This window comes from Grammomys surdaster, unplaced genomic scaffold (assembly GCF_004785775.1).
Source record: "Grammomys surdaster isolate TR1022 unplaced genomic scaffold, NIH_TR_1.0 257, whole genome shotgun sequence".
NCBI classification, from domain to species: Eukaryota; Metazoa; Chordata; class Mammalia; order Rodentia; family Muridae; genus Grammomys; species Grammomys surdaster.
In genome coordinates this window covers 4,647,758-4,715,393 of record NW_021604698.1, presented here as the reverse complement: position 1 = coordinate 4,715,393, position 67,636 = coordinate 4,647,758, and the positions used below count along the sequence as shown (strand labels likewise).

Here is a 67,636-nt window from a genome sequence, read left to right as displayed (position 1 = left end):
CACACACACACACACACACACACACACACACACACACACACACACACTTACATATGCATATGGAGCAAAAGTCCAAACACCAGTGCAGAAAGAACTCACTCATTCTGGATGAAAAATGAGCTCCCATCTTTACTGCATAGAGAAAGAAAAAGCTTTGACCCTTTTAGTGCTAAATGAATGAAACCAAAGTTTGTAAGAAGAGAGCTTTGTTGCTTTAATTTGACTAAGCCTGCCTTGTTATTAAGAAAGGACCTGTTCCGTGCAGTGGTAAGGAGAAGCTCCCTGTTCCTTCTGCTCTGTCTGCAGCTTCTTTATTCCTCTTTCCCTCTGCATTCTGCACATTGCTCTCTTAGTTTTTTATGTTACCTTAGAGTTTCTAAGTTATTCCACTCTGCATTAGCCTTCTAATCTTACTCTCTTTTCCTGCTCTGATGTCACAATAATGCTCTTACTCTCAATGACTTTTCTCCCAATGCCATGCCTGTACTTCTAAGTTCTTGAATTCACTTCTGTCTAAAACGTGTTCTGTACAAAAGAGTTCTCCTCCACTCAGTTCTCTTGAGTGCTCTCTTTTGTTTTTCACACTTAATAAATCTTTTTAGACTACATGATCACATGGTAAAAAGTTGATCACACGTTCACACATAAAATTTAAATCATAAACTGAAATAGAAGTTTACAACAGAGGATGTTTATGTGCATATCCATTAGGAATAATTATCTGGCTAAACATTCATCACCTGTCACAGCTCTACAGGTTCATCAAGAGTTAAAAACCATAACTAAGTTATTGCGGCAAGGGTGGGAGGGGGGAGGATAAAGGGCTCGCATGCAGTCGCATGGGCATGGATCTCTGTTGTGTTGTGGGTCCACGCATCTGCCACAGTGGGAAGTTCGACTGTGGCACTAGGCAGGTGCTGAACCATGAGAGGCTGCAGGGGCGCCCCCGGGAAGGTAGTGAGCTCAGCTTGATTCCATGGGTGGCACAGAGCGGACCGGGAGGCAGGTGTCTCTATTCGGGGCTCCCAGACACCACTGGGAGGCCCAGATGAACAGAGATTGTGGGCACTCGAGCTCTGAGTGCTGTGAGAAGCCGCTGGCCTGCTCCGAGGGAGACAAGGGGAAGAGAGAGCTCTGATGCTGTGCCCTGCCAAGTGCTTGCTTGCTGGCTTGGAATGCTGTAACTTGTTTGAAGATGCACTCCCCCCCACCCCCGACCCCCAGCAGAAATGCCAGGAAGTCCTTCACAACAGCAGCACTACGGCAGGCCCCAATAACACAAGAAAGTCAAGGGTTCCAAGAGCTTTACTGACATGGCGTATGATAGATCGTCTGGATGTGCACCCCTAGTTTAGGTCAGGGCGGGCCTGACTTAAATAGGGAGGGGGAAGAGAGGAGGGTCACTTAATTAGCTATACCCTCTGGCCTTTAAGTAAATCATTAATATGGAAATCTCTTGAGGCTGAAGCCTGTAGTCACGCCCACAACCTGTGAATGGTGACACAAACATCTCTGGGGAGGGGCTGCTTTGTCCTACGTGACTGAATGGTGCAGGTTAAATGGAGGTCTTAGACCGAGTGTTAGGAGTCTGGATTCTGGGAGCACGTCAGAATGGATGCCCATCTTTTGCAGGGTCTCTAGGCTACTTCCAGCCAGCGTTTCTACCAAAACCCAAGACCCCTTTCATGGCCCAACAAGTTATGAGTGAAGTTTTCTATAGATAAACCCAGCCAATATTTTATCTTCTGTCCTAACACCTATAATAAATCATTAGTTCCCTCCTTCTGACCTTTGGTTACAATCTCTTGGAATGTTCTCTGAGTAGTAGAAAGTCTGGTTACTAGTTAGAAGCAATTAACTGGTGACACATGGAAAACTGACAGAATTCTCATTGCAGTTTTGACTATCAGAAAAAGACCTAATAGCAGTCCTACTATAAAAGAGCTTAATAAATACTGATATAATTTTAAGAATCCTTATAGGATCACCAGTAAGTATTAAGAAGTCATCCATTTGTCTACATAGCATCACTACAAGATGGTACATCTTCGTAGCTTTGCAGAGATCTGCTAAAAAGGGGTAGGCTAATACCTAGTGATTGTTATATATGTTTAATAATAACAACAACAGGGAAAGCATATTAATAGCAGGAATATTTCATAAAATAAAATTTCTCCTGGGCCTTGCCTATGGGCGCTTCCTTGTAGATATAATCTAAAGTGAAGTCATCTAAGGAAGATCACCTGCTAGTTATTATCCTGTCCTATGATGGCTCCTGACAAGAGAGAAGGAGGGAGAGAGAGGGTGGGAAAAGGCCTGGCAGCTACACATAGAAAGAGAGGAGGTGGGGGATGGTGAGAGAAGGGACAGAGAGGGTAAGAGAGTTAGAGGGTAAGGGAGTAAGAGAGAGAGAGAAGGGGCAAATAGCCCTTTGTAAAAGTGAGTCAGACATATCTGGTTGTTGCCAGGTAACTGTGAGGTAGATACTAGAAGGAATCCTAACAACCACTATCCCAGCACATCTTGCAAACAGGACAGACTGTAGGTTGAAAGTTTTGTGGCTGGATTGTGTACCAGTCCTACTGCTGTGAGCTTCTGTGGTTACAGAAGATGGCTGGCTCAGGCTCCACAGCTCTCATTACTAGAAGTCACTGTTAAGGCCACTCTTACAGATTCCAGGGATTTCCCACCGCACTAGGTCGCCACATATCCCTTAAATGCGCTCAAATCCAGTCATTTCTCCTAGTACTCTCTCCATTCAACATTTCTACTTGATCCCTCTTGCCCCAGTCCACCCACAAAATCTATATTTTTCTTCAAGGGGGATCCATGCACTGTCCCCCATGTACCCTACTTTTGTAGCATGATTCTACTTTACTTACCAGCTAATGACCACTTATGAGTGACTACATGTCCTATTTGTCTTTCTGGGTCTGCTTTACCACACTCAGGATGATATTTTTTTCTAGTTCCATTTGCCTGCAAATTATCTAACTTTTTATTGATTCTTTGTTAATTTCACATCAAACACCACAATCTCATTTATCTCCTGTCCCTCCATGCCCCCTTCTGTCTTTGCAACCTCCCTCACCACCAAAGGACAAAAACATCTCTGGAAAATGTAGTGTGTCCCAGGGTGTCCCACAGTATACCTCTTTGTTCATACTTTTGTTTACTTGCAAATGTTCATTACAATGAGTCATTGGTTTGATTCAACCCTTATCACTTCCACTACACTATCAATACTGGATTTTACTGGAACTCACAGATATCCTGTTGTTGCCTGTGTCATGGAGGTCCTGAACTTTGGATCTATAGGCCTGGCTCCTTCACATGATCCAGAAGTTGACCAATGGGGCAGAAGTTGGGGTGGGCCAACTCAAAGTCCTGGATCTGGGCCAGGGTGGTAGCTGAGCTGGTCAGCTAGACAGCTCTCCCAAGCCCACACCACTAGTCAAAGCTCTCCAGCACTGCTTCACCTCGTTTACCAAGTGCTACAGCCAAAAAGAAGGAGACCACTTTCCTATTTCTCATGCCCTCAGGCTGGCTTACCTGTTCCTGCACCAGCAGGACCAGGATCAGGTGCAGAGCTAGAGGCTGAAGATAGAAGGGGGTGGGTCACAACCCTCAGACATCAAAATGGCCCCAGGTAGCAGCCCAGGACCATTCACCTGGTCTTATGGGTAACAGACCCCTCTGCTACAGGGCCACAGACCCAGCCATAGTGGCAGCGTAGTCCATGTCCTCACCATTTCCTTAGGTGGTATCACTGGCTACTCACACCAAGCTGTTGCACATTCATGTGTCCAGTTCTGACTCTTCATTGTGCATGCATCCCTCTGCTTCTCTTTATTTTCCATCTCTCCACCAATTACTTGCTCAACTTAGTTGATCCTCGGACATCTGAGTGTCTGGGGTCTTTTCACGAGTTCTTTGCCCTGCCTGTGCTATCGGACAATGGGCAGGTATCATCTTAAATATGGTCTGCCCAGGCCTGTGGCACCAGGCTGGGGGTCATCTTGAGAGTGATCTGCCTGCCCAGGCACACTGGTGCTGGCCTAGGGATTGTCTCAGTCTTCGTCGGCTTGCCTATGCTGCTTGGCATTGGGCTGGGAGTTCCTTTAATCTAATTTCTAAGAATTATTCATCTATAATACTACCATTGAGCAATGAATTATAGAAATAGTATACAAGGCACAAACATGAAAGACTTGTGATTACACTGTTCAAGCCTGCAGAATTAGACCTCAGATATTTCATTTCATATTACTCCGTTGTGTTTTATAATTGGATATTACACCTACATGAATATGGAGATTACACACAGCCAAATGGTTATATGAGCTTCACCTTGCCAAATATTAATATAGAGTGTCAAACTGCAAAGTAAACGAAGAAATCTGAATCTTCAGAATTCTGAATGCATATTGACTGAGAAAATGTTCTCACACAGTCTCACCTACAGCTTTGGTAGAGCCAATGTTTTACAGCATAAAACAAATTGTTTGATTTAATGAACATGAAAGTTTTGAAATTTCAGGCTTGCTTCTGTTGTGTAATGTGGTGTTTGGCTTTGTAATCCATTCATGCCATACTTCAGGGTAGAGACCTTTCTGCTATAAACCTTCTTTCCACAAATAGCAAATTCATTGCTCTTAATCAGACTGGCATAGAGTGGTATCCCAGCTTGGTGGATTGGTACATCAGAGGTGCATCCTGACATGGTCAAGACACTGTAACTCTCAAACCATTACCAGATTTCCAGAATGACAATGGGCTTCCTGTTAAAGAAAGATCATGTGTTTCGGTAGGTTTGGTATCTGGTAAAGAATTTGAATTGTGATTCGGACTCTTATCAGGACTCTTCCATTAAGAGTGAAGACATTGATGGTTGGAATCCACTTTGGGACTTTTGGTGAAATTGTGATCTCCTGTTAATTTCTGTCTCTGTTCTAGTTTCTGGTAGGGGGATGAATTCTGATGGAGACTTCTCCCTGGAAACTTCCTAAAAGAGTCAACACATCGACCAGGAAAAAAAGCTTGATGTAATTCTCCAATATCACATCCTTGTACAAGTTCCACTGAGTGGGCTCTAGGCATTCTCACTTTTCTGGATAGAAATCAAGGGCCACATCCAAAAGAGACAGCATTTCCTCGTTGTCAAATACACAATAGGAATGCACAGCAGGATAGAACCCTTGCCCAACTTTGAGGAATAAAATGAAAGCTGCGTTGGGATTTCCTAAATCCATTCTTTTGTTGAGGGACATCTCGTTTTCTCCAGTTTCTGGCTCAGTAAAACTGTAATGAACATAGTCAATCACTTGTCCTTGTAGTAGAATTGGAAATCCTTTAGGGATATGCCCAAGAGTGCTATAGCTGGGTCTTAAGGTAGAGCAATTTCTAGTTTTTGAGGAGCTATCATATTAATTTCCATTGTCACTGTACAAGTTTACACTCCCACCACTAGTGGAACACTGCTACACATCCTTGGCAGCAGGAACTGTAACTTGCATTTTTGATCTTAGCCATTCTGACAGGTATAAGATGGAATTTTAAAGTATTTTTGTTTTGCATTTCCATGATGGCTAAGGATGTTGAACATTTTAAATGTGTTTCTCAAGTTATTTGAATCCTTTGTTTAGATTTGTGCCCCATTTTTTTTTGGATTATTTGGTTTGTTGATGTCTAGTGTCTTGAGTTCTTTATGTATTCTACATAGTAGTCCTCTGTTGGATGTGGAGTTGATAAAAGTTCTTTCCCATTCAGCAGGCTATGAGTTTGTCTTTTATCTTAGAGAAGCTTTTCAGTTTCATGAGGTCCCATTTATTGATTGTCGATCATTGTGCCTGCTCTATTGGTGATCTGTTGAGGAAGTTGTCTCCTGTACAATGTATTCGAGGCTACTACCTACTTTCTTGTCTAACAGTTTAAGTGTACCTGGTTTTATGTTGAGTTCTTTGATAAATTTCAACTTGAGTGTTGTGCATGTTAATAGATATGGATGTATTTTCTCTTTACTACAGGCAGACAACCTATTAGATCAGCACCATTTATTAAAGATGTTTTCTTTTTTTCAGTATTGTTTATTTCTGGCTTCTTTATCAAAAATCAGGTGCTCATAAATGTGTGGATTTATTTCTGGGTCTTGATTCAATCAATGCATTTTCCCCTCCAATTCCATGTGGTTTTTCTTACTATTGCTCAGTAGTATAGCACAAAATCAGCAATGGTGCCAGGAAAATAACACAGAAAAGGAAGAGGAAGGATTGTTGGAGTCATTGAGGTTGAGGACACCAGAAGAAAATGGCTCACAAAATCAACTAATTAGCATTCATAGGAGATCAGAGACTAAAGGGGCTTTCAGTTATGGGCCTTGTATGTGTTTAAGCTGGGTCCTTTGCATATATGTTATAGTTATGTAGCTGTGTGTTCTCTTGGTCACTTCTAAAAGTGTGAGTAAGGTTTGCCTCTGACTCTTTTACCTGCTCTTGGGACCCTTTTCCTCTTATTGACTTGTCTCATAAAGCCTTGACATGAGAGTTTGTACAGAGTATGTTGTAACTTGTTATGCCATGTGCTGTTGATATCCCTGAGAGCCTTGCACTTTTTAAAAAAGGAAACGGAAAAATGTATCTCCAGGAAAGGGAAATTTACTTTGTAAAATCACAACATTTATAAGCTTCTGAAATGCAGAGATATCTCTTAAAGTCAAGTAGAGCAACATTATTGTTTGTGTTAATCAGTTTAAAGAAGACATGTTTTAATCTATCTAGCTCACTTCACACAGGTCACAGGTACATGTTAGATTAGAAGAAACCATGTTAATATATACTTTCTTTTTTCCCCAGAGAATGTTTATACAGAGAAACCAGGTTTGAACGGATGTATAGGAAAAAAAGAAGAAGAATAGAAAGAAAAATAGAGATAATAGAGCTTTCCTGCCCCAACCAATGCACGCTTAGCTGGGACTCTGAGATGGGAAAGAAAATGAAGCAAGAGAGACTGTTGTTTTCGGGCCATAATTAGCTGCAGAACTTTGTTAACTTTTCTGGAGGCATGGCAGAGACACTGCATTTAAGGGGAAGACATTTTGCCAAAGAAGAGGATGCTTTTGGTCGAGTTATGCCTGATGATGAATAGGAAAGGGTGATTACAATTGACATCTTTTGTCATCTGTACAGATAATTTATTGACTTCCACACCTATGGCAGCTGAAGCTTCTGCACCCTCTTCATTTACCTCCACAAAGGACTTGTGTAAAGCGTTAGACACCATGAGACCTTGAGTGCTGCTCATGCCTGAGAAGTCAGCCTTCTGTGGATTGAAGGCGTCGACCATCCCCATGTGTTCCAATGGACGTGGGAGGTCATACTTCTCTTCCACTTTGAACCGAGGCAGAGATAAATACATGTCCGTCATGTGCATGTTCTCTGGGCTTGTCCTCTCTAGCAAGTTGTCAGCAGTGAGTTGTTCTTCAAGCTATAAAAGTAGAAGAAAAGAGATGGCCATGATTAGCTATAAGTTACAAGTTACATGAACCACAAATTAAAGTGTAATCTTTAGGAATACATGAGTATTGATTTTCGGGGTTAGATATTATTCATTTAGATATTTAAAGTTAGATTTTATTTCCTATATCCCTAACCCCGAATCATTGTTTTGTACAAAATATACTGTATCCATTATTGATTATGCTCCCAGCCACCTATCTGTATGTTCTATTACATTTTATAGTTATCATCTAATGCCCTGATCTTCATTTTCATTCAAAATATTTATAAACACTTTCTACAATGTTATATGTTTCTTTCAACCAAGTTTGACTTGTTGCACATTAGTGGCATCATGTTGATATATAATATTCATTCCTCTGCTTAATTCCTGATTAGGCAAGCATGTAATGTGATTCAGGCTGTGTGTAAAATACTTATATTATAGGATGAGACACATTATCCCACTTTAAATTTTTCATTATAGTCATGTTTAATTATTTTCCTTAGTGTCTTTTTTGAATTTGATACATTAGGAAGAAATCAGGTAATAGAAGGAAGAAAAGAATACACAAGCCGTACCTTCTTCAGACCCTCAATTTCCACTGGCAGCAGGATGAGCATACTTAGCTCTTTGTCTTCGAATGGTAGTTCCACAGTCATGGCCTGCACATCCTCCATAAAGTTGAAGTTAAATTTATTTTTTTGCTTCATCATCTGGACAGGCTTACTTGTATTCTGCAATAAATCAGGAGGTCAAATGTTATCAAGGGAGACCTAGAACACCACAGATGATGATGTTGAAATACCAACAAATTAGTATTCTTTGAAGATATAACCTGACATTTTTTAAAGTCTAGGCAAAAGTTTCTTTAGTTATTTCTTGTTGAGATTCAAAAACAAAACAAATGATATATTTTATTTTTGACTTCCTTGGCATTCATTATATTTAAATTAAGTCATCCACACATCACCATATGACTTTATGTAAATAAACTGCCAACAGTACCTTGTTTATCCAAAAGTTTTCTTCTGTGGTATTCTTTTCATCAAATTTGTGAATCCATTTTCCTTTGAAATACACTGCATTCACCAGAACCAGTATAGTGTTACTGCTCAGGCTCCCACTAGGAAATAAGTCTTTGATTTTTCCTTCAATGGAAAGAACAAAGTGTCTATCATCAGGACAAGAGCTTTTCTATAGGATGCTTTACAATAGTTCACTGTTGATCACTTATCACTGTTCACTCAAGTCATTACATGAGGAAATTGTTGACTTGTTCATAAGAAGTAGTCTTCCTCGAAGTGCCTTGTGAGCTACCTGGGATGGACACATCAGTTCTTGTCATAGGAAAGGCTGTCGGGCTTTCAGTCTGGGTGATTATGTCCAACTCACAGCGAATACTGGTACATTGTTTGTGTCTATACTGTCAACCTAACTCTATCCTTTCCTCTTCTAGCCTTCTACACTAGGGTTGATTTGTTCTTTTCTATAAATGACATGGATCCTATAGTCTGAAGCACATTCCTGGTAATGTCAGACACCAGTCTTGCTGTGTCCTCCTGTTAGCTTTCATATTTAATCGCTGCAGGTTAGGCCAATAAACATGGGTGAGATATGGGATAGGCAGCTACAGAGATCTCTGTGCTAGTTGTCAAAGACAATGTGATAAATTCTTTCCAAAGGTCAGGGGTCAGAAACAGTCTGAGATCCAGCTGTTGTGACAAGCAGTGCCTTGCTTTTCTGATGCTAAAGAGAATGGCACGTTTTCTCACATTTACTCCTAGTTTTTCAGAATTGCCTCTAACTATAAGAAATTGATATGATATGAAAATATGACTTGGTGAAGGCTTCAGATTCTCAAAGATACCTCTGACTGAGCTACATGTAAACAAATCTCCTGTGAAGGCTTCAGATTCTCAAAGATACCTCTGACTGAGCTACATGTAAACAAATCTCCTGTTGTACTTAAATTGATTGGCTTTCTGCCAATGACTCCGTACTTCCTCTTGGCTCACTTCATATTTATGTAGACCATCCCATAATCTCAGGTGCTTCCCCCAGAGACCCTCCCATACATTACCATTTGTTTGGCTTGCCACCCAGAAATTAATCTTCCTTTGGCTTTCTTCTGCAGCACATAAAAAATCAAGTGATTCCACATTACCTCGGTAATATTTCTTAATGTCTTTCAAATATGTCTTTGAGATGTGAAGGAGCCAAAAAGAATTAAGAACAACATAGACATCACTAAAATTTCATTCACTGTGATGATACTATAATCTGACTGCTGACCCTAATGCCAACTGCTAGGCTATGAACATGAAGATTTTTAATCAGGTAATTTGTAGGCAATTTGAGAACACAGTGAACTGAAGGCAACCTTACACTAATATAGCATCTGGCAGATGGCAGGTGGAAAAGAGGGTCTTACTTGAAAATTTCATAGTAAATTCTCCTGAGATTGCTGATCGACTGAGGAGCTATCCTACCACTAAGTTCAACCATTGCAATTCTCCTTTGGTCATGCGTTCAATGGAGGAAATGCTATGCTATCTGCCCCCTCCCTAGTTCTCTCCAGGATTCCCCCAAGCCTTCCCATTCCAGAAACATCCTCCTCAACAGAGATCTCCTGTCATAATCTCTGTGACCATGTCAGTGCTAGTTCATTACTAACATCTCATGACAAGTTCTGTTGATCTACATTCTCTCATGGAAGAGTTGCCGAGTCTATGCTTCACACATAAATCACTAGGCTCTTGAAGAATGCAGTGAGCTAGCAGTTTGATTATGAAGCTGATGCTCCCTGAGCAAGTGTTCCCTGTCTGAACCTGCCTGGCCTCACTTTTATGTATGGCCATTAATATTTGTAGGACCTAGAGTACAGATTAAAGGGATGCAGAACCAGGTGTAACTTACCTGGTGAAACTGGAAACTGTTTGCTGCATAGATACTTTTGGGAGCCTTCAGGTCATAAGCATCATTGGATTTGTTTAATTGAGTCATAAGCTTGTGAAATTGTTCATGGACATTTTCTTCATCCTTCACCATCAAAAAAGGTTTTCACTGAATTACTCTTCTATTGTAAATACTAAATCCACAAAATCAATATGCAAACACCTTTAATCTCAATGACAATTTAAACATTTTCTGATATCTGTTGCATATTATCTTAAGTATTTTTGCTTTACATTCAAACTCTTCAAGAAATCACTCTTTCTTTTATCCACATAATCCGGTTTGCTGAATTTTGAAGTAAATATGTAGTACTTTCAGGTTGTTTTGGCTTATGTTCTTCAAAGCTATAGATCATATGTCTTTTCTAACAATCACTAGTACATGTTTATACTCTGTTTGCCTATTTCAAATATGTTATTACAGGCAGCCATGATATACATAACCTTTAATGGTATTGCCTAAGACAAGTTCAATCTGATTCATGGTTCTTCTCTCATCGTGGTTATTCTCTCCACATAAGATAGCATATGCCCACAATTAATCTAACAACTGGACTACATGAAAGTAACATCAGTCTGGGTACAATCTAAATTAAAAACAAAAATGTTCAGAGAATTTAATCAACTTTTCAAAGAGATGCTACAGAGCAAAATTTTCAATCTAAGTTTGTCTGAATCATAACAGTTCTCTTTTCCTGCTAAGAAGGTAGGATGGTTAAGGCTCTAAACACATATAGGTGTGATAGCAGTCATTTTCCAAGATGTGCTTATTTCTCTTAGTATGTGAATATGTGCTTTTTCTCTTAATCCAATTGTTGAATTAAGATAAAATTGTTTTAGTAAAATTATTGAGATACAGACAATTACTATTTTCTTGCAATAATCTTGTTTAACATTCATATGGGTTTCTTACTTTCAGCAAGGCAGACATTTCTGTGTTTGTTCATGTTGAATCATATTCCTTATTGCTCCCACTTTGCTAGACTTCAGTCCCAGTGAGTTAGGGCAGAGCTTTGTTCATGGTCCCCATCTGTGAGGGGCTGAGCTAGAACTGGATAACTGGATCTAGGCCATCCTCCTCTCCATCCAATACTGACCTTCTTCTGTAGTTAATGAACATAATGACTATGAGAAAGAAGCGTGACACTACTCCACATCTAAATCTCTTTTGTTTCGAGATTCCCCTACAGAGTGTTTTTCTTTTTAAATGTAGAATGTTAACTTTCGATTATAACACTGTCAAAAACTGAAGTTCTTCTAGGCATGAGGTACTCTGCACTTACATGACTGTCTGCAGCTTGTTTTGTTGTCTTCTTGGTGGTTTCATTGAGTTGAAGAACCTGGAAGATACAATAATTGCAACCAGTAAAATTTGCTTAATGTTCTGTCTAAATCCAAGGAAACAGAACCAGAACAAACCCCTGAAAATAAAGGCAAAGATTTAAAGATTTGGAAAAACATACTCTAAATGTTTGTACCTGAGTTTGTAAGAAATACCATAGAGCTGTTCTATAACCAGTCACATTAATAGATGCCCATCCAGTCAGTGCTTAGGGAATGCTTCAGATCATATCACTCAGATCTGAGCCAATCCACTGCTTGTATCAACAGTCTCTACAGTTTAAGGTTATTTCTTGCTGTTGGACACTGGAAGGCAGTTATCCTAGTCCAGTACTTAATGGATATCAGGATGCATCTGAACCATGTTTGGGAAGGGCATGTTCCTCCTATGGTTCTGTGTTCACAGTCATGGCAATGCCAACTCAACACCTTGTTCTTCATCTCAGGCATCAAGGTTTATTGTCATTTACCTGTACACTGACAGACTGCTGGAGAGACAAGTTCAAACTGGTCAACAAAATGAAGCTTAGACCTACCTTCTCAATTTGTTGTTCAGTGTTTCCTTTTGCTCCAAGCTGTAGCATTGCTAATGCTGTCATTATACTGGTTGGGGAGTAGAAGATGTTGTCCTTTGATTCTCTGAGCTGCCTGAACAGCTCAAGTGTGAATTTAGTAGTGGCTTCAGCAAACAAATGCATGGTGGCTTAGTGTGACCTTAAAGTCCTAGAACAGCATAAAGTCAGCACAAAGGTTAGAATGACTTCACTAAATAATGATAAGTTCATAAAGAAAATGACATACCTTCATTGCCAGATTCTGGCAAATAAATTTATCATTATTACTTTTAAACCTTCTGCAATGTACATCTCCTATCTAGGATGTATGAAGTCAGAGTCTTTAAGACTTTGCAAACATCAAATAGAAAATCTTTTTATTTTTCCTTCCTCACCATCTGTGGTAGTTTTGGGTGGAAAGGTTTCCAATGAATACCAAGATAAAGATTACTGAGGCTTGCAAGCAGCTAGGTGTCCAAAATCATCTATCAACTTTTCTTTAAGATTCTGTAGTTGCCAGACACAAATCCTACATTCTTCAAAAGACACATATGTTTAACTGAAAATAAATTTGTTTGACAAATATCAAATTAAGTGAAGGAGGCATTTAACTTTTTCTTTGTAGATCAAGAATATTAGAATCACGCAAAATATCTTATATTTGTGATATAAAACACAGCATTGTTATCCTAAAACATAGTTCATTCTGTTCATCAATAGTAGCTGGAAGCACTTACTTGTGTTTCTGAAGGCAGAAGTTGACAGGAAGGATAGGAGTTTGTGTGTGGCTGATCCTGAGATCTGGAATTTATAGCTCTCCTCTTACCACTGCTGCCTCGTCATTTCAATGGTATTTCAAATAAATCAACTTCAGATTTCATAACCAGGTTAGTCTCTTTAGTTATGCAAATTTGTGAGGAAAGGCTGGCTTCAGATCCTACCACTGTACTTCCTTTTGCTGTAGGTCACATGATTCATATTTTCTAACCCTTGTCAGCTGCTGACTCATCTGAAATGCACATGGACACTTTTCCAATAGCAATGGTAGTACTTTAAACTTTTAACCTGACAAGTCTATTCTGTATGACACCTCCAATTACCTTATTTTAAACTGTTGAATTGCCTTTAAGGAATACCTACGATGCCAAACAACTAAATAACTTACATTAGGCATTTTTTCTTTATGAAAAATTCCATTAGTTCTGTGAAATTCTCTATCAATTACTCTATGCAAAGAGGAAAAATAGTTCTATTTCTAGTTCAAAGTGATCATGAAGATTCTGGAGAACATTTGTTGTTGTTGTTGTTTTATACAGATTTTAAAATAAAACTCAGGATAGGAACAGACTGAAAACCAAATTCCCTTTTAGTTTCAAATGAAATCAAATTAAGAAAACTTGGTTTCAAATTGAGGGTGTAGTGGGGTCTGGGACAACAAAACCAAAACAATATACAAGCATCAGCATCCTTCTCCCTACCCTGCCCCACCCCTCACACCAACAACAGCAGGAGCCCAGTGTATGTGTTCTGCTGGAAACATGGGCCTGAACTAGACTCAGAGGCAGTGACTTGTTCTCTGCCCAGTGAGACATCACCAGGAACACACTCTGCTGTCATGGGATTCTGTGTATCTAGTGAGTTGTGGATGAAGTTTTCAGGATCTTCATGAGGCTTCTTGTTTAGCTTCACCAGCCTCTGCTAGTGCCTTTCTCTCATGGGCAAGGACTCCATCAAGAGTGGCCCCTACTGAGCTGAGGAGTGTAAAGTGTCCTGTTCTCTGTCTCACTCTTATCATCTTCAATGTCTCCATTCCCCCACTGAACTTGTCATGAGCCTTCCTGGGGCTGGCACTGAATTTCCTGAACATGAAGTGGCCCTGCCCTTGGGGAAAGGCTCCTTGGCCAAGGTTTTGGCTCATTCATTTTTGTGGCCCTCGCCTTCATGGTGACCATGGAAATAATACTTCTTGCTTTTGAGTGTGTACTCTGGAACTCATTCTTCTTTCTGGGTTCTCTTTTGAAAATCACTGTTGATGTGGTTGTTATTGTTACCAGAATAGTTTCCTCTGCCCCAACCTCTCCCTCTTGCTCAAAATCCATAGGTTCCTGCTGCTCCTCTCATTCAGATCCATGAAGTTTTTGGTTCCCAATCTGGATTTATCAAAACCTATGGTGTTCTCCTTCTTCTCCTCTGCTTCCTTGGGGTACTCCTCTGCATTGCAGGAGTGAGAAGACTGGGAAGAGGAGGAAGAAGAGGAGGAGGAAGAGGAGGAGGAGGAGGAGGAGGAGGAAGAGGAGGAGGAGGAGGACCTAGACTGATCTATTGCTCTGAGGTGCATCTTCTGCTTCTGTGATCCTTTGTGGGATTTCTCTGTCTTCTTGTTCTCTCTCTTGAGTGGCTAGAGTCTCTGGAATCCACCAACTCTCTTGATTTAGCTCGCTTAAGATTTCCTTTCTCATGTTTTTTTTTTTTTTTTTTTCGAAGTTCAATATCAAGTCTAAGATCAACAGGATCATCTTTGCATTCAATTCCTCATTAGTCAAACCATGCTTTCTGAATGTACTGGGGGAAATGTCTATCCTCCTGTGTATATCTGGGCTTTTCTTATTTTTAGCTGCTTCTTGTTCATTTCAATTCTTTAGGAATTTAGTAAAATGTTCATGCAATGTCATTTTAGAGAGTCCAAAGTGATGCTCTTTAACATGATGAGCAAAGGTCACTCTGTGCTGGGCAAACAATTCTGCCGGGCTATGCTGAGACTGAGATGACGGTTTATGCTAGAAAATGGAATGGATTTCTTGTTCCTTTTTGTTGTTATGGACTAGATCCCAACAAAGCTTTTGTTCCTGATTCAATAAGCCACTGAGTTGTGCAAGGTCCTCCTTGAAGGAGTCCATCTGGACATTAACCTGGGCCTCCTGAGTAATGGAAAAGGAAGACTTCCCTGAGGAAAAGTCTCCTTTGTTTCCCAGCTTGTTACCACTCTCAGAGGTCTTCCTTGAGGAAGGTGATAAACTGTTTTCCTGGACCGGATTATACACAGTCATCCTGAAATTCTTTTCTGGCACAAAACCCCTGTGCCCACTTTCATTTCTCTTGGATCCTCCACGCTCCTCTTTTTGGAATCTCTCTGTGAAAGGCTCCTCCTCCAGCTCCTCTGCTTTTCTCTGCTTTTCCATCTGCTCTCCCACTTGCCTGGCTTCTCTTCCTCCTGGTTTTGCTTTCACCGGCTATGACTTTATATATAAATTTGTGCTCATCATTAAACTGGGGTTCCTTCCTTCCCTTACTTTTGTCCTTATCTTGCTCATCCATTGCCTCCTTGTGGAAGTCAGACATGTTTTTCTCAAAGTCATCCTGGGGCTTATCCCTTTTGGGTGACTGGCTGCGTCAGAAGGGCTTCTCAGTGTCCATCTTGTGAGTGAATGGATCAGATTTTATTTTGACATCAGCATCAGAGAAGCTTCTTTTCTCCTTCAGCTTCTCTTTATCGGCATTTGTTTTTATCTTGCCATTCTCTGTCTTCTGTTCTTTCAGATGCCTTTTTGAGAATGGTGCTCCTCCCAAAGCAGAGGTTTCTTCTTTCTGAGATGAACCATATGCAGTCAGTGACTAGTGAACTCTTACCCCCAGGGTTCTTTTTTTGGATGGACTCAAAGACCCAGTGCCATGGTCTAATTGACCTTGGTGTGCTCCAGACTTATATCCAGCATCACCTGACTTACATGAGCCCATCTGGGATGCATTAGAATGTGGAGGACTAGGTTTTGGCACAGGGCGAGGGCGTAGTGACCTTCCCCTAACCACCAAGAACTGGAGGGGACTTTTCAGAGCTGTGCTTCTCTCCCAGGCACTCAGTTCAGAAACCGAGGCCAGTGATGTAGAACCAGTGCCATAGGCGGTGACATCTGGCCACGGCCATGAGCTCTCAAACCCTTTTATATTCTGAGAGGTGCCTCTAGAGAATGACTGCTCCTCAGCCTCATCTCCCTGGTTATCACCAGCTGTCTGAGATTGCTGGCTATCCTTGGATGAGGACTTTTTCTCTTTTGTAGACTTTCACTTAGACAACTCAACTCTGCTGTAGTTAGAGGATGACCAGGAGGAAGAGGAGCATCCTGACCTGTCAGAGGATGAATTATCAGAGTTCCTAGAATGACTCCTGGACCATGATGAAGCTGACCTTCTCTTTGGGGACCAGGATATAGGACGACACTGACAAGGCTGTATGCTTCCTGTGTAATTCTGCCAATTGGAATGGTAGTTTCCGTAGCCACCTTGGTGATACTGGCCCTATGGATAAAAGTCTTAGTTTCACCCACAGAAGTCTCCAGTAGTGTCTGTTGTGACCTTGTAAATCTTGATTCTGATACACGCTGGCATTATTCTGTTCTCTGTTTTGAGCTGGAGAATAAGATCTGGAATAATACCTAGAACAGAGACCATGCTTCCATGAACGAGAGACAGATTGGCTTCGATACCAAGACTTTAAAAGTGAACGAGACCGAGATCTGGATGCAGATCTTGAGTGAGAAAAGCTAGATCCATGGTTGGATTTGTTTGTTTTTGACATCTTGAAAGAGTTTACACCTTAGAAGAATTAATGGTTCATCTTGAAGTGCCTTTGAAAAATGCCAGCAGCCCCACTGGATTTTCTAATTTACAGTCAGTGTATAACTCTTGACTGGCCCAAGCGACTACCTGTTGTTGTTATTGTTTGTTGTTTTTGTTTGTTTTTTTGTCTGTATTGTTTCTTTTTTCTTTTCTTTTTCCTTCTTTCTTTTTTCTTTTTTCTTTTTCCTTTTTATGATACTCTTCTTTGCCACAGTTACTTATTAAGTCTCCTGAATCTAGCTACGTTGGACTTTTCTGTTGCTTAAAAAAATGTAAGAAAATTACTTACTGTTTTTAACTGACATTATAATAAGGAAAGAACAATTGAAAAAAATGTTCATTTGAATGGCAGCTTTCTAATGTTTTCCATGAAAAAGAAGCAGAAAAGTGATCTTTTTTTGTCTGACACAACAAGTTATCTGAGTTGTCAAGACAGAATCTCTTATTTTCCTGTAACTGTACTAAATGTCAGGATCAAACACATGTAAGAAATATGTAAGGACCAGCTTCTCTGCAACTCTGAAAACACCAAAGTCTGAAAGCTGGAAAAAAGTCTTCCAAGCAAATGGTTGAAAGAAAGAAGCTGGTGTTGTCATCCTAATATCCAATGAAATAGACCTTCAAGAAAATGTTATCAAGCTTAATGAGGAGAGTGAATTTCCTTTGATAGTCATCAAAGGAATATTCCATGAAGAGAAAGTCTTAATTCTGAATATCTATTCCCCAAATGCAAGATCACCTACATTCATAAAAGAAACTTTACTGAAGCTTTACATTGACCCCCACTTAATAATAATGAGAGACTTGAATACTCCACTCTCACTAATGGACATGTCACAGAAACAGAAACTAAACAGAGACATAATGAAACTAATAGAGGTTATGAATAAAATGGATTTAACAGATATCTACAGAATATTTTACCCTAAAAGGAATGAATATACTTTCTTCTCAGTACCTCAGGGTACCTTCTCCAAAATTGACCATATAATTGGTCACAAAACAAGCCTCAACAGATACAAGAAGATTAAAATTATCCCATCCGTCCTATCAGATCACCATGACCTAAGGCTGGTCTTCAATAACAACAAAAACAACAGAAAGCCAAATATACATGGATGCTGAAGAACTCTCTACTCATCGATCATTTGGTCAGGGAATAAATAAAGAAAGAAATTAAAGACATTTTAGAACTCTATGAAAATGCAGGTGCAACATACCCAAATTTATGAGACACAATGAAAGTAGTGCTAAGAGGAAAAATCTTAGTCCTAAGTGTCTTAGTAAAGAAATTGGAGAGATCATACACTAGCAACTTAACAGCACACCTGAGAGCTGTAGAACAAAAAGAAGAAAACATGCCTAAGAGGAGTATAAGGCAGGAAATAGTCAAACTCAGTCCTACTTAGAAGGGGGAACATAATAATCATGTGAGGTAGAGGGAAGGTCAGATTTTGGAGGGAGAGAGAAGGGAGAAGGGAAAAGGGTGTCAGAATCAGGTGTGGGAGGAAAAGAAGGAGAGGTAGAGAGAGTCAGGAAACTGAACAGAGGTGTGTATCGGTGGAGGATGGAGAACTGGGAATAGCCACTAGAGAGTCCCAGATGCCAGGAAAGCAAAAGGGTCCCAGGACCCAATGGGGATGACGTTAGCTGAAATACCCTAGAAAGGGGATAGAGTACCTATAGAGAACATATTGAGAGGTTAAGCATATCCTCTGGTTGAGGGATGGGGCCTCCAACTCATCTCCAAAATTTTAACCTGGAATTGCTCCCTTTTAAAGGAAATACAGGGACAAAGAATAGAGCAGACAGAGACTGAAGGAAAGACCATCCAGAGACTGTACTACCTGGAGATCCATCCCACATGAAACCACCAAACCCAGACACTATTGCTGATGCCAAGAAGTGCTTGCTGTCAGGTGCCTGATAGAGCTGTCTCCTGAGACACTCTTCCAGAGCCTGACCAGTACTGATGAGGATGCTAGCAGCTAACCATCTCACTGAGCATGGGGACCACAATGGAGGAGTTAGGGGAAGGAATGAAGGAGCTGAAGGAGTTTGAAACCACATAGGAAGAACAACAATATCAACCAACCAGACCCCACAGACTTCCCAGGGACTAAATCACCAACCAAAGAGTAAACATGGAGAGATCCAAGGCTTGAGCTGCATATGTTGCAGAGGATGGAGCTATGTGTCATCAATGGGAGGGGAGTTCCTTGGTCCTGTGAATACTCGACGCCCCAGTGTAGGAGAATGCTAGGTAGGGAGGCAGGAGTGGGTGGGTGGGTGGAGGAGCATCCTCATAGAAGCAGGGGGGAAGGGAGATCGGACAGGTTATTGCAGAGGGTAACCAGGAAAGGGGATAACACATATAATATAAATAAATAACATAAACAATAAAAAAACATCTTCTATGACAAATAGAAGAAATGTCCAATGAAGAAATGGGAAAGGGAAAGGAGTATATAGTTCTCTAAAGAGGTAAAGATGTGATATCTATATCTACTATCTATCTATCTATCTATCTATCTATCTATCTATCTATCTATCTATCTATCTATCTATCTATCTCTGCCTGTCTGTGTGTGTGTGTGTGTGTGTGTGTGTGTGTGTGTGTATCTCAATGGCGAATAGCTTTTTCCAGCATGGAAATCCACATTAAATGTGGGTTAAACTCGCGCAGGGCGCAGGGCAGGTCAGGCGCTCCCGCACCCCGCAGCCAAGGTGGAGGCAGTCCTCAGAGCCTGGGCTCATGCCTCCCACACACTGCAATGGCGGCACTCCCCAGCGTGGGACTCAGCAGCACAAGCTGCCTGCAAACCATCGGTGAAGGGAAAGAACTCGCGTGCATGATGCACGCGTGGTGGGGGGCATGTTCAGCCTTGCCCAAGCACCGCTGTGATGGCAGGGTCCCGGGAGCGGGGGCACAGGGAACCAGCGCTGCCCGGCGGTGGGTGAGGGAATCCCTGGCCTGGAGGGCGTGGGTGCAAGGGCTGCTGCTGCTGCTGCTTGGGAGGGAGCCCCACAGACTGCTGCAGCAGGGAGCGTAGGAAAGGCAACTTTCCCACTTACAGTAGGGAGTCCAAAGTTCCAGGAGACAAGTGGAATGGAAGACATGGAAGTTTTATTGGTCATGTTGATGGTTGTATCTGGATGGTGTGCTCTCCCCCAAAATGCCAGGAAGGGCCCCCTTATATTGGGGAGTGGGGAAGGAGGAGGGGCTAGGGAGATGAAAACTTAGTGATCTATGCCCCTAGCCTTTAGGTAATTCATTAATATGTAAATCTTGAGGCAGAGGCCTGTTAGTCATGCCTTCTACCTGTGCCTTATGTTACTAGACCATACAGGTAAAATGGAGATCTCTGGGTTCTGGGGTTATGGCCAAACACCTCAGGATGTTTTCTATAGCCCAACAATTAAATCAAAATTACATCTTACCTTACTCAGAATTATTGTCTTCAAGAAAACAAAAACATCACATTCTTGGCAGTGCATGACAAGAAGGAACACTTGTATAATATTAGAGGGGATATAAATTACTATGTTGGTCACTTCAAAGCCTACACCTGGAATTACCATAGGATCCAGCTATACTACCCTTGGATGTATACATGAGAGAATTATGGTCAGCCTATAACACCCAGTTACTTATGTTTACCATGGTATCATTCATGAGAACAAATAATGGAATCATCTTGAGTTTCAATCACTGGATGAATAGATAAAGAAATATATATGTTTGTGTGTATATATATGTATATACATATATATATACATATATATATATATATGTATATATATATATGTGTGTGTGTGTGTTTGTGTGTGTGTATTTATGTATGTATATATTTCTGGGTAATAGCTGAGCTGGTCAGCCAGCCAGCACATAAATATATATATAATATATATATACATATATATATATGTATTACATATATTACATATACATATATTACATATATATGTAATATATATAACACACATATATAATAACATATACATATATTATATATATACATACACATATATTACATATATATATATATGTATTACAGTTACACTCTTTCGGACATTCTGTTGTTTTCTTGTGTCATGAAGATCCTGTGGTTTGGATCTGTAGCCTCTTTACACGCCTCAGCAGTTGACCAATGGAGCAGAAGTTGGCCAACTCAAATTCTGGATCTGGGTCTGAGTAGTAGCTGAGCTGGTCAGCTGGCCATCTCTCCCATACCCACAGCACTAGTGAAAGCTCTCCAGCACTGCTTCAACTAGTTTACCCAGGGCTACAGCCCACAAGAAGGAGACTAGTCTTCCATTTTCATGCCCTCACACTGGCTCACCTGTCCCCATGCCAACAGGATCAGGACTAGGTTCAGCGCCAGAGACTGAAGATGGAAAGGGGTGGGGCACAGCCCTCAGACCTCAACATGGCCCCAGGTAGCAGCCCAGACTAGGGTCATTCACCTGGTCTTCTTGGTAACAGACCCCTCTGCTACAGGGCCACAGACCCAGCCACAGTACCAGCATAGTCTAGGTCCTCACCATTTCCTTAGGTGGCATCACTGGCTACTCACTACAAGCTGTTACACATTCAAGTGTCCAGTTCTGTCTCTTCATTGTGCATGCATCTCTCTGCTTCTCTTTATTTTCCATATCTCCACCAATTAGTTGCTCATCTTAGTTGATCTTGGGCCCTCTAGGTGTCTGGAATCTTTTCACGAGTGCTATGCCCTGCCTGTGCTTTGGGGCAGTGGGCAGGTATCATCTTAAATATGATCTGCCCAGGCCTGTGGCACCAGGCTGGGGGTCATCTTGAGAGTGCTCTGCCTGCCCAAGGACACTGGTGATGGCCTATGGGTTGTCTCAGTCTTGGTCTGCCTGCCTGTGCTGCTTGGCACTGGGCTGGGAGTCCCATTAATCTAATTTTTAAGAATTATTCATTTTTAATATTGAACAACCATTTTGCAATGAATTAGAGAAATAGTGTAGAAGGCTCAAACATGCAAGCCTTGTGATTACACTGTTCAAGCCCACAGAATTCGACCTCAGATATTTCATTTCATATTACCCATATGTGTTTCATAATTGGATATTATGCCTACATGAATATGGAGATTACATGCAAACAAATGGTTATAGGAGGTTTACCTTGCCAAATATTAATATAGAACATCAAACTGCAAAGTAAATGAAGAAATCTTGAATCTTCAGAATTTTGAATATGTAGTGATCGAGAAAAAGTTCTCACACAGTCTCACCCACAGTTTTGGAAGAGCCACTGTTTTACAGCATAAAACAAATTGTTTGAATTAATGAACCTGAAAGTTTTGAAATTTCAGGCTTGCTTCTGTTGTGTAATGTGGGGTTTGGCTTTAGAATCCAATCATGCCATACTCCAGGATAGAGACCTTTCAGCTATAAACTTTCTTTCCACAAACAGGATATCCACTACTCTTAGTCAGACTGGCATAGAGTGGCATCCTAGCTTGGTGGATTGATACCTCATAGGTGCATCCTGACATGGTCCAAGACTCTGTAACTCTCAAACTATTACCAGATTTCCAGAATGACTATGGGTGTCCTGTTAAACAAAGATCATGCTTTTCTGAGGAGGTAGGTGTAATATCTAAAGGAGATGAATTGTGAAGAGGACTCCTACCGGGACTCTTCCACTAAGAGTGAAGACATTGATAGTTGGAATCCTACTTTGGAACTTCTGGTGAAATCATGGTCTTCTGTTCATTTCTGTCTCTGTTCTAGTTTCTGGTAGGGGGATAAATTCTGATGGAGACTTCTCCCTGGAAACTTCCTAAAAGCGGCAACACAATGACAAGGAAAAAAACGTTAATGTAATTCTCCAACATCACATCCTTGTACAAGTACTACTGAGTGGGCTCTAGGCATTTTCATTTTTCTGGAAAGAAATCAAGGGCCACATCCAAAAAAGACAGCATTTCTTCTTTGTCACATAGACAACAAGAATGTACAGCAGCATAGGACCCTTGCCCAAGTTTAAGGAAGATGCACGGAAACAAAATGAAAGCTGAATTGAGATTTCCTAAATCCAGTCTTCTGTTGAGGAAAGTTGATCTAGTTTTCTCCAGTTTGTGGCTCAATAAAACTGCAATGAACGTGGTCAATCACTTGTCCTTGTAGTAGAACTGTAAATCCTTTAGGAATATGCCCAAGAGTGCTACAGCTGGGTCTTGAGGTAGACCGATTCCTAATTTTCTGAGGAGCTATCATATTAATTTCCATAGTGGCTGTATAAGTTTACACTGCCACCACTAGTGGAACACTGTTCCACATCCTTGACAAAAGGAACTATAACTTGTGTTTTTGATCCTAGCCATTCTGACAAGTGTAAGATGGAATTTCAAAGTAATTTTGATTTGCATTTCCATGATGGCTAAGGATGTTGAAGATTTTCAAAGTGTTTCTCAAGCTATTTGAGAATCTTTTGTCTAGATCTGTGCCGCACTTTTTTATTGGATTATTTAGCTTGTTGATGTCTAGTTTCTTGACTTCTTTATATTCATTACATATTAGTTCTTTGTTGGATGTGGAGTTGATAAAAGCTCTTTCCCATTCAGTAGGCTATCTTTTTGTCGTTTGCCTTAGAGAAGCTTTTCAGTCTCATGAGGCCCCATTTATTGATTGTTGATCATTGTGCCTGATCTATTGGTGATCTGTTGAGGAAGTTATCTCCTGTACACTGTATTCTAGGCTACTACCTACATTTTTTCTAACAGTTTAAGTGTGCCTGGTTTTATGTTGAGTTCTTTGATACATTTCAACTTGAGTGTTGTGCATGTTAATAGATATGGATGTATTTTCTCTTCACTACAGGCAGACAACCAATTAGATCAGCACCATTTATTAAAGATGTTTTCTCTTTTTCAGCATCGCTTATTTCTGGCCTCTTTATCAAAAATCAGGTGCTCATAAATGTGTGGATTTATGTCTGGGTCTTGATTCAATCAATGCATTTTCCCTCCAATTCCATGTGGTTTTAATTACTATTGCTTAGTCGTATAGCACAAATTCAGTGATAGTGTCAGGAAAATAACACAGAAAAGGAAGAGGAAGGATTGTTGGAGTCTTTGAGGTTGATGACAGCAGAAGAAAATGGCTCACAAAATCAACTAAGTAGCATTCATAGGAGATCAGAGACTAAAGGGGCTTTCAGTTATGGGCCTTGTATGTGTTTAAGCTGGGTCCTTTGCATATATGTTATAGTTATGTAGCTGTGTGTTCTCTTGGTCACTTCTAAAAGTGTGAATAGGGTTTGTCTATGACTCTTTTACCTGCCCTTGGGACTCATTTCCTCTTACTGACTTGTCTCATAAAGTCTTGACATACTGGTTTGGAATGCAATGAATGAGAAAAGTAGGATATAAGTAGCTGTAGCAGCTGCACTGGGCTCTTGTTCCTAGTGCAGGCTGTTGATTCTTGACTTTGAGATAATACACACCATGGCAGGGGGAATTTGCTATGAACATTTCTTTCCTGTCTGTATTTCCACTTCTTCTTTCTTTGAAAGTTTTCATTATTTTTAAGTGTTCAATTTTATCCTCACTATTGCCTTAACTTCAGGGCTTACTCTATGGACCATGAAGTTGGTTCTAGATCTCCCAAGACCATGTTCTCATCAGAAGGGGTTTTAATTGTTTCAAGAGACAGAGGGCAGAGATAAGGGACAAAGAAGAGAGAAGAAGAAGAAGAGTAAGAAGGAGGAGGATGAGGAAGAGGAGAAGGAAGAGGAGGAGGAAGAGGAGAAGGAGAAGGAGAAGAAGAAGGAGGAGGAGGAGGAAGAAGAGAAGAAGAAGAAGAAGAAGAAGAAGGAGGAGGAGGAGGAGGAGGAGGAGGAGGAGGAGGAAGAGGAGGAGGACAACAACAAGGGGATGGAAAAAAAGGACTAGGAACAAAAGGGCAAGGAAGACTGGACATGGATATTTGTCCTGGAGGGACAACGGACTGCCTCTGGATAGGGAGGAGACAGACTACGTGGGTAATAGGAAAACGACAGTTTGTAAAAGTAAAAGGAAAATTCCTGTGTTAGGATGAGGTTATTAATTTAATTAGTCCTGTTAATTAGATGAGCCAAATGGGGTTTTTGATTGCTGGACATCAATACTCTGATAGCTCAATTTTGGTAGTCAGCTTCAGGAGGAGGAAGTGGCCGAATAAGTGAAAGACCTTGGTGGCTAGCTTTAGAAATAGAGTCTAATGGTTTGTAGTGAGGAAGAGTAGTATCAAGGGAAGGGCAAGGTCTGCCAGAGCTGTGTTTGCCATGATCTGGCTGGCTAGAGTCCCTTTACTTAAAAAAGAACATAAAAGCACAAACAGCACCATGGTAATCCACATTTCCCCCTTTTTGTCCAACTAAAAGGCTCTTTTAACGCAGATATAAATTATGACAATTATTACCGTCATGCAATTTATAAATTACAAGATATACTTAATACCCAGTCCATCAATTTTGTCAATTAAAAAAAAAAACCCAACCCTACCATCTATCCTAACTTTAAAGGCTTACAATTTTACACCTGAGTTATGTCTTGGTTTTAGCTTGTAAAACATCTGGTAACTTTCCTCTGAATATGAGCAGTTTGAGTTGGCTGTGAGACTACAACCAGTCTTGAACTCCACGAGAAATCTGAGAGTGACTTAAATATTACCTGAAACATATAGGAAGCTCTAGCATAGCTCCCAAAACTAAAACAAATTGTAGAACCAGCTGTCTACCTGGGCAGTCCACTATTTCTCATATCGTTAAAGCAACTGTCTTCAGCTTTCTGGCCCAGAACATCTGACAGACTTTAAGTAAAACAGGAAATACCATGAAGGACTAGCTTATTCTGTCTCAGCAGAACTAAGCTGTCCATTATCCTGCATCTTGTGCCCTTTCATGGACAGTATTGGTCTGCAAAGGAAATGGGCAATTTCTGCCCAGTGGCTACCTTGCCATGATGAACAACCTTGCCAGGCAGTGAAGATGCTTAATATCTTCTTTGAACCAGGAAGGATGTTCTGCCAGGAGCAGAAATTTCTCAACGTCAAATGATTAAGTAACATTAAATGTCACATGCTGTGGATTTCTGATGTTTTTGAAAACCATATATCTATGTAACATATATCTGAACTGTTGCCCTATAACTGCTCTCAGTTATTTCTAATTGAAATATCTCAAAACATACTTTTATTATTAACTCGGAACCATGAGTTTGCTCTCTGATACTTAATTCATACTGTTTAATCATCTAAAAATATTTTGTAAAAGCATAGAAGACTGGGTCTGAGCTTTGTATTCTTAACTTTTTGTATCAATAGAAGAAATTTATACCAATGCAAACCTTAAATCTGTACCAAAAAGTAAATTCTGTACCAACTTAAGAAATTATAACTTCAGCTTTGTAACAACTATAAAGATTTCTTCCAATTATGATTATAGCTACACAACCGATTCCAGAAGCTGTTGTGCCCCACCCCAAGAAGCTCCTTCCCATATCAGACATTTTGGTCCTTCTCCTCTCTCCCTCCCTGCTCTGCATTTTATCTCTTCCTGTGTATAAAAGCTTTCTCTCTTTTTCTCTCTGCAATTAATTGTCTTCTTCCTCATGGTGACTTCACTGGCTTAGTGTAGCAGCATCTCAGTAAACCTGCCTTGATAAACTCTAATCTGGCTTGAATAGACTCATTTCACCAATGGAGAATAATTTATTACATACATTAAACACATGTGAACAATTGACCAAAGACCCTCCCTCAGCTTTCAGTTAATCACACAAAGGTGGCTCAAAATGTAGACCTCCCTTCATAGGATGGCAGCCATTACCACAGGAAAGCACCATGCAATTTGCACAAATCAAAAAACCAGAGGGACAAGGAAGCCAAATGTGCAAAACCAAACAGACACCCACTGTTGCAATTCCTTATCAAGTGAGACCCAGAAGCCAAGAGAGGTCAACAGCAGAAAAACTTTACAGTCACCACAGCTCCCGTCCATGTTCAGGTTACTCATCTTTAGTCAGTGTGCCATAAACCTGGCCTTTGTAGCCCTCAGATCAGAACCCCTGGCGTTTCCTTTCTGTGTGTCACTCAGTCTTCTATGACTGAGATGAAATATCTGATGGATTCCACTGAGAAGAAGGAAAGGCTCATCTTGGCTTGAGGTTCTTAGTCCATTTTAAGCTGTGACAAGGTAGAAATGTCATGGCAGAGGAAGTAGAAAGCTGTTTACCTAGTAATGGTCAGAAAACAGAGTGAGCACAGGATACACCCTTCAATACTATATGGCCAGTTCCTCCATTCTGGCAGCAGTTCCTAACCAAACACCTCCTAAAACTGTCACCAAATTATGAACTTTTAGCAAATGACCTGTGTGTGCATGTGAAAACCCTATTATGTGAGGGATTTTTCACTGGTTTAGTCTCTTGCATGGCAGGTATGCTCAGATGTTTTGTCTCAGCTTTGATGTATTTTAAACAGGACACACAGGTCTTCAGCACTGGAACTGGGCAAGTGGACCATGTTATTATCTTTTCCTTTGGGTCAGGATATCTGCCTACATCCTAGAGAACTGATACCATGGGTCTAATACCACAGAGGTTTAGAGTAGTCTACTCTCTGATCAATTCAGTGATTCTAGAGTGGATCTGGAATATATTTAACTAACAGGTATTCAATAGTCAAACATTTTATCTCCCAGTTAGTTGTATTAGTCTCACTACCTGGGAGTATGGTGTGCAGAATCCAGGAATTTTAACAATTGTCCCCTACGGGATGATGATTTTCCCAATGAAGCATCAAGATGTTTAAAGACACAGTTTAAAGACACAGGTCCAAATGCATTTTTCTGCCTCTGTAGATAACCAGATCCCATGTATATAGCTTAATCACATTCAATATATATCTTTTAAACACTCACAGCATAGACTGCAATACGGATCCAGGACGGTTCTTGCCTTGAAGCATAACAATTTGCTAAGAGAAAGAGACAGGTAAGAAGATTAACATCAATGAGCTTGCTGATCTCAAAGAGACTGTAATGAGTTCAGTTAGAGGTGAAGGTGTGAGAGAGCATAGACTAGGGATGCATTATAAATACTTTCTGGAATAGGGGTTTTCACATTACTCAAAGTCATGTGTCTGGTGAGCAAACTACAAACAGATGCATTTATTGGCTTAAGAGAGAAGAGCTAAATTGTAAGCTGTGCTCAGTCATCTTGCAACATCCTCTGGCTAGGCAGGTATACTCACCGACAAATTATAGTTTGAAAAGTTGCTTGGTAACAGAAGCATTAGAAACCTTGACGTATCTCTTGGCCATTGCTATGTGTTTTTATCATGTGATAACTATGTCAGTGAATCCTCAGGTGGCCCGGGTGGCTCCTGTCTGCTTGCATATACAGATAGGCATTTGCCAAAAAAAAAAAAAAGAAACCTTGACTATTGCTGAGATGATAATAACATGGGTAAGACTTTTCTTTGTTCAGTAACTGCCATCTTCAACCCACAGAAGGCACCTATTTGAAGACATATTTGTCTGTTCGCATTTTAATATTGCTCATGTGATACCAAAAGCTTCCATAAAAAAATACATGTGTCCACCTAGAGTTACTGTAGAAACAACCCTTTCCAAGCAAAGTCTTCAAAGGCAGAGTTTATTCATAAATTCTAAGCTACACCACAACTTGTTTGTAATGAACCATCTCTTCAAAAAATGTTATTTTATGTTAGCAATATCACACCAATTTTACACTGTTTTAGAGAATTTGTATTTTAGGGGTTGATAGCTTTGGTCTGGTCTCGAGGTCAGTCGTTCTCTAGAGATGAGCTGTGTTTGTTCTCAGTTTTAAAACTAAATCAGGGAAGATGCTATTTATGGTCCATGAGAGAACAGTTGAGTGCATCCTCAGTGAAACTGGCTTTTCCTTACACATGACTTCGTAGTATCGACATCTCTCAGCTGAAATCTCTTGAGGACATTTCATTATTTATGAACACATAGAATCAATTTTAAAAATATATTCTTATTTTAGCTATATTTGCTAATACAAAGATTACTAAAATACAAATCTCTAATATTAAATATGCTTGATTTAAATAGCTACAAATAATTTATATTCCCAAAATCAAAATAAAACAAATTTTTTGATGCTTATCAAGTTGTGCCTGATAGCTGTGACTCTTCCTGAGACTAAGCAAGTATGGAAGATTTAATTCTCTTCTAAGAACATGTGTCCTGGGCTCTGCACATCTTGGCACACATGGGAGTTTTCAGAGCAATGAAAAGAAAGTTGATTTCTACTGTTTTTGAAAGTCAGCTGGGTGGTGGTGGCGCATGACTTTAATCCCAGCACTTGGGAGGCAGAGGCAGGTGGATTTCTGAGTTTGAGGCCAGCCTGGTCTACAGAGTGAGTTCCAGGATAGCCCAGGCTATAAAGAGAAATTCTGTCTCGAAAAACCAAAAAAAAAAAAAAAGTCAAAGTTTGCCTGACCTGGGACCATCTGGGGGTCAGACTCTATATCTGTATAGTTTTAGACAAGCCTAACAGTTTTCTGCAAGTCAGTGAGTGTGAGCTGAGAGAAGGGGCGTTTGTCTTTAAAGTTTAGAAGATCAGAGGGATGGTTAAAAGATGACCTGAAGGGTTAGAGAAGGCCAGCAGGTTCTTCCTGCTCTGTCAGCTTGCATTCAAAGTAGACCAACAGAGTTGCTGAGCTGTCTTTTGTTCAAAGTTCTGTGAGAACTTTCTCATTCCCACACAGCCCTGAAGGTCAGGCAGACATCTCAGATTCCCCATTTCTCTCTGCTCTGCTGTGGTGATGCAGTTTCTTACATCTCCCTCCAGAGATAGCTTCTATTTATACACATGTGTACTGATTATTTTTTGTTCTTTGTAAAAACACAAACCATGTCACGCTCTGTAGATGGACTGACTCTTTTATCTCCCTTTTCTTCTATTGATAATGGTGAAAAACATCTGTTTTCTCTTATACTATTTTGGGTTCAAACTTTCCAGTGATTCTTACTCAACCAGAGACTGGATTTGAAATTTGGATAGGTCTATTTTAACTGTTAAAGAATCAACCTTTTATATCTTTATTTACTAAGAGCCCTCTTAAGGTCCTGATGTTAAATTTTGTCATGGAATTCTCTAGATTTTTAAGCTGAGCTCTTAAGTGTTCTGTGGTGATGCAATCAGAATGATAAATGTGTTGAAAATTCCATGGTCAAAGACACCATATGCTACCCATGTCAGCTATTGGGAAGAAAATGGACTAATTAATTTAAGGTATGTTCATTTAATTTATATGTGAAAGCAGCTTTCTAATGATTATTACGCTGGATAACACGGATTTCTAGGGATCTTTCACTAGGGCTGCTGATATAGTAAATTATAGTAATATTGATGTTTCTAATCTGCTTATCTTTGATGAAACTACTATTTCTCATTGTAGGATTTAAATTTTTATTTTTTCCCAAGGCTTGGCTTAGTGGTAGAGAATTTACCTTGTATGGAATTGGTCTTGAGTTGTTCCCTGGTACTAAAATCTATAAACCATAAATCTACCACGTTTTCTTGCTCTAAAAATAAAATAAGCATGTGTAGAACTGTATCTGTACAAAACACCAGATTTAGCGTAAGTGAATTTGCTTTTATCATTCTCTCCATATTCCTCCTGAATAATTGGCATCTTGCTATTGAAAAGATGATAAAGTAATAAAGAAATTGAAAAGATAATTATTTTATTCAAATTTTACTTTGTAAAATTATAACATTTATAAGCTTATGAAGTGCAGAGATATCCCCTAATGTCAAGTAGAGCAATGTAATTGTTTGTATTAATCAGTTTAAAGAAGGCATGTTTTACTCTGTATAGCTCACTTAATCTAGGTTACAGGTACATGTTAGATTAAAAGAAACTATGGTAATATATCCTTTCATTTTTTTTCCCCAGAGTGTTTATACAGAGAAATCGGTTTTGAATGTGTATATGGGAAAAAAGAAGAAGAAAAGAAAGAAAAATAGAGATAATAGAGCTTTCCTGCCCCCAACCAATGCACTCTTAGCAGAGATTCTGAGATGGGAAAAAAATGAAGCAAGAGAAACTGTTGTTTCTAGGCCATAATTAGCTGCAGAACTTTGTTAACTTTTCTGGAGGCATGGCAGAGACACTGCAATTAAGGGGAAGACATTTTGCCAAAGAAGAGGATGCTTTTGGTCCTGTTATGCCTGATGATGAATAGGAAAGGGTGGTTACAATTGACATCTTCTGACATCTGTGCAGATAGTTTATTGACTGCCACTCCTGTGGCAGCTGCAGCTTCTGTTCCCTCTTCATTTACCTCTACAAAGGACTTGTGTAAAACTTTAGACACCATGAGACCTTGAGTGCTGCTCATGCCTGAGAAGTCAGCCTTCTGTGGATTGAAGGCGTCGACCATCCCCATGTGTTCTAATGGACCAGGGAGGTCATACTTCTCTTCCAGTTTGAACCGAGGCAGAGATAAATACATCTCGATCATGTGCATGTTCTCTGGGCTTGTCCATTCTAGAAACTTGTCAGCAGTGAGTTGTTCTTCAAGCTATAAAAGTAGAGAAAAGCGATTGCCATGATTAACTGAAAGACTGTAACTTACATGAACAATGAATCAAAGCAAAACTTGTAGCTATCAATAAATACTAGTCTATTGGTTTAGATATTATTTATTTAGGTAATTTAAAGTTAGATTTTATTTTCAATATCAAAAACCTAGAATTATTGTTTTGTACAAAATATATTGTGTCCATTATTGTTTATGCTCCCAGCCAGCTATCTGTACATAGTATTTCATTTAAAGTTATCATCTAATGCCCTATGTTTTTCACTTTCATTTAAAATATTTATAAACACTGTGTACAATGCTATATATTTCTTTCAACCAAGTTTGTCTTGTTCCATATTAGTGGCATCATGTTGATATTTAATATTCATTACTCAGCTTAATTCCTGATTAGGCAAGCATGCAGTGTGATTCAGACTGTGTGTAAAATACTTATATTACAGAATGAGACACATTGTCTCACTTTAAATTTTTCATTATAGTCATGTTTAATTATTTTCCGTAGTGTCTTTTTTGAATTTGATACATTATGAACAAATCAGGTAATGGAAGGAAGAAAAGGAGACACAAGCTGTACCTTCTTCAGACCATCAATTTCCACTGGCAGCAGGATGAGCATACTTAGTTCTTTGCCTATGTATGGAAGTTCCACAATCTTGGCCTGCACATCCTCCAGAAAGATGAAGTTGAATTCGTTTCTTTGTTTCATCATCGGGACAGATTTACTTGTATTCTGCAAAAATCACCATGTCAAAGACAAATCAAGGAAAACCTAGGACAGCACAGGCGATATTGTCGAGACACAAAACATATCAGCTTCTCTTGAAGACATAACTCTGAAATTTTGTTAAGTCCAGACAAATTTTTCTTTAGTTATTCCTAGTTAAGATACAAAAATAAAACACATTTTTAATTTTTGACTTCTGTGGCATTACTTATATTTAAATTAAATCATCCACACATCACCATATTACTTTATGTAAATAAACTGCTAACCAATACCTCATTCAACCAAAACTTTTCTTCTGTGGTATTCTTTTCATCAAATTTGTGATTCCATTGTCCTTTGAAATACATTGCATTCACCAGAACCAGTATAGTGCTACTGCTCAGGCTCCCAGCAGGAAATAAGCCTTTGATTTTTCCTTCAAGGGAAAGAACAAAGTGTCTATCATCAGGACAAGAGCTTTTCTGGAGCATGCTTTACAAGAGTTCACTGTTGATCACTTATCACTGTTCACCCAAGTCATTACATGAGGAAATTGTTGACTTGTTCATAAGAAGTAGCCCTCCTCGAAGTGCCTTGTGAGCTACCTGGGATGAACACATCAGATCTTGTCATAGGAAAGGCTGTCAGACTTCCAGTCTGGGTGATTATGGCCAACTCACAGTGAGTACTCAAACTGTTTCCATCTATGCTGTCAACCTAACTCTTTTCTTCCTCTTCTAGCCTTCTACCCATGGCTTAATTTGTTCTTTTCTACAAATGACATGGATTCTATAGTCTGAAGTACATTCCTGGTAATATCAGACACCAGTCCTGCTGTGTCCTTCTGTTAGCTTTCATATTCTATTGCTTCAGGCTTGACCTATAAACAGAGATGAGATATGGGATAGAAATCTGCAGAGATCTCTGTGTTAGGTGTCAAAGACAATATGATAAATTCTTTCAAAGTGTCAGGCTTGAGATATGATCTGAGATCCAGCTGTGGTGACAAGAAGTGCCTTGCTTTTCTGACTGGCTAAAGAGAATGGGACTTTTTCTAACATTTGCTCCTAGTTTTCAAGAATTGTTTGCAACTTAATATTGATATGATTGATATGATGTGAAAATATATTTGGGTGGAGCTTTTAGAGTCTCAAACTTAACCACTAAATAAACTATATGTAAACAAATGTCCTGTTGTACTTTAATTGATTGGCTTTCTGCCAATGGCTCCATACTTCCTCTTGGCTCACTTCATATTTATGTAGACCATCCCATAATCTCAGCTGGTTCCTCCAGAGACCATAACATACATTACCATTTGTTTGCCTTTCCATCCAGGAATTAATCTTCTTTTGGCTTTCTTCTGTATCATGTACAAAATCAAGTGATTCCATGTTAGCTTGGTAATATTTCTTAATGTCTTCCAAATATGTCTTTGAAATGTGAAGGAACCAAATAAGAACAACATAGACATCACTCAAATTTCATTCGTTGTGATGATTCTATAAGCTGATTGCTGACCCTGATGGCAACTGTTAGGCTATGAACATGAAGATTTTTACTCAGGTAATATGTAGGCGATTTGAGAACACAGTGAACTGAAGGCAACCTTACACTAATATAGCATCTGGCAGATGGCAGGTGGAAAAGAGGGTCTTACTTGAAAATTTCATAGTAAATTCTCCTGAGAGAGCTGATTGGCTGAGGAGCTATCCTACCACTAAGTTCAACCATTGTAATTCTCCTTTGATCATGTGTTCAATGGAGGAAATGCCATATTATCTGCCCCCTCCCCAGTTCTCTCCAGGAGTTCCCCAAGCCTGCCAATTCCAGAAACATCCTCCTCAACAGAGATCTCCTGTCATAATCTCTGTGACCATGTCAGTGCTAGTTCATTACTAACATCTCATGACAAGTTCTGTTGACCTACATTCTCTCACGGAAGAGTTGCTGAGTCTATGCTTCACACATAAATCACTAGGCTCTTGGACAATGCAGTGAGCTAGAACTTTGATTATGAAGCTGATGCTCCCTCAGCAAGTGTTACCTATCTGAATCTGCCTGGCCTCACTTTTATGTATGGCCATTAATATTTGTCGGACCTAGAGTACAGATTAAAGGGATGCAGAGCCAGGGGGAACTTACCTGGAGAAATTGGAAACTGTTTGCTGCATAGATTCTGTTGGGAGCCTTCAGGTCATAAGCATCATTGGATTTATTTAATTGAGTCATAAGCTTGTGAAATTGTTCATGGACATTTTCTTCATCCTTCACCGTCAAAAAGGTTTTCATTGAATTACCCTTCTATTGTAGATACTAAGTCCACAAAATCAATACCCAAACAATTTTAATCTCAAAGACAATTTTAATATTTTCTGACATCTGTTGTATATTATCTTAAATATTCCTAGTTTACATTCAACCTCTTCCAGAAATGACTCTTTCTTTTATCCACATAATACGGTTTGCAGACTTTTGACCTAAATATGTAGTACTTTCAGGTTGTTTTGGCTTATATTATTCAAAACTACAGATCATTTGTCATTTCTTAGAATCACTAATACATGGTTATACTGTTTGCCTATTTCAAATATGTTATTATAGGCAGCCATGATATGTATAACCTTTAATGGTATTGCCTAAGACAAGTTTAATCTGATTTATGGTTTTTCCCTCATGGTGGATATTCTCTCCATGTAAATAGCATATAAGGTAGCATATGCCCGTGATTAATCTAAGGACTGGACTATATGTAAGTAATATCAGTCTGAGTATAATCGAGATTAAAAACAAAAATATTCAGAGAATTTAAACAACTCTTCAAAGAAATGCTACAGAGCCAAATTGTGAATCTAAGATTGTCTGAACCAGAACAGTTCTCTTTTCCTGCTAAGAAGGTAAAGTAGTAAAGGCTCTAAACACATAGAGGTATGATAGCTATCATTTTCCAAGAAGGACTTATTTCACTTAATATGTGAATATGTGCTTATTTCTCTTAATCCAATTGATGAATTAAGATAAAATAGTTTTAATCATATTATTTATTGTTATACTGACAATTACTTTTATCTTCAGTAATGTTGTCTAACATTTATTATGTTTTTTTATTTGTAACAAGCTGGACAGTTTTCTAAGTGTTCATACATGTTGAATCATATTCCTTATTGCTCCCACTTTGGTAGACCATATTCCCAGTGTGTCAGGGCAGAGCTTTGCTCATGGTCCCCATCTGAGAGGGGCAGAGCTAGAACTGGATCTAGGCCATCCGCCTCTCCATCCAATACTGACCTTCTTCTGTAGTTAATGAACATAATGACTATGAGAAAGAAGCGTGACACTACTCCACATCTAAATCTCTTTTGTTTCGAGATTCCCCTACAGAGTGTTTTTCTTTTTAAATGTAGAATGTTAACTTTCGATTATAATGCTGTCAAAAACTGAAGTTCTTCTAGGCATGAGGTACTCTGCACTTACATGACTGTCTGCAGCTAGTTTTGCTGTCTTCTTGGTGGTTTCATTGAGTTGAAGAACCTGGAAGATACAATAATTGCAACCAGTAAAATTCACTTAAAGTTCTGTCTAAATCCAAGGACACAAAACCAGAACAAACCCCTGAAAATAAAGGCAAAGATTTAAAGATTTGGAAAAATATACTCTAAATGTTTGCACATGAGTTTGTAAGAAATACCATAGAGCTGATCTGTAACCAGTCACATCAATAGATGCCCATTCAGTCCGTGCTTAGGGAATGCTTCAGATCATATCACTCAGATCTGAGCCAATCCACTGCTTGTATCAACAGTCTCTACAGTTTAAGGTTATTTCTTGCTGTTGGACACTGGAAGGCAGTTATCCTAGTCCAGTACTTAATGGATAGCAGGATGCATCTGGACCGTGTTTAGGATGGGCATGTTCCTCCTATGGTTCTGTGTTCACAGTCATGGCAATGCCAACTCAACACCTTGTTCTTCATCTCAGGCATCAAGATTTATTGTCATTTACCTGTACACTGACAGACTGCTGGAGAGACAAGTTCAAACTGGTCAACAAAATGAAGCTTAGACCTACCTTCTCAATTTGTTGTTTAGTGTTTCCTTTTGCTCCAAGCTGTAGCATTGCTAATGCTGTCATTATACTGGTTGGGGAATAGAAGATGTTGTCCTTTGATTCTCTGAGCTGCCTGAACAGCTCAAGTGTGAATCTAGTAGTGGCTTCAGGAAACAAATGCATGGTGGCTTAGTGTGACCTTAAAGTCCTAGAACAGCATAAAGTCAGCACAAAGGTTAGAATGACTTCACTAAATAATGATAAGTTCATAAAGAAAATGACATACCTTCATTGCCAGATTCTGGCAAATAAATTTATCATTATTACTTTTAAACCTTCTGCAATGTACATCTCCTATCTAGGATGTATGAAGTCAGAGTCTTTAAGACTTTGCAAACATCAAATAGAGAATCTTTTTATTTTTCCTTCCTCACCATCTGTGGTAGTTTTGGGTGGAAAGGTTTCCAATGAATACCAAGATAAAGATTACTGAGGCTTGCAAGCAGCTAGGTGTCCAAAATCATCTATCAACTTTTCTTTAAGATTCTGTAGTTGCCAGACACAAATCCTACATTCTTCAAAAGACACATATGTTTAACTGAAAATAAATTTGTTTGACAAATATCAAATTAAGTGAAGGAGGCATTTAACTTTTTCTTTGTAGATCAAGAATATTAGAATCACGCAAAATATCTTATATTTGTGATATAAAACACAGCATTGTTATCCTAAAACATAGTTCATTCTGTTCATCAATAGTAGCTGGAAGCACTTACTTGTGTTTCTGAAGGCAGAAGTTGACAGGAAGGATAGGAGTTTGTGTGTGGCTGATCCTGAGATCTGGAATTTATAGCTCTCCTCTTACCACTGCTGCCTCGTCATTTCAATGGTATTTCAAATAAATCAACTTCAGATTTCATAACCAGGTTAGTCTCTTTAGTTATGCAAATTTGTGAGGAAAGGCTGGCTTCAGATCCTACCACTGTACTTCCTTTTGCTGTAGGTCACATGATTCATATTTTCTAACCCTTGTCAGCTGCTGACTCATCTGAAATGCACATGGACACTTTTCCAATAGCAATGGTAGTACTTTAAACTTTTAACCTGACAAGTCTATTCTGTATGACACCTCCAATTACCTTATTTTAAACTGTTGAATTGCCTTTAAGGAATACCTACGATGCCAAACAACTAAATAACTTACATTAGGCATTTTTTCTTTATGAAAAATTCCATTAGTTCTGTGAAATTCTCTATCAATTACTCTATGCAAAGAGGAAAAATAGTTCTATTTCTAGTTCAAAGTGATCATGAAGATTCTGGAGAACATTTGTTGTTGTTGTTGTTTTATACAGATTTTAAAATAAAACTCAGGATAGGAACAGACTGAAAACCAAATTCCCTTTTAGTTTCAAATGAAATCAAATTAAGAAAACTTGGTTTCAAATTGAGGGTGTAGTGGGGTCTGGGACAACAAAACCAAAACAATATACAAGCATCAGCATCCTTCTCCCTACCCTGCCCCACCCCTCACACCAACAACAACAGGAGCCCAGTGTGTGTGTTCTGCTGGAAACATGGGCCTGAACTAGGCTCAGAGGCAGCATCCTCTGCACAGTAAGACATCATCAGGAACACACTCTGCTGTCACGGGATTCTGTGTATCTAGGGAGTTGTGGATGAAGTTTTCAGGATCTTCATGAGGCTTCTTGTTTAGCTTCACCAGCCTCTGCCAGTGCCTTTCTCTCATGGGCAAGGGCTCCATCAAGAGTGGCCCCTACTGAGCTGAGGAGTGTAATGTGTCCTGTTCTCTGTCTCACTCTTATCATCTTCAATGTCTCCCTTCCCACACTGAACTTGTCATGAGCCTGCCTAGGGCTGGCACTGAATTTCCTGAACATGAAGTGACCCTGCCCTTGGGGAAAGGCTCCTTGGCCAAGGTTTTGGCTCATTCGCTTGTTGCTGCTCTTGCCTTCCTGATGTTCACGCAAAGAATACTTCTTGCTTTTGGGTGTGTACTCTGGAACTCATTCTTCTTTCTGCCTTCTCTTTTGAAAATCATTGTTGCTGTGGTTGTTATTGTTACCAGAATAGTTTCCTCTGCCCCAACCTCTCCCTCTTGCTCGAAATTTAAAGATTCCCTGAGCTCTGCCAACTCTCTCATTCAGACTCAAGAAGGTTTTGGTCCCCAATTTTGATTTGTCCATACCTGTGATGCCCTCCTTCTTATCCTCTGCTTCCTTGGGGGCACTCCTCTGCTTTGTAGGAGTGAGTAGACTGGGAAGAGAAGGTGGAGGAAGAGGAGGAGGAGGAGGAGGGGGGAGGTGGAGGGGGAAGGAGGAGGAGGAGGAGGAGGAGGGGGACCTAGACTGGTCTTGGTCTGAGGTGCATCTTCTGCTTCTTTGATCCTTTGTGGATTTTCCCTGTCTTGTTGATCTGTTTTTTGAGTGGCTACGGTCTCTGGAATCTACCAACTCTCTTGATTTACCTCACTTGAGATTTCTTTCCTTATGTTTTTTTTTTCTAAGTTCAAAGTCAAGTCAAAGGTCAACAGGATCATCTTGGTTTTTTCCCTCAGCTTTGTAGCCGGGTTCCTGTGGAGTTTTGAATTCCTCATTAGTCAAATCATGCTTTCTGAAGGTAATGGGGGAAATGTCTGTCCTCCTGTGCATCTCTGGGCTTTTCTTATTTTTAGTTGCTTCTTGTTCATTTCCTTTCTTTAGGTACTTAATAAAACCTTCGTGCAATGTCATTTTAGAGGGTCCAAAGTGATGCTCTTTAACATGATGAACAACGGTCACTCTGTGCTGTGCAAACAATTCTCACAGGTAAGCTGAGACTGAGCTGACTGTATGTGCTGGAAAATGGAAGGGAATTCTTGCTTCTTTTTGTTGCTATGGACTAGATCCCGAAAAACCTTTTGTTCCTGAGCCAGTAAGTCACTGACTTGTACATGGTCCTCCTCGAAGGAGTCCATCCAGACCTGGACATTAACTTGGGCCTCCCGAGTAGTGGAAAAGGAAGACATCCCTGAGGAAAAGTTTCCTTTGTTTCCCAGCTTGTTACCACTCTCAGAGGTCTTCCTTGAGGGATGTGATGAACTTTTCTCCTGGCCCGGATTGTATACAGTCACCCTGAAATTCTTTTCTGACACAAAACCCTTGTGCCCACTTTCGCTCCTCTTGGACCCTCCACCCTCCTCCTTTTGGAATCTCTCTGTGAAAGTCTCCTCCTCCAGCTCCTCTGCTTTCCTCTGCTTTTCCATCTGCTGTCCCACTTGCCGGGCTTCTCTTCCTCCTGGTTTTGCTTTCACCGGCTATGAGTTTATATATAAATTTGTGCTCATCATTAAACTGGGGTTCCTTCCTTCCCTTACTTTTGTCCTTATCTTGCTCATCCATTGCCTACTTGTGGAAGTCAGACATGTTTTTCTCAAAGTCATCCTGGGGCTTATCCCTTTTGGGTGACTGGCTGCATTAGAAGGGCTTCTCAGTGTCCATCTTGTGAGTGAATGGATCAGATTTTATTTTGACATCATCAGAGAAGCCTCTTTTCTTCTTCAGCTTCTCTTTATCGGCATTTGTTTGTTTCTTGCCATTCTCTGTCTTCTGTTCTTCCAGATGCCTTTTTGAGTATGCTGCTCTTTTTGAAGCAGCGCTTTCTTCTTTCTGAGATGAATCATATGGAGTCAGTGGCTAGTGAACTTTTACCCCCAGGGCTCTTTTTTGGATGGACTCAATGACCCAGTGTCATGGTCGTATTTACCTTGGTGTGCTCCAGACTTGTATCCAGCATCACCTGACTTAGATGAGCCCATCTGGGATGCAATAGAAAGTGGAGGTACAGGGCTAGGGTGTGGTGACCTTTGCCTAACTGCCACAAAGTGGAGGGGACTTCTGAGATCTGGGCTTCTCTCCTGGGACTCAGTTCAGAAACCAAGGCCAGTGATGTGGAACCAGTGCTGTAGGTGGTGACATCTGGCTATGATTTTGAGCTCTCAAAGCCTTTTATATCTTGAGAGGAGGCTCCAGAGAATGTCTGCTCCTCATCCTCATCTCCCTGGTTATCACCAGGTGTGTGAGATTGCTGGCTATCCTTGGAAAAGGACTTTTTCTCTTTTGTAGACTTTCACTTAGACGACTCAACCCTGCTGTAGTTAGAGGACGACCAGAGGATGAGGAGTATCCTGACCTGTCAGAGGATGAATTATCAGAGTTCCTAGAATGACTCCTGGACTGTGGTTAAGCTGACCTTCTCTTTGGGGACAAGCATAGAGGACGGCCCCGACAAGGTCTGAATGCTTGCTGGTAGTTCTGCCAATTGGAATGGTAGTTTCCATAGCCATCTTGGTTATACTGGTCCCATGGATAAAAGTCATGTATAATCACAGAAGTAATAGGCTTTACTGTAGCATCTGTTGTGACCTTGTAAATCTCGATTCTGATACACTCTGGGGTGATTCCGTTCTCTGTTTTGAGCTGGAGAATAAGATCTGGAATGATACCTAGAACTCAGTCCAGGCTTCCTTGAACGAGAGACAGATTGTCTTCTGGATCGATACTTTGAAAACTAACAAGACTGAGATCTGGATGCTTATCTTGATCGAGAAGAACAAGATCCAGGCTTAGATTTGTTTGTTTTTGACATCTTTGAAGAGTTTACACCTTAGTAGAATTAATGGTTCAACTTTAGCTGCCCTCAAAAATCACCAACAGCACCATTGGCTTCTCCAATTTACAATCAGGGTATAACTGTTAACCTGAAAAAGCGACTACCTGTTGTTACTGTATTTTTTTTGTTTGTTTTCTTTCTTTTTTTTTTCTTTTTGCCTTTTCACAATACTCTTCTTTGCCACAGTTACTTCCTAAGTCTCCTGAAGCTAGCTACCTTGGACTTTTCTGTTGCTTAAAAATGTGAGAAAATTGCTTACTCTTTTGAACTGACATTATAATAAGGAGAAGAACAATTGAAACAAAAATATTCATTTGAATGACAGCTTTCTAATGCTTTTTTATGAGAAAGAAGCAGAAAAGTGATCTTTCTTGTCTGACACAACAAGTTATCTGAGTTGTCAAGACACAATCTCTTCCTTATTTCCCTGTTACTACACTAAATGTCAGGGTCAAACACATGTAAGTAATATTGGGACTAGCTTCTCTGCAACTCTGAAAACACCCAAAGTTTGAAGATCTCCCAGGAATTCTAGTGCATACAGGGCAACTGGTATGGAGCCCTCCCCTCCACAAAAACAACCACAGCAGCTGATAATCCTGAGGAGCAGAGGGGACCTGGAAACCATCACCCACCAAAACCCCTACCTCTGAATTACACTCTGCTTTTGTCCTGTGCCTTCTGACAGGGCTGATCACCAGCTTATCTGCTCCTCTGAAGACACCACAATCTGAGGCCTCCCAGGAGATCTTCTGCATGCAGGACAACAGAGCCAGCAGTCTCAAAGCCTCCCTGTATTTCTGATGCACACAGGGCAACACACCCTACAGTCTGAAGGCCTTCCAGGGGAACAACTATACACAAGGCAACAGCTTGGCTGCTCCTCTGAAGACTCAAGAGTCTGAAGGCCTCCCATGAGATCTCCTGCAGGCAGAGGAACAGAATAGGAGCTTGTCTGCCTCTCTGAAGTTCTCACAGTTTGAAGGCCTCCCAGAAGATCTGCTCCAGCCAGAGTAACAGGTCACCAATGTACATGCCCCTCTAAAGACCTCACAGCCTGAAGGCCTCACAGGAAGTCTGCTACAGCCAGGGCCAAAGGCCTAACCCCCAGAGACCTGCAGCAATCCAGGGACACAAGAGGCAGACTCCAGACAGAGAAGCTAACACCAGGGACAACCATTGGTGAGAGGCAAGCACAAGACCATAAGCAACAGAAGCCCATATACTTTGGCACCATCAGAACCCAGTTTTCTCACCACAGCAAAGCCCTGAATATACCAACACACCTGAAAATCAGGAGGCTGAGCTACAATCATATCTTATATGGATAATAGAGTCTTTTAAGAAGAATATAAATAATTAATTGAAAGAAACACAGGAAAACACAGGTAAACAGGTAGAAGCCCTTAAAGGGGAAATGAACAAAACCCTTAAAGAAATACAGGAAAACACAGTCAAACAGGGAAAGGAATAAAACAAACCTGCCCAAGAAATAAAAGCACAAGTAGAAACAATAACAAAAACACAAATGGATGCAACCCTTGAAATGAAACATGGAAACAGAAACTAAACTGAGACACAATGAAACTAATAGAGGTTCTGAATCAACTGGATTTAACAGATATCTACAGACTATTTCACCCTAATAGAAAAGAATATACTCTCTTCTCAGCACCTCATGGTACCTTCTCCAAAATTGACCATATAATTGGTGACAAAACAAACCTCAAGAGATACAAGAAGATTGAAATTATCCCATCCATCCTATCAGATCACCATGGCCTAAGGCTTGTATTAAATAAGAACAAAAACAATAGAAACCAAATACACATGGATGCTGAACAACTCTCTACTCAATGATAATTTGGTCAGAGTGAAATAAATTGTCAAAGAAGAAATCAAGGTACCACTATTAGTAGATGATATGATAGTATACATGAGAAATCCCCAAAATTTTGCCAGAGAACTTTTCCAACTGAAAAACAACTTTAGCAAAGTGGCTGGATATAAAATTAACTCAAATAAATTGGAACCCTTCATTTATACATATGATAAATGGGCTGAGAAAGAAATTATGGAAACAACACTCCTCACAATAGCCACAAATAATATAAAATATATTAGGGTTACTCTAACCATAGAAGTGGATGATCTATATGACAAGAACTTAAAGTCTCTCAATAAAGAAATTGAAGAAGACCTCAGAAATTAGAAAGATCTCCCATGTTCATGGATTGGTAGAATTAACATAGTAAAAATGATCATCCTATCAAAAATAATTTACAGATTCAATCCAATCCCCCTTAAAATTCCAACACAATTATTCAAAGACATGGAAAGTGCAATTCTCAAATTCATCTGTAAAAAGAAAATACACAGAATAGGAAAAACAATTCTTAACAATGAAAAAACTTCTGGGGAACTCACCATTCCTGACCTCAAGCTATACTACAGAACAATAGTGATAGAAACTTCATGGTATTGGTACAGAGACAGACAGGTTGATCAATGGAAAAGAATTGAAGACCCAGAAATAAAACATCACACCTATGGACACTTGATCCTTGACAAAGAAGGCAAAAATATACGATGGAAAACAGAATTCATCTTCAATAAATGGTGCTTGTCTAAATGGAAGTCTGTATGTAGAAAGAGAAAAACAGATACACATTTGTCACCTTGCACAAAGCTCAAGTCCAAGTGGATCAAGGATCTCAATATAAAACCAAATACACTGACTCTAGTAGGAAAGAAGAACCTCAAACTCATTGAAATGGTAGGACATTTCCTAAAAAGAACTCTGATGTCCCATGCTCTAAGATCAAGAATTTATAAATGAGACCTCATGAAACTGAAAAGCGTCCTTAAAGCAAAAGACATAGTCAATAGGACAAACTGCCAATCTACAGATTGTGAAAAAACTTCACTAACCATAAATCTGATAGAAGGCTAATATCTAAAATATAAAAAGAACTCAAGAAGCTAACCACCAAAAAAACCCAAACAACCCAATCAAAAAATGGGGTATAGGTTGCTTGGTCCTTTTGGCTGGAGCAGACACCTAGCTGGTCTGCTCCTTTGGAGATACTGGATCCTGAGCAATCCTAGAGGAGTCACTGCACTCAGAGCAGTGGGTAAGAACCCTTTCCCACTACCTCATGCCCCAGAGTTACAACTGGGAGCCAGGGACGTTAAGGACCCATCAGCCACCCAAACCCCGACCCTCTGGTATACCACTTCCCTTCTGCCTCTCGCCTGGTCTTTTTGGCTGGGGCAGACACCTAGCTGGTCTGCTCCTATGGAGACGTTGTATCCTCAGCCATCCTAGAGAAATCACTGCACTCAGAACAGCAGACACCGAAACCTGAGCCATTCTAGAGGAGTCACTCCACTCAGACCAGTTAATACCTAGCTGGTCTGTTCCTGTGAAGACACCATATCCTGAACCATCCTAGAGAAACCTTGGCACTCAGAGCATCAGGATTTTAGGATCCCAGAGGCTGCCTGAGGCCCAGGAGTTCTTCTACCCAGGAGCTTAGGATCACAGGATCACAGAGGACTCTGAGGAGTTCTGACACAATCAAGATAACTGGAAAGACAGACTCCCAGTCAGAGACAGTGAGTGTAGGTAACACTAGAGTTAATCAGATGGTGAAAGGCAAGCACAAGAACCTAAGCAATAGAAACCAAAGTTACTTGGCATCATCAGAACCCAGTTCTCCCACTATAGCCAGCTCTGGACAATCCATTACACTGGAAAAGCAAGATTCAGAATTAAAATCACTTCTCATGATGATGATAGAGGATTTTAAGGAAATAAGTAACTACCTGAAAGAAGTACAGGAGAAGACAGGTAAACAGGTAGAAGCCCTTAAAGAGGAAACACAAAAATCCCTTAAGGAACTGTAAGAAAACCCAACCAAATGGGTGAAGGAATTAAACAAAACCATTCAGGATTTAAAAAGGGAAATAGAAACAATAACAAAATCTCAAAGAGAGACTACCCTGGAGATAGAAAACCTAGGAAAGAGATCTTGAGTCATAGATACAAGGAACGTTAACAGAATAGAAGAGATAGAAGAGAGAATCTCATGTGCAGAAGATACCATGGAAAACATTGACATGACTGTCAAAGAAAATGAAAAATGCAAAAAGCTCCTAACCCAAAACAACAAGGAAATCCAATAAACAATGAGAAGACCAAACCTAAGGATAATAGGTATAGATGAAAGTGAAGATTCCCAACTTAAAGGGCCAGTAAATATCTTCAACAAAATTATAGAGGAAAACTTCCCTAACCTAAAGAACGAGATGCCCATAAACATACAAGAAGCCTTCAGAACACCAAATAGACTAGACCAGAAAAGAAATATTCCCATCACATAATAATCAAAAAATCAAATGCATAAAACAAAGAAAAAATACTAAAAGCAGTAAGGGAAAAGGTCAAGTAACATATTAAGGCAGACCTATCAGAATTACACCAAACTTCTCACCAGAGACTATAAAAGCCAGAAGATCCTGGATGGATATCATACAGACTCTAAGATATCACAAATGCCAGCCCAGACTACTATATCCAGCAAAACTCTCAATCACTATAGATGGAGAAACCAAGATATTCCATGATAAAACCAAATTTACACAATATCTTCCCACAAACTCAGCACTTCAAAGGATAATTGATGAAAAATGCCAACACAAGGAAGGAAACAACAACCTAGAAAAAGCAAGGAAGTAATCTTCCAACAACCCCAAAAGAAGATAGGTACACAAACATAATTCCACCTCTAATAACAAAAATAACAGGAAGCCACAATCATTTTTCCTTAATATCTCTTAACATCAATGGACTCAATTCTCCAATAAAAAGACATATACTATCATCAGACTGGATACACAAACAGGACCCAGAATTTTGCTGCATACAGGAAATGCATCTCAGTGACAAAGACAGACACTACCTCAGAATAAAAGGATTGGAAACTATTTTCTAAGCAAATGGTCCCAAGAAACAAGCTGGAGTAGCCATTCTAATAACAAATAAATTTGACTTTCAATGAAAAGTAATCAAAAAAGATAAGGAAGGACACTTCATACTCATCAAAGAAAAAATCTACCAAGATGAACTCTCAATTCTGAACATCTATGCTCCATATGCAAGGGCATCCACATACATAAAAGAAACTTTACGAAAGCTCAAAACATATATTGCATCTCACACAATAATAGTGGGGGATTTCAACACCCCACTCTCAGCAATGGACAGATCATGGAAACAGAAACTATGCAGTGACACAGTGAAACTAACAGAAGTTATGAACCAAATGGATTTAACAGATATCTATAGAACATTTCACCATAAAATAGAAGAATATACCTTTTTCTCAGCATCTCATGGTACCTTCTCCAAAATAGACAATATAATTGGTCACAAAACAGGCCTCAAAAGATACAAAAAAGTCTGAAATAACTCCTTGCATCCTATCAGATCACCATGGACTAAGGCTTTGATAATGACAAAACCAATAGAAAACCCATATGCACGTGAAAACTGAACAACACTCTACTCAATGATGAGTTGGTCAAGGAAGAAATAAAGAAAGAAATTAAAGACTTTTTAGAATTTAATAAAAGTGAGGGCACATCATACCAAAACTTGTGTGACTCCAGGAAAGCAGTTTTAAGAGGAAAACTCATAGATCTAAGTGCCTACAAAAAGAAACTGGAGAGAGCATACATTAACAACTTGAGAGCACACCTGAAAGCTCTAGAACAAAAAGAAGCAAATACACCCAAGAGAAGTAGATGCCAGTAAACAATCAAACTCAGAGCTGAAATCAGCCAAGTAGAAACAAAAAGAAATATACAAAATATCAACAAAACCAGGAGCTAGTTCTTTGAGAAAATAGACAAGATAGATAAACCCTTAGCCAGATTAACCAGAGGGCACAGAGACAGTATCTAAATTAGTAAAATCAGAACTGAAAAGGGAGACATAACAACAGAAACTGAGGAAATTAAAAAAAAAACATCAGAACCTACTACAAAGGCCTATACTCAAGAAAATTGGAAAATCTGGATGAAATGGACAATTTTATAGACAGACACCAGCTACCAAAGTTAAATCAGGAGCAAATAAACCATGTAAACAGTCCCATAACCCCTAAGGAAATAGCAGCGGTCATTAAAAGTCTCCCCACCAAAAAAAAGCCCAGGACCAGATGGTTTTAGTGCTGAATTCTATCAGACCTTAAAGGAAGACCTAATACCAATTCTCTTCAAACTATTCCACAAAATAGAAACAGGAGGAACACTATTTAATTCATTCTATGAAGCTACAATCCCACTAATACCCAAACCTCACAAAGACCCAACAAAGAAAGAGAACTTCAGACAAATCTCCCTTATGAATATCGATGAAAAAATACTCAATAAAATTCTGGCAAACTGAATCCAAGAACACATCAAAACAATCATCCATCATGATCAAGTAGGCTTTATCCTAGGAATGCAGGGATGGTTCAATATTTGGAAATCCATCAATGTAATCCACTATACAAACATACTCAAAGAAAAAAAAAAGACATGATCATCTCACTAGATGTTGAGAAAACATTTGACAAAATTCAACGTCTCTTCATGGTAAAAGTCTTGGAAAGATCAGAAATTCAAGGCCCATACCTAAACATAGTAAAAGCAATATACAGCAAACCAGTAGCCAACATCAAACTAAATGGAGAGAAACTTGAAGCAATCCCACTAAGATCAGGGACTAGACAAGGCTGCCCACTCTCCCTCTACCTATTCAATATAGTACTGGAAGTCCTAGCCAGAGCAATTAGACAACAAAAAGAAGTCAAAGGGATACAAATAGGAAAGGAAGAAGTTAAAATCTCACTATTTGCAGATGATATAATACTATACTTAAGTTATCCCAAAACTCCCACCAAAGAACTCTTAAACCTGATGAAAACAACTTCAGCAAAGTGGCTGGTTATAAAATCAACTCAAACAAATCAGTAGCCTTCCTCTACGTGAAAGATAAACAGGCTGAAAAAGAAATTAGGGAAATTACACCCTTCACAATAGTCACAAATAATATAAAATACCTTGGTGTGAATATAACCAAACAAGTGAAAGATCTGTATAACAAGAACTTCAAGTATCTGAAGAAAGAAATCAAAGAGGCTCTCAGAAGATGGAAAGATCTAGCATGCTCATGGATTGGCAAGATTAATATAGTAAAAATGGCCATCTTGCCAAAAGCCATCTACAGATTCCATGCAATCCCCATTAAAATCCCAACTCAATTCTTCACAGAGTTAGAAAGAGAAATTCTCAAATTCATTTGGAATAACAAAAGCCCAGGATAGCGAGAACTATTGTCAACAAAAAAGAACTTCTGGGGGAATCATCATCCCTGACCTCAAGCTGTACTACAAAGCAATAGTGATAAAAACTGCATGGTATTGGTACAGAGACAGTCAAGAAGATCAATGGAATAGAATAGAAGACCCAGAAATGAACCCACACACCTATGGTGACTTGATCTTTGACAAAGGAGCCAAAACTGTCCAGTAGAAAGGACAGCATTTTCAAGAAATGGTGCTGGTTCAACTGGAGGACAACATGTGGAAGAATGCAAATCAATCCATTCTTATCTCCTTGTACAAAGCTCAAGTCCAAGTGGATAAAGGACCTCCACATAAAATCAGATACAATGAAACTAATAGAGGAGAAGGTGGGGAAGAACCTCTAATACTTGGCACAGGGGAAAAGTTCCTGAACAGAACACCAATGACTTAGGCTCTAAGATCAAGAATTGACAAATGGTACCTTATAAAATCGCAAAGTTTCTATCAGGCAAAGGACACTGCCAATAGGACAAAATGGCAACCAACAGATTGGGTAAAGATCTTTACTGATCATACATCCACTAGAGGGCTAACATCCACTATATACAAAGAACTCAAGAAGTTAGACTCCAGAAAACCAAATAACCCTATTAAAATGAGGTACAGAGCTAAACAGACAATTCTCAACGAAGAATATCAAATGGCTTAGAAGCAACTAATGATATGTTCAACCTCCTTAGTAGTCAGGGACATGCAAATCAAAATGATCCTGAGATTCCACCTCACATCAATCAGAATGGATAAGACCAAAACCTCAGGTGACAGCAGATGCTGGCAAGGATATAAAGAAAGAGGAACACGCCTTCATTGTTGATGGGATTTCAAGGTGGTACGACCACTTTGGAAATCAGTATGGCGCTTCCTTAGAAAATTGGACATAGTACTACCTGAGGAACCAGCTATATGACTCCTGGGCTTATACTGAAAAGATGCTCCAACGAATAACAAGGACAGATGCTCCACTATGTTCCTAGCAGCCATATTTATAATAGCCAGAAGCTGGAAAGAACCCACATGTTCCATAACAGAGGAATGGATACAGAAAATGTAGTATATTTACACAGTGGAATATTATTTAGCTATTAAAAACAATGACTTCATGAAATTCACAGGCAAATGGATGGATTTAGAATATATCATCCTGAGTGAAGTAACCCAGTCACAAAAGAATACACATGGTATGTACTGACTGATAAGTGGATATTATGCAAAGAACATGGAATATCCAAGATACAACTCATGGGCCATGAAGCTCAAGAGAAAGGAAGACCAAAGAGTGGAAGCCTAGCAGTGGCAAGAAAATAATCAAGAGAAGTATAGGGTAGGAGGGACTTTAGAGGAAGAGATGAGGGGGAGGGGAATGAGAGAGGCAAAATCAAGTATGGTAGGAGATGGAGAAGATGTACAGAGAGGGTCAAGAAATTGAACAGAGGTGTGTAGCAATGAGGGAAGGGGAACTGGGGATGGCAACCAGAAAGTCCCAGATGCTAGGAAAGCAAGAGCCTCCCAGGACCCCACGGGGATGACATTAGCTGAAATACCCCATAAAGGAGAAGGAGAACCTGTAGAGACCATTTCCAGATGTTAGTCATGGTCCCCTGGTTGAGGGATGGGGCCATCTACCCATCTCCAAATTTTAACCCAGAATTGCTTCTGTGTAAAGGAAAAACAGGGACAAAGAAAGCGGAGCAGAGACTGAAGGAAAGACCCACCTGGGAATCCATCCCACATGCAGACACCAAACCCAGTCACTGTTGCTGATGCCAAGAAGTGCTTGCTGACAGGGGCCTGATAGAGCTGTCTCCTGAGAGGCTCTGCCAGATCCTGACCAATACAGATGCAGTCCCTTGCAGCCAAAAATCAGACAGAGCACAGGGACCCTAATGGAGGAGTTAGGAGAAGGACTGAAGGAACTGAAGGGGCCTTATCTGGCATCAATGGGAGGGGAGGCCCTTGGTCCTGTGAAGACTTGATGCCCCAGTGTAGAGGAATTCTAGGGAGATGAGGAGAGAGTAGGTGGGTGGGTGGTGGAGCAGGGTAAGGGGGATGAGATAGGGGATACACAGAGGAGAAACCTGGAAACTGAGAAAGGGGATAACATTTAAAATACAAATAAATAAAATATCCAATTTTTAAAAAATAAAGGGTAATTGATAAAAAAAAAGTGAAAACCATATGTTTTCTCTTGTAGTATTTTGGGTTAATTTTTCCAGTGATTTCTATTCAAATCAAATTGGATTTGAAATTTGGATAGCTTTTTTTTTTTAACTCTTAAAGAGTCAACCCCTTGTATCTTTATTTACTAACAGTGTGCTTAAGGTACTGATGTTGATTTTTGTCATGGAATTATCTAGATTTTTAAGCTGAGCTGTTATGTGTTCTGTGGTGATGGAATCAGAATGATAAAAGTGTTGAAAATTCCATGGTGAAAGAGACTGTATGCTAGCCACATCAGCTAGTCAGAAGAAAGTGGATTAATTAGCGTAAAGTGTCTTTATTTAAATTACATGTGATAGCATTTTTTCTAACGATTATTACACTGGTAACACAGATCTCTAGGGATTTCTCAGGAGGACTGCTGATATATGAAATTATATTAATATTAATATGTTTCTAATTTATTCATCTTTGATGAAATTGTTCTTTAATTTTGTAGTATTTAAATTTTTATTTGTGCCAGAGATTGGCTCAGTGGTAAAGATCTTAACTGGTATGCAAGAGGCCTTGAGTTGGATCCCTGATTCTACAATACATATGCCATAAACCTACATTTTTTTTTGCTCACAAAAATAATAAAAACATATGTAGAAATGTATTCACATACCATCCCAGATTCAGCATAGATGAATTTGCATGTAACATTCCCTCCATATTCCTTCTGAATGATTGACATCTTGCAGTTGAAAGGATGAACAGGTAACGAGTAAGTTGACAAGATCATTATTTTATTGAAAATGTATTTTGTAAAATCACAACATTTGTAAGCTTATGAAGTCTTCAGATATCCCCTAAGCAATGCAGGTGTTTATATTAATCAGTTTAAAAAGAAGGTATTTTCTCCAGCTCACTTAACACAGGTCACCGACACATGCTACATTAGTGGAATCTATATTAAAACATCCCTTAATCTTTTTGCTGAAAATTTCTCCCCAGAGAATGTATGGATGTATAGAAAAAAGAAAACAAAAGAACAATAGAGATACTAGAGCTTTCCTGCCCCAAGCAACACACTCTTAGCTGGGACTCTGAGATGGGAAAGAAAATGAAGCAAGAGAAATTCTTTCCGGGCCATAATTAGCTGCAGAACTTCGTTAACTTTTCTGGAGGCATGGCAGAGCCACTGCACTTAAGGGGAAGACATTTTGCCAAAGAAGAGGATGCTTTTGGTCCTGTTATGCCTGATGATGAATAGGAAAGGGTGGTTACAATTGACGTCCTCTGATATCTGTACTGATGTTACACCAACTTCCACACCCGTGGCAGCTGCAGCTTCTGTTCCCTCTTCATTTACTTCCACAAAGGACTTGTGTAAAATGTTAGACACCACGAGACCTTGAGGGCTGCTCATGCCTGAGAAGTCAGCCTTCTGTTGATTGAAGGCGTCGAGCATCCCCATGTGTTCCAATGGACGTGGGAGGTCATACTTCTCTTCCAGTTTGAACCGAGGCAAAGATAAATACATGTCCATCATGTGCATCTTCTCTGGGCTTGTCCATTCTAGAAACTTCTCAGCAGTGAGTTGTTCTTCAAGCTACAATAGTGGAAGAAAAGAGATGGCTATGATTAGCTATAAGTCACAACTTACATGAACTACAAATTAAAGTATAATCTTTAGGAATAAATGAGTAGTGATTTTTGTGTTTAGATATTATTTATTTAGATAATTTAAAGTTAGATTTTATTTCCAAAAACCAAAACCCAGAATCATTGTTTTGTACAAAATATACTGTGTTCATTATTGTTTATGCTCCCAGCCAGCTATCTGTACATAGTATTACATTTTATAGTTATCATCTAATGCTCTATGTTTTTCATTTTCATTCAAAACATTTATAAACACTTTCTACAATGCTATATGTTTCATTCAACCAAGTTCATCTTGTTGCATATTAGTGGCATCAAGTTGATATTTAATATTCATTACTCAGCTTAATTCCTGATTAGGCAAGCATGCAATGTGATTCAGGCTGTGTTTAAAATACTTATATTACAGGATGAGACACATTATCCAACATCAAATTTTTCATTATAGTCATGTTTAATTAATTCCTTAGTGTCTTAATTCAGTTTGATACATTGGGAATAAATCAGGTAATAGAAGGAAGAAAAGGAGACACGAGCTGTACCTTCTTCAGACCCTCAATTTCCACTGGCAGCAGGACAAACATACTTAGCTCTTTGCCTTTGTATGGAAGTTCCACAATCTTGGCCTGCATATCCTCCATAAAGTTGAAGTTAAATTTATTTTTTTGTTTCATCATCTGGACAGGTTTACTTGTATTCTGCAATGAATCAGGAGGTCAAAAGTTATCAAGGGAGACCTAGAATAGCACAGATGATATTGCTGAAATACCAAACAAATTAGCATCCTTTGAAGACATAACCCTGGCATTTTTTAAAGTCTAGGCAAAAGTTTCTTTAGTTATTCCTTGTTAAGATTCAAAAACAAAACACATGATCTATATTATTTTTGACTTCCATGGCATCACATATATTTACATTAAATCATCCACACATCACCATATGACTTTATGTAAATAAACTGCTAACCAATACCTCATTCAGCCAAAACTTTTCTTCTGTGGTATTCTTTTCATCAAATTTGTGATTCCATTGTCCTTTGAAATACACTGCATTCACCAGAACCAGTATAGTGCTACTGCTCAGGCTCCCAGCAGGAAATAAGTCTTTGATTTTTCCTTCAAGGGAAAGACAAGAGCTTTCCTGGAGGATGCTTTACAAGAGTTCTCAGTTGATCACTTATCACTGTTCACCCAAGTCATTACATGAGGAAATTGTTGACTTGTTCATAAGAAGTAGCCTTCCTCGAAGTGCCTTGTGAGCTACCTGGGATGGACACATCAGATCTTGTCATAGGAAAGGCTGTCAGACTTCCAGTCTGGGTGATTACGGCCAACTCACAGTGAATACTCAAACACTGTTTCCATCTATACTGTCAACCTAACTCTTTTGTCCCTCTTCTAGCTTTCTACCAAGGCTTGATTGATTCTTTTCTACAAATGACATGGATTCTATAGTCTGAAGCACATTTCTGGTTTTATCAGACACCAGTCCTGCTGTGTCTTCCTTTTCGATTTCATATTCGATTGCTTCAGGTTTGACCTATAAACAGAGATGAGTTATGGGAATTGGTATCTATTGAGATCTCTGTGCTAGATGTCAAAGACTATGTGATAAATTCTTTTCAAGTGTCAGGCTTGAGATATGGTCTGATAGCCAGCTGTGGTGACAAGAAGTGCCTTGCTTTTCTGACTGGAAAAAGAGAATGGGACTTTTTCTAACATTTACTCTTAGTTTTCAAGAATTGTCTGCAACCTAGTATTGATATGACTGATATGATATGCAGATATATTTGGGTGGAGCCTTCAGATTCTCAAACTTATCACTAAATAATCTATATGTATACAAATACCCTGTTGTACTTAAACTCATTGCTTTTCTGCCAACTTCTCCATACATCCTCTTAGCTCACTTCATATTTAGTAGACCATCCCATAATCTCAGGTGCTTCCTCCAGAGACCCTAACATAGATTACCGTTTGTTTGCTTTTCTACCCAGGAATTAATCTTCTTTTGGCTTTCTTCTGCAGCATGTACAAAATCAAGTGATTCCACGTTAGCTTGGTAGTATTCCTTAATGTTTTCCAAAAATTTCTTTGAGATGTGAAGGAACCAAAAAGAATTAAGAACAACATAGACATCATTCAAATTTCATTCATTATGGTGATACTATAATCTGATTGCTGACCCTGATGGCAACTGTTAGGCTATGCACATGATGTTTTTACTCAGGTAATATGTAGGCAATTTGAGAACACAGTGAAATGAAGGCAACCTTACACTGATATAGCATCTGGCAGATGGCAGGTGGAAAAGAAGGTCTTACTTGCAAATTTCATAGTAAATTCTCCTGAGAGAGCTGATTGGCTGAGAAGCTATCCTACCACTAAGTTCAACCATTGCAATTCTCCTTTGTTCATGTGTTGAATGCAGGAAATGCTATGCTATCTGCTCCCTCCCCAGTTCTCTCCAGTATTTCCCCAAGCCTGCTCATTCCAGAAACAACCTCCTCAATGTAGATCTCCTGTCATAATTTCTGTAATCATGAAAGTACTGGTTCATTACTAACATCTCAAGAGAAGTTTGGTGACCTACATTCAATCATGGAAGAGTTTCCCTGTCTATGCTTAACACACAAATCACTAGGCTTTTCGACAATCCAGTAGGTTACAATTTTGACTATGAAACTTGTTCCCTGAGCAAGTGTTGCCTATCTGGACCTGCCTGGCCTCACTTTCCCGTACGGCCATTCATACATGTAGGAACTAGGATGCAGATTAAAGGGATGCAGAGCCAGGTACAACTTACCTGGAGAAATTGGAAATCCTTTGCTCCATATATACTGTTGGAAACATTCAGGTCATAAGCATCATTGGATTTGTTTAACTGAATCATAAGCTTTTGAAATTGTTCATGGACATTTTTTTCATCCTTCAATGTCAAAAAAAGAGTTCATTGAAATACTCTGCTAATACAACTAATAATCCCAGAAAATAAATACCTAAACACTTGTAATCACTAATTACTTTTTGAACATTTTCTCATATTTGTTATATTTTATCTTAAACATGCAGAGTTTACATTCAACTTCTTTCTTAAATGACTTTTTTCCTTCTTTCACATAATCCAGTTTTCCACCTTCTGAACTAAATATGCAATACTTTTAGGTTGTTTTGGCTTAAGTTCTTCAAAGCTACAGATCACATATCATTTCTAACAGTTGCAAATATATGGTTATGCTATGTTTTTCTAATTAAAAAAAAAAAAAAAAAAAAAAAAAAAAATATATATATATATATATATATATATATGAGTATGTGTATGTAGTTATATATACCCTTTAATGGTAGTGTCTGAGAGAAGTTGACTGTGATTAATGGTTCTTCTCTGAGGGTGGATATTCTCTCCGTATAAGATAGCATATGCCCATGATTTATCTAAGGACTGGACTATATGTAAGCAATGTCAGTCTGAGTACAGTCTAGATAAAGACAAAATGGTTTAGAGAATTTAATGATCTCTTCAAAGAGATATTATAGAGAAAAATTTTAAATCTAAGTTTGTCTGAATCAGAATACATCTCTTTTCATGTTAAGAAAGCAGCATGATTAATCCTCTACACACATATAGGTGTGATGTGTTTATTTCTCTTAATACATGAATATATACTTATTTCTCCTACTCCAAATTGTTGAATTAATATAAAATTGTTTTAGCAACATTATTGAGTTACTGAGAATTACTCTTTTCTTGCAATAATCTTGTCTAACATTCGTATGGTTTCTTACTATCAGTAAGGCAGACATTTCTGTGTTTGTATATGTTGAATCATATTCCTTATTGCTCCTATTTTGCTAGAATGTAGTCCTAGTGCATCATGGCAGAGCTTGGTTCATGGTCCCCATCTGTGAGAGGCAGAGTAAGAGCTGAATTTAGGCCATCCTCCTCTCTATCTAATACTGAACTTCTGTAGTTAATGACCAAAATGACTATGGGAAAGAAGCATGACACTACACTACATCCAAAGCTCTTTTGGTTGGAAATTGCCCTGCAGACTGATTCTTTTAAATATAAAATGTTCACTTTAAATTATAATGGTGTCAAAAATTAGAAGCTCTTCTAGGCATGAGGTACCCTGCACTTACATGGCAGTCTACAGTTTTTTCTGTTGTCTTCTTGGTGGTTTCATTGAATTGAAGAACCTGAGAGAGACAACAAGAATAACAAGAAAAGTTTATTTAAAGTTCTGTGTAAGTTCAAGGAAACAAAAACAGAAGAAACTCCTGAAGAAGAAATGCAAAAACCTTAAAAATTTGGAAAAAAGCATACCCCAAATATTTGTAGAAGAGTTTGCAAAAACACCATAGAGCTGATTTATCACCAGTCACATAAATCAATGCCCATCCAGTCAGTGCTTAGGAAACAACTCAATTTACATCCCTCAGAACTGAGACAATCCATTGCTTGCATCAATAGTCTCTACAGTTTAAGATAATTTCTTGTTGGACACTTGAGAGCAATTACTGCAGTCTAGCACTTAAAGGATAGCAGAGAACACCTGGACCGTGTTTGGGAAGGGCATGTTCCTCCCATAGTTCCATGTTCACAGTCATGGCAATGCCTACTCAGTATCTTGTTCTTCATCTCAGGCATCAAGCTTCATTGTCATTTACCTGAACATTGACAGAGTGAGACAAGTTCAAACTAGTCAACAAAATGAAGCTTAGACCTACCTTCTCAATTTGTTGTTCAGTGTTTCCTTTTGCTCCAAGCTGGAGCATTGCTAATGCTGTCATTATACTGGTTGGGGAATAGAAGATATTGTCCTTTGATTCTCTGAGCTGCCTGAACAGCTCAAGTGTGAATTTAGTAGTGGCTTCAGCAAACAAATGCATGGTGGCTTAATGTGACCTTAAGTCCTAGAACAAAATAAAGTCAGGACAAATGTTAGAATGACTTCACTAGATAAAGCATCACCTTGTAATGAACATTTCTTAAAGAAAATGATATACCTGCATTATCAGATTCTGGCAATAAATTTATTATTTTTTAAGTCTTCTGCAAAGTACTTCTCCTAACTAGAATGTACAAAGATAGTGTCTTTAAGACTTTGGGAACAGCAAGTAGAGAATCCTTTTATCTTTCCTTCCTCATCATCTGTGCTAGTTTTGGGTGGAAAGGTTTCAAATGACTTCCAAGATAAAGATTTCTGTAGCTTCCTGGCAGCTAGGTGTCAAAATCCTCCTCTCAACTTTTCTTTCAGATTCTGTAGTTGCTAAGCACAAATCCTACATGCTTGGCAAGATACATATGTTTAACCAAAATTAAATAACTTAGACAAAAAACAAATTAAGTGAAGGAGCCTTTTAACTACTCCTCGACAGATCAAGAGAAGTACAATCAGGGAAAATATCACATACACATGATATAAAACACAGCATTGATATCCTGAAACATAGTTCATTCTGTTTATCAATAGTAGCTGGAAGCACTTACCTGTGTTTCTGAAGGCAGAAGTTGGCAGGAAGGATAGGAGCCTGTGTGTGGCTGATCCTGAGATCTGGAATTTATACCTCTCCTCTTTCCACTGCTGCCTCATCATTTCAGTGGTATTTCAAGTAAATCAACTTCAGATTTCATAACCATGTTAGTCTTTTTAGGTATGCAAATTTGTGAGAAAAGACTGGCTTCAGATCCTACCACTGTACTTCCTTTTGCTGTAGGTCACATGATTGATCTTTCTAACCCTTGTCAGCTGCTGACACATCTGAAATGCACATAGGCACTTTTCCAATAGCAATGGTAGTACTTTAAACTTTTAAGCTGACAACTCTATTTTGTATGGCACCCCCGATTACCTCATTTTAAACTGTTGAATTGCTTTTAAGGAATACCTATGATACCAAACAACTAAATAGTTTACAATAGGTACTTTTTCTTTCTAATAAGTATTTCATTAGTTCTGTCAATCTTTCTATCAATTATGCTATGCAAATTGAAAAATTGTTCTAATTCTAGTCCAAAGGGATAGCCAAGGGTCTGGAGAACATTTGTTGTTATCGTTTTTTTTGTTTTTGTATTTTTGGTTTTTTGTTTGTTTGTTTGTTGCCTTTTCATGATACTCTCTCCTGCCATAGTTCCTTCATAATCTTCCCTAACCTAGCTACCTTGGACTTTTTTTTTGCTTAAAGAATGTGAGAAAATTACTTATCTTTTTGAATTGACATTATAGTAAGGAGAAGATCCATTGAAACAAAATGGTTCATTGGAATGGCAGTTTTCTGAAGCTTTATATGGAAAGGAATCAGAAAAGTGATCATTTTTGTCTGACACAATAAGTTATCTGAGTTGTCAAGACACAATCCCTTTCCTACTTCAATGTTATTAATCCAATGTCATGGTCAAACACATGTAAGAAATATTGGGACCAGCTTGTCTGCTCCTCTGAAGACACCAAAGTCTGAAGGCCTGCTAGGAATTCCTCTGCACACAAGTCAACTGGGGACCCACCACCCCACTCTAACAATTGCAGCAGCTGGAAATCCTGAGAAGCCCAGTGTATTTGGGACTAATCACCCCCCAAACCGTGCCCCTCCAAATTCTACTCCCCTTCTCTTCTGTGTCTTCTGCCAGGGTAGATCACTAGCTTCTTTGCTCCTCTGAAGACACCATGTTATGAAGCCTCCCATGAATTCCTTTGCACACAGGGCAACTGGTAAGGGAACCCTCAAACAAGTGCAGCAGCTGGGAATCCCGGGGAGTCCAGTGGACTCTGGATCCATCAAACCCCCCAAATGCCCTGTCCCCGAAGTCTACACACCTTCTGACCTACTTCTGCCAGGGCAGAACACCAGCTTCCCTGTTCCTCTGAAGATACCACAGTCTGAAGCCTCCCAGGCACTCCTCTTCCTGCAGGACAACTGACCCAACATTCTGAAAGCCTCCCTGGATTTCAGCTGCACAAAGGGCAACAAAGCCCACAGTCTGAAGGCCTGCCAGGAGAGCAGCTACTCTCATAGCAACAGCTTGGCTGCTCCTCTGAAGAATGAAGAGTCTGAAGTCCTCCCAAGAGATTTTTTCCAACCAAAACAACAGATCAGCAGCTTGTATGCCTCTCTGAAGACCCCAAAGTCTGAAAGTCTTCCAGAAGAGGTTCTGAAGCCAGGGCAACAGGTCACCAGTATATATGCCCCTCTGATGACCCCACAGCCTGAAGGCCTGACAAGAGATCTGCTACAGCCAGGGCCACAGGCCTACCAGGAGACTTAGAGCAACCCAGGGACACAAGAGGCAGGCTCCAGACAGAGACACCCAGAGAAGCTAAGACCAGGGACAACTAGATGGCAAAAGCCAAGCACATGATCATAAGCAACAGAAGCCCATGTACTGTAGCGTCAACAGCACCCAGGTCTCCCACCACACCAAGCCCTGAATACTCCAACACACCTGAAAATCAGGAGGCTGACCTAAAATAACACCTCATGATGATGATAGAGTCTTTTAAGAAGAATATAAATAACTCACTGAAAGAAATACAGAAAAACACAGATAAACAGGTAGAATCCCTTAAATTGGAACAAACAAATCCCTTAAAGAAATACAGGAAAACACAATCAAACAGGGAAAGTAGTTGAACAAATCAGTCCAAGACCTAAAAGTGGAAGTAGAAACAATAAGGAAAACACAGATAGAGGCAACTCTTGAAATGGAAAACCTAGGAAAGACATCAGAAACTGCAGATCTAAGCATCACCAACAGAATAAAATACATAAAAGAGAATCTCAAGTATAGAGAATACCTTGGAAGATATTGACACAAATATCAATGAAAAGTCAAAACATAAAATAACAACAGAAAGCACACATGCCCTTGGAAACTGAACAACTCTCCACTCAATAACTTGGTCAGGGAAGAAATAAAGAAAGAAGTGAACGACTTCCTAGAATTCAGTGAAATTATGACACAGCCTATCCAAACTTATGGGACAGAATGCAAACAGTGCTAATAGGAAACTTCATAGCACTAAGTATCCTGATAAAGAAATTGGAGAGATCCCACACTAGCAACTTAATAGCACACCTGAAAGCATAGAACAATAAGAAGTTAACACACCCAAGGAGAGTAGAGGGCATAAATTTATCACACTCAGAATTGAAATCACCCAAAAAGATACCAAAAAAAAAGTTATAAAGGATCCATCAAACCAAAAGGTATTTCTTCGAGAAAATCAACAAGATAGCTAAAGTATCTAAATGGCCCAAAGAAAGTATCTAAATTAAGAAAAGAATAAATGAAAAGGGAGAGATAACAGCAGAAACAGAAAATTCAAAAAATTATCAGATCTTACTACAAAAGCCTATATTCAACAAAACTGGAAAATCAGGATGAAATGGTTGATTGTCTTGACAGATCAACATAATGAAGTTAAATCAAGATCAGATAAACTGTGTAAACAAGCCTGTGTTCCCCAAGAAAACAGAAGCAGTCATTAAAAACCTCCCAACCAAAAAAGGCCCAGAGCCAGATGGCATTAGTTCAGAATTCTATCAGACCTACAAAGAAGAGCTAATACTAACGCTTCTCAAAATAGTCCATAAAATAGAAACAGAAGGAACACTACCTAATTCATTCTATGAAATTACAATTACTCTGATAAGTAAACCACAGAATAATCCAAGGGGAAAAAAGAGAGAACTTCAGACCAACATTGTTTATGAATACCGATGCAAAAATACTCAATAAAATTCTTACAAACCAAATTCAAGAATACATCAAAACCATCCTTCACCATGATCAAGTGGGCTTCATCCCAGGGATGCAGGTTTGGTGCAATATATGGAAATTCATTAACATAATCTACTATAAAAACAAACTCAGAGAGAAAAAAACCACATGATCATTTTATTAGATGTTGAAAAAGCATTTGACACAATACAACACCCTTTAATGTTAAAAGTCTTGGAGAGATGAGAATTCAAGGGCCATACCTAAACATAATGAAAGAAATATACAACAAACCAACAGCTAATATCAAAATAAATGGAGAGATACATGAATCAATCCCGCTACAATCAGGGATAGGACAAGGATGCCCACTCTCCCCATATCTATTCAATATAGTGCTCAAAGTTCTAGCTAGAGCAATAAGACAACAAAAGGAGATCAAGATGAAACAAATTGGAAAAGAAGAAATAATATAAAATATCTTAGGGTTACTCTAACCAATCAAGTGAACCATCTATATGACAAGAACTTAATGTCTCTCAGTAAAGAAACTGAGGAAGACCTCAGAAAGTAGAGAGATCTCCCATGCTCATAAATTGCTGGAATTAACACAGTAACAATGACTATCCTACCAAAAGCAATCTGCAGATTCACTCCAATCCCCATCAAAATCCCAACACAATTATTCAAAGACATGGAAAGAGCAATTCCCAAATCCACCTGTAAAAACAAAATACCCAGAATAGCAAAAACAACTCTTAACTATAAAAAACTTTTGGGGGACTCAGCATTCCTGACCTCAAGCTATACTACAGAGCAATAGTGATAAAAACTTCATGGTATTGGTACAGAGACAGACAGGTTGATCAATGCGATAGAATTGAAGACTCAGAAATAAAACCACGCAACTATGGACACTTGATCCTTGACAAAGAATTAAAAAAATATATAATGGAAAACAGAAGACATCGTCAATAAATATTGTTTATCTAACTGGAATTCTGCATGTAGAAAAATTGAAATACATACATATCTTTCACCATGTACAAAGCTCAATGCCAAGTGGATCAAGAATATCAATATAAAACAAGATACAGTGAATCTACTGGACTAGAAAGTGGGAAAGATCCTTGAACTAATTGGCATTCAGGCAAATTTTCTAAACCAAATTCCAATGGCTCAGGCTCTGAGATCAAGAACTGATAAATTAGATCTCATGAATCTGGAAAGCATCTATAAGGCAAACATAGTCAATAGTAGAAACTGGCAACCTACAGATTGGGAAAAAATCTTCACTAAGTCACATCTGATAGAGGGCTAATTTTCAAAATATATAAATAACTCAAGAAGTTAACCACCAAAAAAAAAAAAACAAAAAAAACCCCAAACAACCCTATCTAAAAAAAGGCTGTATAGAAGTAAACAGAGAAGTCACAAAGAGGAATCTTGAAAGGCTGAAAAGCAGTTAAAGAAATGTTTAAGCTCCTTAATGATCAGGGAAATGCAAATCAAAATGACTCTGAGATTCCACCTTATACCAATCAGAATGACTTAGATAAAATACTAAGGTGACAGCACATGTTGGCAAGGATGTGGAGAATGAGGAACACTCACTCCTCCATTGCTGATGGGATTGCAACCTGGTACAACCACTCTGGAAATCAATCTGCACTTTCCTCAGAAAGTTGGCAATAGATCTACCTGAAGGTCCAGTTATATCCCTCCTGGGCATATAAGAAAAAGATGCTCTAATATATAAAAAGAAAACATGTTCCTCTATGTTCATAGCATGTTTGTTTATAATAGCAGAAGCTGGAAACAACCCAGATGGCCCTCAACAGAGGAATGGATACAGAAAATGTGGTACATTTACACAATGAAGTACTATTCAGCCATTAAAAACAATGACTTCATGAAATTCACAGTCAAATGGATGGAACTAGAAAATTTCATCTTGCTGGGCGGTGTTGTGACCGCACTTGGGAGGCAGAGGCAGGCAGATTTCTGAGTTCGAGAGTTAGAGGCTACCCTGGTCTACAGAGTGAGTTCTAGGACAGCCAGGGCTACACAGAGAAACCCTGTCTCGAAAAAACCAAACCAAAAAAAAATATCATCTTGAGTGAGGTAACTCAGTAACAAAAAACACACATGGTATGTACTCACTGATTAGATATTAGGAAAAAAATTTCAAAATACCCACGATACAACTCACAGACCATATGAAGCTGAAGAATAAGGAAGACCAAAGTGTGGATGCTTCAGTCCTACTTAGAAGGGGGAACAAGATAATCATGGGAGGTACAGGGAGGGACGGATTTTGGAAGGAGAGAGAAGGGAGAAGGCAAAAGGGGGTCAGAATCAGGTGTGGGAGGAAAAGAAGGAGATGTACAGAAAGTCAGGAAATTGAACAGAGATGTGTAGCAGTGGAGGATGGAGAACTGGGAATAGCCACTAGAGAGTCCCAGAAGCCAGGAAAGCAAAAGACTCACAGGACCCAATGGGGATGACGTTAGCTGAAATACCCTAGAAAGGGGATAGAGTACCTATAGAGAACATAGTGAGAGGTTAAGCATATCCTCTGGTTGAGGGATGGGGCCACCCACTCATCTCCAAAATTTTAACTGGGAATTGCTCCCGTTTAAAGGAAATATGGGGATAAAGAATATAGCAGACAGAGGCTGAAGGAAAGACCATCCAGAGACTGCCCTACCTGGAGATCCATCCCACATGGTACCACCAAACCCAGACACTATTGCTGATGTCAAGAAGTGCTTGTTGATAGGAGCCTGATAGAGCTGTTTCCTGAGACACTCTTCCAGAGCCTGACCAGTACAGATGAGGATGCTTGCAGGTAACCATCTCACTGAGCATGGGAATCACAGTGGAGGGGTTAGGGGAAGGAATGAAGGAGCTGAAGGAGTTTGCAACCACATAGGAAGAACAACAATATCAACCAACCAGACCCCACAGACTTCCCAGGGACTAAATCACCAACCAAAGAGTACACATGGAGAGATCCAAGGCTCCAGCTGTGTATGTTGCAGAGGATGGAGCTATGAGTCATCAATGGGAGGGGAGTTCCTTGGTCCTGTGAATACTCGATGCCCCAGTGTAGGGGAATGCTGGATAGGGAGGCAGGAGCAAGTGGGTGGGTGGAGGAGCATCCTCATAGAACCCGGGGGGTGCGGGAGGGAGATCAGGCAGGTTATTTGCCGAGGGGAAACTGGGAAAGGGGATAACACATGAAATATAAATAAATAAAATAAACAATAAAAAACATCTTCTATGACAAATTGAAGAAATGTTCAATAAATAAATGGGAAAGTAAAAGGAATATATAGTTCTCTAAAGAGGTATAGACATGATATATGTGTGTGTGTGTGTGTGTGTGTGTGTGTGTGTATCTCAATGGCTAATAGCTTTTTTTCCATCATGGAAATGCACGTTAAATCAAAATTATATCTTACTTTACTCAGAATTATTGTCTTCAAGGAAACAAAAACAGCACGTTCTCAGCAGTGCTTGACAAGAAGGAGCACTTGTATAATATTAAAGGGAATGTAAATTACTATGTGGGTCACTTCAAAACCTACAGCTGGAATTACCATAGGATCCAGCTATACTCCTCTTGGATATATACATGAAAGAATTATGGTCACCCTATAACACCCAGTTACTTATGTTTACCATGGCATCATTCATGAGAGCCAAGTAATGGAATAATCTTGAGTATCAATCAATGGATGAATAGATAAAGAAATATATATGGGTGTGTATACATATGTATGTATATGTATATGTGTGTATATGTATAGTATATGTATGTGTATATGTATAGGTATACATATGTATATATGTTTATGTATTTCTGGGTAGTAGCTGAGCTGGTCGGCCAGCCAACTCATATATATATGTTATATAGTTATACTCTTTCAGATATCTTGTTGTTACCCTGTGTCATGAAGATCCTGTGCTTTGGATCTGTAGCCTCTTTACACGCCTCAGCAGTTGACCAATGGAGCAGAAGTTGGCCAACTCAAATCCTGGATCTGGCTCTGAGTAGTAGCTGAGCTGGTCAGCCTGCCAGCTCTCCCACACCCACAGCACTAGTGAAAGCTCTCCAGCATTGCTTCAACTAGTTTACCCAGTGCTATGGCCCACAAGAAGGAGATCACTCCCCCCCCCATTCTCTTGCCCTCAGGCTGGCTCACCTGTCCCCATGCCAGCAGAACTAGGAATAGGTTCAGAGCCAGAGACTGAAGATGGAAAGGGGTGGGTCACAGCCCTCAGGCTTCAACATGGCCCAGGCAGCAGCCCAGACTAGGGACATTCACCTGGTCTTCTTGGAAACAGACACCCCTGCCAGGACCACAGAGCCAGCCCTGGTGGCAACATGGTCCATGTCCTCACCATTTCCTTAGGTGGCATCACTGGTTACTCACAACAAGTTGTTGCACATTCATGTGTCCAGTTCTGTCTCTTCATTGTGCATGCATCCCTCTGCTTCTCTTTATTTTCCATCTCTCCACCAATTACCTGCTCAACTTAGTTGATCCTCGGACATCTGAGTGTCTGGGGTCTTTTCACGAGTCCTATGCCCTGCCTGTGCTATGGGGCAATGGGAAGATATCACCTTAAATATGGTCTGCCCAGGCCTGTGGCACCAGGCTGGGGTCATCTTGAGAGTGGCCTGCCTGTCCAAGCACATTGATGCTGGCTTAGATGTTGTCTTAGTCTTGGTCTGCCTGCCTGTGCTGCTTGGCACTGGGCTGGGAGTGCCTTTAACCTAATTTCTAAGAATTATTCATCTATAATACTAAACAACCATTGAGCAATGAATTATAGAAATAGTATACAAGGCACAAACATGCAAGACTTGTGATTACACTGTTCAAGCCCACAGAATTAGACCTCAGATATTTCATTTCATATTACTCTGTTGTGTTTTATAATTGGATATTACATCTACATGAATATGGAGATTACACACAGCCAAATTGTTATAGGAGCTTCACCTTGACAAATATTAATATAGAATATCAAACTGCAAAGTAAATGAAGAAATTTTGAATCTTCAGAATTCTGAATGCATATTGACTTAGAAAATGTTCTCACACAGTCTCACACACAGGTTTGGTAGAGCCACTGTTTTACAGCATAAAACAAATTGTTTGAACCAATGAGTCTGAAAGTTTTGAAATTTCAGGCTTGTTTTTGTTGTGTAATGTGGAGTTCAGCTTTGTAATCCAATCATGCCATGCTCCATGGTAGAGAACTTTCTGCTATAAACCTTCTTTACAGAAACAGCAAATCCACTACTCTTAATCAGACTGGCATAGAGTGGCATCCCAACTTGGTGAATTGGTACATCAGAGGTACATCCTGACATGGTCCAAGACACTGTAACACTGTAAGACACTGTAAGTGTAAAGGATTCTGTCCTTTACACTTAGTAGAGTCAATTGGGTTGATATAGGCATATGATCATATCAAAGTCATACAAGAAAAAACAGGCCTAATACTTGAATAAGTACACCAGTCAAAAAAGAGGTGCAGCCCTCTATCTGAACCCCTCAAGAAAGACATTTTAAACTCTGAAACAAGTAGCCTCCACCAATCAGTCATGTAGCAAAAATTCTTGTGCATATATCATTTTTAAAATGTACAATACAACATAAGCATTAAATACTTTATAATATGTAACATAATTCAGTCACAAAAGATCATATATATGTTTCCACTCATGTAGTGCTCAAAAAAAAAAAATGAAAGGAGACAAAGAAAATCAACAGAGCGTTTTGTGAAATTGCATGCACTGGCTTTTGATGAATGTATACTTACAATGATATCTTCTTGATCTTCATCATCACATAGTGAACTTCTTTATCTCTTTTGGATGATTTTTGAATAAAGTATGTTTTCACAGAAATCAATGACTATTTCCTATTACTTCCAAATAAAATTTGTTTGTAATTCCCTTTTTACAACCGTTTTTTTATTTTATGTTTTATTCTTCATAATAATCAAAGTGCTTTATTAATTTGCAATAGAATGTTATCATTAAAACTCTGAAATTTCCAGCAGAAAAGATAAAAATCTCTTCCTACTTGGTTATTTACTATCTTTCAACAATATTTTATATTTGTCTTAAATTTCATACACCTTTTGTTCAGTATATCTATAGGTATTTTATATTGACATCTTTAGATGTATTTCTTTTTATTTTTATTAGTAAATTTTATGAAAATGTTAATCAAAGGATTTATAAGTTTGGTAATGCTCAAAAACAAGATACCCATACAATCAGAAGTGTAACCCAATACCCAACCTAGATATACTATCTTTGACTGACAGAGACACACAAACATCTGCCTCCATGTTCCCTTCCCCCATCTTGAGTTTCCTAGCTTCTCCTCTCCTTCTCCTCCTCCTCCTCCTCCTCTCCTTCTTTTTACCCTCCCACCTTAGCTCCACCTACATATCACCCTTCCTGTTAAGATAAAACTCTTCTCTGAAAACACAATTATAATATAACTATACCAATTTGTATCAGTCAGATACAAGAAAGATCTAATACCTAGTCCATCATTTTGGTGACTAACCAGAACCTCTGTCATCTCTCCTAACTAAAAGACTCAGCTCTGAACCTGGCTTTTTTCTTGGCTTTAGAATGAATGTCAGCTGAAAACCAT

The 67,636-nt window shown here is 39.3% G+C and overlaps 3 protein-coding genes and 2 pseudogenes across 10 annotated transcripts; all 5 read right to left on the bottom strand.

Annotated features, from left to right (window-relative positions):
- Positions 1-7,077: 7,077 nt before the first annotated feature.
- LOC114627725 (serpin B4-like) lies at positions 7,078-12,490 on the bottom strand. Of its 2 annotated transcripts, none has more exons than XM_028775630.1 (7): positions 12,329-12,490; positions 11,729-11,791; positions 10,414-10,536; positions 9,578-9,695; positions 8,503-8,645; positions 8,076-8,231; positions 7,078-7,482 (listed from the first exon to the last, which is right to left on the bottom strand). In XM_028775630.1, exons 1-7 carry the CDS (start codon positions 12,488-12,490, stop codon positions 7,078-7,080), a joined length of 1,170 nt encoding a protein of 389 aa, XP_028631463.1. The 2 variants fall into 2 exon arrangements, with proteins under 2 accessions (XP_028631463.1, XP_028631464.1); XM_028775631.1 differs by having other exon boundaries at positions 11,735-11,791.
- Positions 12,491-14,076: 1,586 nt separating this feature from the next.
- Positions 14,077-16,919, bottom strand: LOC114627742 (annotated as a pseudogene).
- Positions 16,920-31,151: 14,232 nt separating this feature from the next.
- Positions 31,152-36,513, bottom strand: LOC114627730 (serpin B4-like). 4 transcript variants are annotated; one of them, XM_028775641.1, is made up of 7 exons: positions 36,352-36,513; positions 35,752-35,814; positions 34,429-34,551; positions 33,599-33,716; positions 32,577-32,719; positions 32,152-32,307; positions 31,152-31,556 (listed from the first exon to the last, which is right to left on the bottom strand). In XM_028775641.1, the coding sequence occupies exons 1-7, from the start codon at positions 36,511-36,513 to the stop codon at positions 31,152-31,154; spliced, it is 1,170 nt and encodes a 389-aa protein (XP_028631474.1). The 4 variants fall into 4 exon arrangements, with proteins under 4 accessions (XP_028631474.1, XP_028631476.1, XP_028631475.1 ...); XM_028775643.1 differs by having other exon boundaries at positions 32,152-32,244; XM_028775642.1 differs by having other exon boundaries at positions 35,758-35,814.
- A 1,581-nt stretch (positions 36,514-38,094) lies between these two features.
- On the bottom strand, positions 38,095-40,977 carry LOC114627741 (annotated as a pseudogene).
- Positions 40,978-51,344: 10,367 nt separating this feature from the next.
- Positions 51,345-57,751, bottom strand: LOC114627724 (serpin B4-like). 4 transcript variants are annotated; one of them, XM_028775627.1, is made up of 8 exons: positions 57,717-57,751; positions 56,954-57,139; positions 56,366-56,422; positions 55,029-55,151; positions 54,197-54,314; positions 53,196-53,338; positions 52,766-52,921; positions 51,345-52,170 (listed from the first exon to the last, which is right to left on the bottom strand). In XM_028775627.1, the coding sequence occupies exons 2-8, from the start codon at positions 57,113-57,115 to the stop codon at positions 51,766-51,768; spliced, it is 1,164 nt and encodes a 387-aa protein (XP_028631460.1). In that variant the 5' UTR covers positions 57,116-57,139; positions 57,717-57,751; the 3' UTR covers positions 51,345-51,765. The 4 variants fall into 4 exon arrangements, with proteins under 4 accessions (XP_028631460.1, XP_028631458.1, XP_028631461.1 ...); XM_028775625.1 differs by lacking the exon at positions 57,717-57,751 and having other exon boundaries at positions 51,766-52,170; positions 56,360-56,422; positions 56,954-57,115; XM_028775628.1 differs by lacking the exon at positions 57,717-57,751 and having other exon boundaries at positions 51,766-52,170; positions 52,766-52,858; positions 56,360-56,422; positions 56,954-57,115.
- Positions 57,752-67,636: the final 9,885 nt, after the last annotated feature.

What these genes read in the sequence shown, in the direction of transcription:
- LOC114627725 (XM_028775630.1), bottom strand. Translation starts at nt 12,490, where the DNA reads ATGCATTTGTTTGCTGAAGCCACTACTAAATTCACACTTGAGCTGTTC. An exon ending in CTGCAGACAGTCATGTAAGT is followed by an intron (nt 10,537 to 11,728) that starts GCAGAGTACCTC and finishes TTGATGGTGAAG; the next exon opens with GATGAAGAAAATGTCCATGA. An exon ending in AAATTGAGGGTCTGAAGAAG is followed by an intron (nt 7,483 to 8,075) that starts GTACGGCTTGTG and finishes CTACTTTTATAG; the next exon opens with CTTGAAGAACAACTCACTGC.
- LOC114627730 (XM_028775641.1), bottom strand. Translation starts at nt 36,513, where the DNA reads ATGCATTTGTTTCCTGAAGCCACTACTAGATTCACACTTGAGCTGTTC. An exon ending in CTGCAGACAGTCATGTAAGT is followed by an intron (nt 34,552 to 35,751) that starts GCAGAGTACCTC and finishes TTGACGGTGAAG; the next exon opens with GATGAAGAAAATGTCCATGA. An exon ending in ACAGTTTCCAATTTCTCCAG is followed by an intron (nt 33,717 to 34,428) that starts GTAAGTTCCCCC and finishes CACATTTCAAAG; the next exon opens with ACATATTTGGAAGACATTAA.
- LOC114627724 (XM_028775625.1), bottom strand. Translation starts at nt 57,115, where the DNA reads ATGCATTTGTTTGCTGAAGCCACTACTAAATTCACACTTGAGCTGTTC. An exon ending in CTGAACAACAAATTGAGAAG is followed by an intron (nt 56,423 to 56,953) that starts GTAGGTCTAAGC and finishes TGTCTCTCTCAG; the next exon opens with GTTCTTCAATTCAATGAAAC. An exon ending in CTGTAGACTGCCATGTAAGT is followed by an intron (nt 55,152 to 56,359) that starts GCAGGGTACCTC and finishes TTGACATTGAAG; the next exon opens with GATGAAAAAAATGTCCATGA.